General features: G+C 40.9%; 4 protein-coding genes and 1 long non-coding RNA gene across 9 annotated transcripts; 2 read left to right on the forward strand and 3 right to left on the reverse strand.

The window, feature by feature from the left end:
* Positions 1–503: 503 nt before the first annotated feature.
* On the reverse strand, positions 504–10,308 carry LOC121679983 (cGMP-dependent protein kinase 1-like). Its single transcript, XM_042059103.1, has 20 exons — positions 9,943–10,308; positions 9,376–9,575; positions 9,122–9,254; positions 8,747–8,913; positions 7,496–7,609; positions 6,196–6,301; positions 6,020–6,083; positions 5,291–5,368; positions 4,758–4,852; positions 4,312–4,377; positions 4,119–4,193; positions 3,668–3,764; positions 3,418–3,557; positions 3,094–3,183; positions 2,844–2,985; positions 2,187–2,350; positions 1,845–1,967; positions 1,681–1,743; positions 1,504–1,570; positions 504–1,205 (listed from the first exon to the last, which is right to left on the reverse strand). The coding sequence occupies exons 2-20, from the start codon at positions 9,569–9,571 to the stop codon at positions 1,107–1,109; spliced, it is 2,079 nt and encodes a 692-aa protein (XP_041915037.1). The 5' UTR covers positions 9,572–9,575; positions 9,943–10,308; the 3' UTR covers positions 504–1,106.
* Positions 10,309–13,382: 3,074 nt separating this feature from the next.
* LOC121679987 (EKC/KEOPS complex subunit LAGE3) lies at positions 13,383–14,389 on the forward strand. The gene is made up of 3 exons (XM_042059109.1): positions 13,383–13,518; positions 13,734–13,862; positions 13,984–14,389. The coding sequence occupies exons 1-3, from the start codon at positions 13,421–13,423 to the stop codon at positions 14,096–14,098; spliced, it is 342 nt and encodes a 113-aa protein (XP_041915043.1). The 5' UTR covers positions 13,383–13,420; the 3' UTR covers positions 14,099–14,389.
* Positions 14,390–18,426: 4,037 nt separating this feature from the next.
* zgc:100918 (uncharacterized protein LOC449549 homolog) lies at positions 18,427–20,574 on the reverse strand. Its single transcript, XM_042059108.1, has 6 exons — positions 20,393–20,574; positions 19,720–19,783; positions 19,495–19,621; positions 19,119–19,337; positions 18,825–18,953; positions 18,427–18,635 (listed from the first exon to the last, which is right to left on the reverse strand). Exons 2-6 carry the CDS (start codon positions 19,770–19,772, stop codon positions 18,546–18,548), a joined length of 618 nt encoding a protein of 205 aa, XP_041915042.1. The 5' UTR covers positions 19,773–19,783; positions 20,393–20,574; the 3' UTR covers positions 18,427–18,545.
* Positions 20,575–22,687: 2,113 nt separating this feature from the next.
* wdr45 (WD repeat domain 45) lies at positions 22,688–27,807 on the reverse strand. Of its 4 annotated transcripts, none has more exons than XM_042059107.1 (11): positions 27,673–27,807; positions 27,062–27,206; positions 26,768–26,842; positions 26,558–26,662; positions 26,274–26,379; positions 24,776–24,870; positions 24,583–24,662; positions 23,760–23,968; positions 23,382–23,483; positions 23,091–23,236; positions 22,688–22,991 (listed from the first exon to the last, which is right to left on the reverse strand). In XM_042059107.1, the coding sequence occupies exons 2-11, from the start codon at positions 27,108–27,110 to the stop codon at positions 22,882–22,884; spliced, it is 1,077 nt and encodes a 358-aa protein (XP_041915041.1). In that variant the 5' UTR covers positions 27,111–27,206; positions 27,673–27,807; the 3' UTR covers positions 22,688–22,881. The 4 variants fall into 4 exon arrangements, with proteins under 4 accessions (XP_041915041.1, XP_041915038.1, XP_041915040.1 ...); XM_042059104.1 differs by lacking the exon at positions 27,673–27,807 and adding an exon at positions 27,492–27,651; XM_042059106.1 differs by lacking the exon at positions 27,673–27,807 and adding an exon at positions 27,492–27,643 and having other exon boundaries at positions 27,062–27,203.
* A 35,565-nt stretch (positions 27,808–63,372) lies between these two features.
* Positions 63,373–64,626, forward strand: LOC121680824. 2 transcript variants are annotated; one of them, XR_006021835.1, is made up of 4 exons: positions 63,373–63,399; positions 63,822–63,875; positions 63,961–64,044; positions 64,215–64,626. It is a non-coding gene; the product is annotated as an uncharacterized LOC121680824 (long non-coding RNA). The 2 variants fall into 2 exon arrangements; XR_006021834.1 differs by lacking the exon at positions 63,373–63,399 and having other exon boundaries at positions 63,456–63,875.
* The last annotated feature ends 6,625 nt before the right edge of the window (positions 64,627–71,251 follow it).

Genomic DNA, 71,251 nt, shown 5'->3' on the forward strand with positions numbered 1-71,251 from the left:
CTAATGGCAAATGCTGCAGGTGTAGAAATCTACATAAAACAGATATTTACTTTGATGTCAGGTCTAGATTACAGCATGAAACTTGCTGTGCATATAATACATTACATTGCTTTCCCTCTTCTCCCTCCCAGCACTTCACAACATAGTATGGACAGCTTTGTTCGCCCAGCTAAGTCATGCACAAGAGGCTGCAATTTTACAGAGCGCATTTTGAACATTATTTAATTGTTGGCACTGGCACTTATAAACACTAAATAGGTAAATTGCAATAAATGGGCTTAGTTTTGGAGCCAAATGTTGGAGTTAGAATAAATACCTCTGTGCCAATTGCTTGATCATTTTACAGCCATGTCATTTTCGTTATGCATTATTTGTTTTGGTTGTTTAAAAACGCAAAAAAAAAATTATTCGATTAATCGATCGATAAAGTGCTAGATTAATCGATTACAAAAAGAATCGATAGCTGCAGCCCTACTTTTCATACAGGAACTGATATACACTTTTCTTACAGGAACTGATATACACTTTTCTTACAGGAACTGAACTCTTTCTTGAATCAGTACATACAGGAATAAGGGGCTTAAATTCTATGTTTTCTTTGATTTTCATACTTTATTTGTTTGAAGAGCTCTTCCTTATCATTTCATTTCTTTTTTGCCTATTCAATGCTGTGTACCCACACTGCTGTTTTGGAAGCAATAAAACTGTCAATTGTTCAACTTATTAATTCCTCTTGTGAGTTAGTCCATTTAAGCATACCCCTCTCCCGAGCCTAGGTTGATGTTTAGTGCTTGAATTACTGGTCCAGGTCTACGAGCGCTAAACCTGCATACCACAAATAGTGCAATCATACAATCAATGAGAGCATGTGGTTATAAATTCTTTGATGCAACAGTTGCTTTTCTGGACCAGTGAGTGACGTTTAGGTAATTTTCTGCGGCACACCTGATGATCTCTCACGGCACACTAGTGTGCCCCGGCACAGTGGTTGAAAAACACTGCTGTAGAGGACTGCTAGAGCATGTGTTGTCCACATGTTCTTCAGAGACAGTGAGTCTGAATGTCTGAGCACTGTTTCACTCAGTACACACCCTAGTTGAGTTCATTCAGAATTCCACTTCCCATCCCGTCTCTACATCAGGTGGAGGATCCTCCTGGTCATCTGGGAAACAGTCAAAGTTACTGGTGTCCAGAGGGCCATCAACCTGTGAGAGAGTGATCCCAATTACAGGGTCTGTTAAACTGACTACATGATCAATAAAATAAACAAGACACACAAATATATAGTCACACAATAATTAACGATATTGGGTAGTGGGAATATGTTAAACCTGAAATCTGAAAATCTAACAAGATCCACCAACAGTGTCCCATTCATTCTGCTCAGTTATGCAACCTGATTAAACACATTTCCTGACTGAGTGGTTTTACTCCAAGCATGCCCCGGTACATGAAAGTGGCTGCAGTGAAGTGAATGTTAGATGTTGTGTAACGATCTCTTACAGTGGGCACAAAGGGAGCTGTAAGGGTGCCCTTGCGGATGCCATCCCAGTTGAACCCCTCGAACCACCTGGAAAAACCAGCAGATTTATAATTAGTGAATTCAGTATGTGTTAATAAAAATGTTCTTAATGGGAATGCTTTAGATTCTTGTATAAAGCCGATGGCCTGGCTTCTTACTTGTGCTTTTGAATGTCCTTCACCCCATTCTTTTGATTCCCGAGCCTTTCAGAAGGATTATCTCTGCAAAGGAAAAACAGCTTACTATCCGCCCAGTATGTGTATGTGTATGCGCGTGTGTGTGTGTGTGTTTCTGAATTTCAAATGTGAATCATTTTCAATACCTGCAGAGTTTTTTGATTAAATTAGCTGCACTTTTGGTGATTTTCTTTGGAAACTCCACCATATCGATTCCTCTAAGGATAATGTTGTAGGTCTTCATGGGGTCAGGGCCTGAGAAAGGTGGGCTGAGGACCAGAGAGGAGAGGGTCAGATGTAAACATGTCAAAATATAAAAACAGGTCACACTCACACTGTTACATGGTAAAGACAGTGTAGACAAGGGAGCTAAGACACCCTTTGACTTTCTTGTACACATACCTCGCACCCTATTTCACATCTTGAGGCTTTTAAGCCAATTCAACTTAGCTCCTGAGTGAAACGGCTTAAACGATCAAGCCACTCACCTTCCACTGAGGAGCTCAAAGATGAGGATGCCTAGGGACCAGCAGTCTGCCGATGCATCGTGGCCTTTGTTCAAAATGATCTCTGGAGCCACATACTCTGGGGTCCCACAGAAGGTCCATGTCTTTTTCCCAAATCCCACCTGTTTGGCAAAGCCAAAGTCGACCTACGGTAGGACATAAAAGTGACTTTAATCAAAATGTAAATGAGATGTGGAATCTTTTATGTGTAAATATGTGGCCTATCTGCTTATAGAAATGTACTGAATAGTTACTGTATAGGAATAAAATAGGACTAGTGAAGCCACTACACAGCACACTTATGCAGCAGGGTGTCTAAAACAGACACCAAACATTAGCCCAAGAGGTAGCATTTGAAAAGGTTATGTTCCACTGCTACTTAAAATCTGACTGAGTCTGGGATAATGCTTTGATCTTGCCAAGGAGACAAGCTCAATGGTGTGGTTTTGCCCATGGCCATTCACCTGTGTAATGCACCATATGTCTGAAGACTTGCATCTATGTCCACGCACTACTGTTGAAGAACTGTATATAACATGGGTTTTCAACCAGTGGTCCGTGAGGACATTGCTGGCGGTCCCTGGCCATGGATTCAGTATATAAAAGCACAATTTAATATAAAAGAGTCTGTCTGAATACCAGCTTGGCATATCCACGGTGATCCAGAATGATATTTTCTGGCTTCAAGTCCCTGTATATGATCCCTCGACAATGAAGAAGAGCAAGAGCTTCAACCACGCAGGCTGTGTAGAAACGTGTGGTGCCATCATCAAATGATCCCCTAAACAACAATAACAACACAAACAAAACCAATAGTACAAGCTGCAATTGGAGAATGTGCCAGATGCCTTAGAGCGGATTGGTGAAAAAAAACAAAATAGGTTTATACCGGTCTCTCAGCAATGTCCACAACTCGCCTCCCTGACAGGCTTCAAGCAACATGTACAGATATTTGGCATCTCGGAAGGTGCGGTAAAGTCTGCAATGATGAAAACCACAAATACAGATCTTTTATTTATCTGTGGGTGGACAATTGATGAAAAAGGAGTATGAATGTCATAACAAATTGATTGAGCTTGGGCAGCTTCATGCGTTTTTCTTTTGTAAATAGGCACAAACTACTGCTCTTATGAACTGCACCTGAAAGACGTGCAATGCTACTATTCCTGCAAGCATTATTCGTTTTCTGAATTTCTGATTCCCTCTGACTTGCCTAACAATGAAGGGGCTGTGAGCCTCCAGCATGATGCGCCTCTCTGACAGGATGTGGCCTTGCTGGCTGGTGTCAAGGATGTGTCGCTTCTTCAGCATCTTCATAGCAAACGAGCGGCTGGGGTCATTCTTCAGCTGAACCTTCACAAGCAAAACAGAGATACAATTCATTCCAACAAACATAGAATTTCTGCCACAGAACAAGTATTCATATGACTAATGAAGGTCACGAATATCAAATGGGACTGTACCAACTCCACGCGACTGAAGCCACCCACTCCGAGTGTACAGATGACATTGAAGTCACCGAGGGACAGCGTGGAGAAAAACGCAGCTTCAGCCTCCACCCTGTAGAAACAGAGATTTAAATGCTCATTGCAGATTTATATTCTTATTGACAAACAGTGCCCTCAGTGTCGCCAGAACCAGGCTGACCACACATCACCAGATGGCCGCTATTTGAGGACTAAAGTATTGGCCAGCCACGTTTACAGATTGAATGGAAATTAAGCTATTTTTCTACTTTGAAACTCTGATGTAGTTTGATGTAGTAAAAGAATGTCAAATTTAGACATGGCATGGAAAATCTTGCTGAAAAAAAAGACCTAAAGGCAAACACATGAACAAGATTCTTTCTGCACAAATGCTGTTGGTTCATCCAATTGAACATCATGTTCTGTTTAGACCAGACAGAGCACTCACTTTGCCTTGACCTCCTCACTCTCATACACTTTATTGCTGACATTTTCCAGTCCCCCAATCAGTTGTTTGAAGGACCTATTTCAAAAGACAAACATAAAAACCATTGATGGAACATACTGTACAAAAAAAACTAAAAATGAAACGTGATAGAAGCTTTTGCAGGCTTGCATGTAAATGTTCTGGATTTCCTCACTCTCTATCGACGACGAGACAAGTGACATCTCCCACAGCTGTCACACTTGCAGTGCGTACATCTTCTCTAGAAAGAACACAGAAAATAGATTAAGTTCACAGCTCCATCAAAACTCACCATCTCACCATGCATGCTAAAATACAATCATCTGATATTAGCAATGTAGAGCCTCTCCATTCAAATTTACCACTAGCAGACAAGTTAACAAATTAAGTTCAGGTATGCTTTGTTTAAAATAATAACTACATATTTGAATAATAATATCATTAGTCAAAATACTGTCTGCCAACATCAATTCTAGGCTATTTCCTTGCAAAGATGTCAGATGAATCACAGAATTTGTTAAAGACTTCTGGCTTCAGCTTTTGTGCTCAGTCATGAAGTCTTGAAGCCACAGCAAACAAAACATGTTTGTTTTCATCTAAACATTGCAATTGTTCCGTTACCCCTTCAAGGCCTGTTCTCCAAACCAGTCGCCTCTGGAGAGTGTGGTCAGGAACACTGGCTCCTCATTGGGACTCTTCTGTTGGGTGACCTTCACCTGTGAATGACAATGCGATGAAAAAGTGACACGATGAATGCAAGCTTAGCATACTAGCAAGTACTGTAGTTATACGGTTCCCCCTTTGCAGGGATTATCATGAATGCCTTTTGTTTGCACCAAATTCCCAACCATCTGAAGAGCTCTGTGGACTCATTCCATGTGGGATGTCATTTACAACATTTGGTCATTTGCCTTTCACAAACATTAGCATCAGAAAGACAAGCTCTAGCAAGATCCTTCAATAAGGCTCAATTCTTGCCCATTAATGTCTGTGGCGCAGTGTGTCTTTTAAAGGGCTTCTTGGAGAATATGTTACATTTTCAAAACACACAGGAAGGACGAGAGCTATGTATTGATGTAGTTTATTGATTTTTGTGTGACCAAAGTAAAAAAATGATGCCCAGACAGTCCAGTCCACCTCCCCCCCCTTCTCACCTGGCCTTCACTGATGATAAAGAATGTGTCGCCTGTGGCCCCCTGTCGGATGATGTAATCTCCGTCGCTGTAGTGTGTCTGAGGGAGAGGGTGAAAGAGACACGCTCAGAAGCTGACTCACACAATCACACAAAGGAACAAGATGTTTAAAGCAAAGCCACACAAAAACAAAGAGCGGGATGAAAGGCATTGGCTGTTATTATTCAGATAAACGTCCTGCGGCCTGAAATTTAGCATTTCGCTGAGAAGGTTAATTTTAATTTTAAAAAACAACAATGTTATTATTGAATCATAATAGAATCAGTACAGCTTGTGAGGAATTACTTAGACTGGAACAAAATCATACAGATAGCTGTGGAGATGCCACATTCAAAACCATCCTGATCAGTAAAAACCGCCCATTCTATTGCATTGAGCAAAGAAATATCCTATGTTCTTTCTGCCTAATTTGTAATAAATGTAGCAATAAGGACTGATTGGCACAGACTGACACTGACACCAATTGACCAAATCATGGTGACAAGCCCATTCAGAGGGGGACATAATATGAGAGTATGCAATTAGGTTTTATATTGAGTTTTTTTTTTCACACTTCAGCATCACTCAAAACCAAGGAAATACAGCCAAAATATTTTCTAAATAGAAAATAAAAAACATTCCAGTCTATGCCAAATAAATGAATACATATATGAACTAAGGGGCTAATACCAAACATTTAAAATACCCTACCTCCTCCAGAACATCGGCTACTTTGCTCAAAACATCCTCTGTCAAGGTCTTGAAGGAAGGCACACTGCACATATGGGGTGAACAGCAGTTAAGCTTTAAATATGTGAAATAGTTCCACTATAACTCTAGAGAAGGTGAGAAGAGGACAGTGTGGGTCCAGCGCAGACTGCATCTACCTGCGCAAGAACTCCATGTACTGCGAGTGCTTGATCAGCCCTGTCCTCATCATAATAGTCTGGAAGCCCTGTCGGTCAATGGCCCACAGCTTGATATCGGTGAGTGCTTGAGAGGGTCAAAATGGCAAGAGAATGAAAGAAAACAGAACAGTGGGAGTGAAAGGGAAAAAAGAGAGAAAGAATTAGCATACCAACACATCATTTACTGCCGAACGTACTCACAGTGCAGCAGGACAACATGGTATACCGTTCTCAGAAGCAGAGCACGCATATGGTGAAGCTAAAGTGCGATGTAGTAGCCTAGAGACATGCAAATAAAAAAGCCATATTGATTTTACTAAGACATTACATAATACTACATAATAACACTCTTAGGACAGAGTGATTTTCAAATGTTTATGTGAGAAATTATCAAACTCCATTTTTGTCATTTGTCTTGTAATCATCTTATAATGAAAATTCTACCACAGCATTCTCTCTCTCTCACACACACACACACTTTCCAGCAAATAGCACGGCTGGGCAGAATCATAGTGCAGGAACATGATGTTTAAGTGAAATAGACAAAGTGCTCTCATCAAATGAACTGCTGATGTTATTCTGTGCTCTGCAATCACTCTCAGAGCCGCAGAAGGAAAGAAGCATCAGTAGCCATGCATATATGTATTACAGAACATTTTCACTAGAAAGACACATGGAACAAGATGTAATAAAAAATCAATTGCATTTAAAGGAAGACAAAGAAAACACAAAAGTACCAGTGAGCATCACAGATAAATGGACCTGGTTAGAAAACGAATGAGTATGAGGGAGGCCAAGACAGAAAGTACAGGGGTAATGGTGGGAACAGAGCTAGCTATTTATTTTCAGTTTCACTGGAAGGGTTATTCAATCTCTGGAGTTTGCTATTCTCTCTCTAACCGGGAGCTGACCCTGAGCTTCAAGTAGCCTGCGCTCAGCCAGAATCATTCCTGCACAAAGCCATGAGAGAGAGAGAGAGAGAGAGAGAGAAATTTCTCTGAAATCCTTGTGGACTGGAGATGTGTTTGGACATCTGTGAATGTGTGTGAAGAGAGGGTCTGTGCAGGCAGAGACATGTGAGTGTGAAAGAGGACACACAGCAGGAGAACTGAGAAAGACGGAGAGCAAAAGAGAAAACACATGGGTGTTGTTTCCAATGCCGCCATGTTGTTGCAGACGTGAACCATGCAGTACAGCTGATCAATACTGCATTATCTGTGCACGTCTACCTGCAGATAAGACTGGACAAGTATGCCTCCAGCCTTTGCCGTGTTCCTACCTGTAACTGTAGCAGTACGTGTGCAATTGTACAGGATGGCCAGCTCCCCGAACACCTTTCCTGGCTCTATGGTGCACAGCTTCTGTCCACCTTTGGTCACCTCCACCACCCCCTCTGCCAAAGGCAACAGCACAAACACTTCACATTATGCCAAACAATACACAACCCACAAACTAAAAAAAACACACAACAGTTCCATAACAATAACATAGCTCAAAAGCGTTTGAGTGGAGCATTATGCCTGTGGCAATGAAATGTGTGAGCAACAGAATGAACAGAATGTGGGTGGTGATTGTGTAATACTTAATTGCAAGTCAGATTCTCACCAACAAAAAAGGGCTAAAAAAACAGAATATTACTGAACAGCGTCTGTCTGTCACCTCACTGTCACAAATGGTGGGGTGGATCAAACAGCATCTCTGGAGAAGAACTTTTCTGTATGCAGTACAGAATTATTCATTCACAGATTATTGGTGAGAAAAGGGTAGGTTCAGTGTGTCAGATTTCTTATGCACATAAGTGCACCCCATTAATTCTGGATGTTCGAGTGGAAGTGTGTGACTGTCAACCAGGCACACAAAAGGGATTAAGGGGGTTTAGTCATCGTGTTCAGATGAGACGACAGGAGCAGATGACACCAGCTGCTCGTGACCTCACTAAGGTGCAAACTGCAAAGGCTGCAAGGTAGCAAAGTGAAAACACGGAGCCCTATGTTAAACAGTATCCTCCAATATGGAGACAAGTCTCCCATGGCAGCCTATTGCATGTATGTTAATTATGTAATGAGTGCCTGAAGTGATCACACATCTACACAGAGGACCCATCATCATGAATAGCCTTGAGAAGATCAATGTAAATTCAAATTCAATGGCAAAAATGGTGTATCACTTGTCCAAGATCTATTAAACTATCTAAATATGTCTATGTTTGTCTTCAGCAAACAAGCTCAAATGTTGGAATAAATCACATTTGCTGATATTGGCAGTGGTTAAAAGAGGATGAGAAAAAAAAGACTCCTGCTATTTATGCAGTAATCCATCTTGGGTCAGGCAGTCCCAGCTGTACTTCCGGGAAAGTTTCCCTTCATTTAAAAATGATAACATTGTCCTACATTCAATATACATGTGGAATGAGGGCACATTAGAAGCCTATTATGTCGCCAGGAAACAGCTTGGTAGCAGCCAATATCCACCAGTATTTTTCATTATGCATAATTTTTAATATGCACCCCAGAATGTGCAACCCACTCACCTTCAAGCACATAAACAAGGGAGCCGTCGTCTCCCTCCTGAATGACACAGCACCCTTGGGCGACGGTCGTCGGATGCATGCAGTCCATGATGGTGAGGATCTGGCTCTGTTCCAGGTGCTTCATGAAATCGTTATCCAGGAGAGCTCTCTGAATCAACTCCGAGGACCTGCAAGAAGAACAAAGAGCCATGTCTGATCCTCCTCTTTCTGTCTCCTCTGTTCCACTGGAACATTCCTCACCTCAGCATCAGTAAAGTAGAGAGGGTGATTACATGTAACGTGACTGGCATGGGATCACCTCTTCTTCAAATGGTCTATTGTTAATGCGCAAATATGTGGTGTGATAATCTCTACATGTTTACAAATTAAATTTACTCTTTGCTCTTGCTGTAGTTGGTAAGGGTGACATGGGTGAGCTGAGCGGGGTCCAGGGCCGTGGGCTCTGCAGAGATGGCCTGCCGCTTGGTGCGCTGAGGCTCATCTGGGGGGGCTGGGGGCACACTTCCACCTGTGGAAGCATGCGATCGATTTAATATAGAATTTCTCACATTTCCGCATATTTAATAGTTACTGCATGAGGATACCGTTACAATGAGCTGTAACTTTCTTGACATTCTAGGCACTCTCACCCGAGATGTCTGGTGGCCCAGAGGAGGACGACTGGCTGGCGGCAGAGCGGTGACGGTCCAGCTCTCCCTGGAGTTGCCTGATGAGGTCATCTTTAGTGTCCAGCTCCAGCTCCAGCTCATCTATGAGGGTGTCGCGCTGTCTCAGCTCCTCGATCTTCGTCTGCAGGGCAAACTGGAGGTCTCTGAGGGTCCCCATGCTCCTGACACACACACACACACACAAAGAGAGAGAGAGAGAGAGAGAGAGAGAGAGAGAGAGAGAGAAAGAGAGCAGATTCACAGTTACATTGTACTGCATATTTACATGATTATTAGCACGGTATCACAAACCGTGACCATTTCATCATGTGAATATGGAAACAGTAGGCCACATCACTTCAAGGAAAAAGACGGAATTGCAAATAAGTTAATCTCATAGTATGAGCAACTCCAATGCAGATGCCTAGCTCAAAACTCATTTGACTGACTAAAAATAATCTGTCTCTCATCAGACTATCCACTACATTAGCAGATAAAAGGCTCGCATAGGAATAAGATTTCAGATGAGGATAAGCAGTCACCCCTTACCTGAGTTGTTGCACGTTCGTCGAGTATACTACGGGTATCACTTCACTCTTCGCGTTTTATGAGGCAACAATATCAAAGAGCGAGACGACGAGGAAAACGTGGAACTGAACTATGCAAAACCACAAAATATTTTAGATGATAAACTATCTGTAGCAAACTTCTCCTGCAGAAGTGACTCTAGCCTCCTTCGCCGTCCGCTCCGTGTGCTTGGGCACGCATGTCGCTCGCATCACCAGCAGATGCGTGCAGCCTTCCACTAGGTACCGCACTCTCACAGCGCCACCGGGGAAAGGGATTTCAGTCGACTCCACCTGACACTGCCCACAATCTCTCTCTTTCCCGCTCCAGTTTCAGGGAGCTCAAACATACGGCGACGCCTGCGAAAATAAAAAGACTATAGGCTACTATTGGCCATCAGTTCTGACGTTTATCCACCATTTGTGGTTAGCTTTGTAGCATACATCTTGGCCTTGGGCTATGTACTTCTTATCTGTCCAATAATATGATAGGTATCTTAATCAACTAAGACAAGAAAGCTTTTCTCTACTTACTAAACTACTAATTGAGTTTTTCTATAATGTATGCTCTTTGTTATTGTATTTTTACTGTTATCATATTGTTAATTGTTGTTAGCCTAGTTGTTAAAGACCCTGTAAACCAAAAATACACATGTGTTATGGGGTTTATCACACCACAGAAATAGGTTGCATTAACCACTAAAACATGAATGAATAAACATTGCCAGTTATTTCACATTATGCAAACTCCAGGCAACCGACTAGGATGTGGTTTCCCAAAAGCTGATGAATGTTATGTAATTTGTGAGTTCCACCTTAAGCTCATACCTTAAGTCCCTGCAAACCAAATATAAAAATGTAATTCAAGTTTGTCACATCATAAAAAAGGGTGTCATTGCACTAAGAAGTATGTTACATTTAGGTGTCAAAATCATGATATTTTAAGACTTATAATCTGCTCCCACACTGTGTCTGCCATGCCTCAACTATCTGACCACATAGTCCCAACAATTCTCTAAACCAACTGACTGTAGCTGACAGCTGCTTTTTTTTTTTGTTTACCAAATTCAAGGTGTTTCCAAACAAGTCTCCGATTTTGGTTAACAGGATCTTTAAAATTGTGGCATCCAGGCGAGCTAAAGCAAGGCATAGACTCCGAGAGAACAAGAGAGCTGCGATTAACTCTTTGCTGGAAAATGACAATCATCTGGACAATCATTTTGTTTACAGAAAAGTGGCCATAGGGCAAATAGAATCAATACAGGAAGATGGAAAAAACAGGATTGGAAACTCCTAATGGATGTTGAAAGTTTTGCAGTGTATTGTTGTAACTTCTTTGAGACCACATGGTGTATTCAGAGTGTGAGTACAACATATACTTTACTGAGCTATATTCTTTATGAAGATGTGATGAAGGAGGTATTGAAAGGAAAAAGTTAAAGTATGCAGAACTGGTTGCAGAAGTGAGGGCTCGCAAGCACACACCAGGCCAGCGGATTGGCGTCTCCACTGGTCTTGTGTGTGCTTGCGAGCGTTAGAGGCTTTGTAGCAAAGTCAGCCACGACACTTCTGTTGGATTTTAGACTCTGAGATTCGTAAAATCTTGTCGCTGTGTTTCTGGAATGATGGTTGTTCGCGCAAGCATCAAGGGCTTTTATTTTGGCTTGTTATGTTGCTCATTAGATCATAAATGATCAAAGCAATGAAGAGGAATGACTGAAAAATGTGTAGGTATATCTTGCTGCCTGCACCAAGGGTTTGCATTTTGACTATGTTGCTGATCGGATCATAAACGGCTACAGCAACAAAGAGGAATGACTGAATAATTTGTAGCTATTTCTTGGTATTTGTAGGTGCTTTCATTAAGGACTTGTCTGATTATGTTGCTTATCGGATCATATAAAGTCACAATGTAGGAATGACCGAAGAATTTGTTGGTATAGAACCCATCAAGAGTGTGGAAGGGGGTGGGTCCGGGATGCCAGACACCACTGTTGAGCCTTCTGGACGTGTTGTGGGCCTATTTCAATGAAACACAGGTGAAGGAAGGTTCCCACTTGATAGCCCCAGTGAAAAGTTCACGGCTGCTCTGTTGGTGGTTTTGTTTTTGATGCTTTGGTTGGGCACTGGCAGTGCATGTGGTACTGTGAAGGAGGGCCCTTACAGATCCTGGGTATAACATGCAGTGTGTGCAACTGCCACCAGCCAACTGTGCAATGTTGTATCCTAGGTCATGTTGTATAATATTAGGCTTAGTTGTTGATTGGCTACTGTGGGAAATCCCTAGCCTGGCGAGCCAGACCCACATTAAAATGTAGGGTCTGGGCACTCACCGTTCACAGTGCTCAGTCCGAGGGGCGGGATAATCAGTTGCCTTTCAAATTCCCTCTGCACGCAATAGGACGCAATAGGATATTTGTTTTCAAGTAGCAGGTAATTCAAGCCAAACCGTTGCAACTCTGCCATTATGTTAAGCCCACCAAACGACTCTATACACGATTTCAATGACCTGATTAAGTTTCGATTTCTGGAGCTCACAAGCCAACGGAGAGTTGCTAGACTAGCCCTGTAATTTGCTGCCGCTAGGGGCGCGTCTAGATTTCAAAGCTAGGAAATCCCTTTCTTATAGCACAAGGAATTTAACACCTCTCCTGTGCATATCTGAAACACATCTCTGATTTTGGTATACAGGGTCTTCAATTGCTAATATTTTAAGTCGCTTTGGATAAATATCATAACCATAACTTGAAGTATTATCATATGGCACAATATTTGAAACCTCTAACACAAAAATAAAAAAATTACACCAATTCTACAAAATTGCAAACAATATTTGACTTATACTTAGTTGCCAGTGCCGTATATTTGCAAAACATTGTTTTGCATTCGCATCCTTTATTCAACATCATCAGACATTGAACACTGGTAGAATCTTGTCCCAAGGACGTTGAATTGTTGATGAATTGTAGTGAGAAAACCCGCATGGAGGCCAAATACAGTTACAGTGCATTGCATATCATATTCATCATAGTCAGTTTCCTTTCCGAAACTAGAAAGTTAGGTCAGCATTGCCTACACAGGGCGCTCAGACAATGGAAGATCCGCAGAGAATGTATTGGTGAGAATTTGAGTCACATAATGGCTATCAGGTGATGGCTGTATGACTGAATATGCACTTTCAAGTTGGTGTCCTTACAGGTGTGGTCAGTGTGCTCATCACTGTGCAGGAGGTAGCTATAGGCCTATGCAAAGGCCATTTGCAGATGCTCTGGGTCAGGCCTTAATTGTGTGCCTTATTGGATGATTTAGGCCTATCGCTTTTCCATCTCAGTTTTGTGTAGGTTCACTGCACATTTTAGGTTTCTTTGGTAATGTGTCAGTCTGGCAGACCTGCAATAGATACATTAATGGGTCGGATTGGCCTCTACTGTCTATGGACCTTGCATCCAGTAGGTGGCGATATGAGCTTAAAGCGCCCCAACCTCCGAAATCATACAAAGCAGAAGAAGAAGATGGCGGAAGATGTGTCTGCAAACCATGCACAGCAAAAACTGGGATTGTATCTTTTTGGATAAGTCTAAGTTTACCAAGAAATTGTGCTTTTCATTATAATTCCAATGTTACTTGTAATGTTTAGCTTTTACATAATCTCTCATAAGGTACCATGCTTGCACAGTGCACACTAACGCTGTTGTATACACTGGGTGTCTCAGTTGACCATTTTCAGGTACTGAAACCGTATTAAAAGTTATCAAGTGCCTTGACTTCTTGCAGTAACTTGGATGTCCCCTTCCCTTCTGCACGCGAGGCTTCCATGGCTCTGAACACTCTGTCACCGGATCGTGAGCCAAGAAAAGGAGGAATTACTAAGGAACTTGTGGCAGTGGGCAACGTGTTATCAGTGTTAGTCATGCGCGTCAATTTTTTTTTTTTTATCTTATCTTGTTTACATTTAATGTCACTGCATTGTGCTTCTCGCGTTTGTGAACCATGGTATTTGCATGTCCATGTTTATCTTTTGCAGGCGATGGACCGCAGATGAGGCTCGCATTCTCCGCGTCTCAGTTGGATCTTTCCTGGATCACCTGACCTTGGTATTGGAAACTATGGATGAGTTTGGACCCCCGGTACCTTTATAAGATTGGGTCTTAAGAGGAGAAAATGCTGAACGAATGGAGACTATAGGGGCACGTGAATGGCGGGGGGAAGGTGATGCGCTGCTTGTCAGATGTCGGGTTCCTACAAGACAGTACGTCACACGTTGTGTCCAATAATGTTAAATGGGTAATGATCTGTTTGACTGTATCTGGTGATCCAAATGGATCTGGGCGCAGAGACTTTGTGTTTATTTTATATGAGGATGTTTGATCATTTCATGAGGCAAAATAGGCTACTTATAAATAATAAATCCTGTTTATTGTCATAACAAGTCAGATATTCTTGTTTGTTTTGTGGAACAAGTATCACTCATGATAAAAGCCTATTCACTGTTAACAGTTACTGTTATTGGCAGATAGTCTAAAGCAGAGGTTTCCCAACTTAAAACTGCCATGGCCCAATTTGAATTCTGAAAATTTTCTGCGGCCCACCTCAAGTCTGGGCTCTGGCTGGGCCACTCTAGGACATTCACAGAGTTGTCCTGAAGCCACTCCTTCGATATCTTGGCTGTCTGCTTAGGGTCGTTGTCCTGTTGAAAGATGAACCGTCGCCCCAGTCTGAGGTCAAGAGCGCTCTGGAGCAGGTTTTCTTCCAGGATGTCTCTGTACATTGCTGCATTCCAGTTCCTGCAGCTGAAAAACATTCCCACAGCATGATGCTGCCAACACCATGCTTCACTTTAGGGATGGTATTGGCCAGGTGATGAGCGGTGTTTGGTGTCCTCCAAACATAACACTTGAGAGTTCGCAAAGAGTAAGAAGTTCGATCTTAGTCTCATCAGACCAGAGGATTTTGTTTCTCATGGTTTGAGAGTCTTTCAGGTGCCTTTTGGCAAACAGGCTGAGGCTGTAACAACAAAATGTGGAAAAAGTGAAGCGCTGTGAATACTTTTTTGGTATGCACTGCGCGCTCAAGATGTGTTCCCAATTAAGTGCAGTACGTAACGTTCAAGTTAAATCTGCTGCTTGGTGGGGCAAAAAGTATCATCTTTATATGTAAAATGGTGTTGGTGCATTTTGACGTTCTCGAAGAAGAGTAAAAAGCAGTTTGCAGGAAAACTGCTCCTATTTATTGTAAATGTTGCCTTCTCTCCCTTGGTGCTCTACGCATAGTGCATGATGCTAATTTTAATAAAGCAATTTAGGCCTCCTCTCGCGGCCCACACTTTGGGAAACACTGGTCTAAAGACACAGCCAAATGCTGAAACTCCGGAATCCTTTAGCACGGCTCAAAACGGGGCCCAATCTGTCTGAGGCTGGCATAGGAGGAGGAGGAGTGGGGAACTGGAGGGAGAGAAGAAGCTACATTAATATGTATGTGTGAAGGGAAAGTATACTAATGTGTTGCCACCTCATTTGAATTAAGGCAGTAGGCTACAAAATATCTAAAAGAGAGATTGGCTCAGTGCGCTTGGCAAACTGTTTTTGTATATCCCTGCAGTAAGTATATCACCTTCCAGGGGGTGGAGTGTCATAGTCCTATCCCAGACTGGCTTGCTACCAGATACCGTCCTCTATTACAAAGTGCTGCTTGGACAGGTCTGTCAAGTCTGGGAAGATATTGTTTTATGAATTACTGTTCACCAAACCTGGAAAGGTATAGACATGTTGGTGAAAGTCTGGACGTTTTGCTCATAGTTATACATAGATGAGTAGTAAAAATAAAAACATGGTCAAGGTCAAAATCCCAACTAATATACACACTATATAGAGTATAATCATTTGTAAAAGGGCTGATATTTTTATTTGGGAAAAGGTCAGGCTCCCTGTATAAGAAATTCTCTGGTCTACTCACAGTATAGTTTGTGCAGTGTGCACCTCCCAAAGGGATGGTGGTAACTTATCACCAATACAATACCGAAACTGATTTAATTTCCAGTGTGTGTATAAGTATAGTATAAGTATATATACTCTTTTGATCCCGTGAGGTTAAATGTGGTCTCTGCATTTATCCCAATCCGTGAATTAGTGAAACACACACTAATCCCGGCGCAGTGAGCTGCCTGCACTAACAGCGGCGCTCGGTGAGCAGTGAGGGGTTAGGTGCCTTGTTCAAAGGCACTTCAGCCGTGCCTACTGGCTGGTCGGGGTTCGAACTGGCAACCCTCAGGTCCGAAGTGCTAACCAGTAGGCCACGGCTGCCCCCGTTTCCCCCCCCCTTTTTTTTTTTTTTTTTTTTAAGTATATGTGTGAGGAATGTGCGGTTTATTGATATGATGCATTTACGATAGACTCTTGGTGTGTTCATAGTTGGCTGAAGGGGTGAACAGGTTGGTAGATGATGATTACCAACAGCACATGAGAATTACCACAAAAATGTTCATGTGCTTTAAAGGGGAACTATGCAGGTTTTTTAGCTTAATTAACTGAACAGCTTCGAAGTCATTGGAAAGGTTATATGATTTTTTTCGGGTTGAATGGTGGCTGCCTCGCTTCTTTGGGCCAGCGAGACGACGGCCTCAGGGACAGAAAGTCTCGCAGCCATACACGCCAGGTAGCGGCTAGAACAAGGTAGCGATGGAGTTCCTCAGACATTTGTCATGACAGAGCCAGCGAAAAGAAGCAGAAAGCGAGTAAACCATTGTCGGAGGAACAGGGAAAAAGGAAAACGGCAGACTGACCGATTGAGGAGTGTCGTAAAACATACTCTGAAGCTGTAGAGGGCGCTCTGCAGAGAAACCTGCGGGCAAAAAGCGAGAAGGCAGCAAAGAAATTGGCAAAACTGCATAGTTTCTCCAGAGAATGTCTGGTTTCTCTAAGTCCTGAACAAAATTAGTGTGGGTGTAGGGAAAAGGAAAAAAACAGGAAAGGGGAAAATGAGGCCACCATTAGTCACGGTCCTTAAGGAAACATTTATTTTTGTGGCTTGATTGAGAAATGACAATTGATTAAACATGATGGATCATATTTCCATGTAGGTGAAGACCCCAAAAACACATACATACACATACATTTGTTAATTTATCTGTAATAGGTATCAATGCGAGTCAAGGGTATCTTAATTTTACCATTATCATATATTGGACTGGTTGGATGTCACAAAGGGAAACATCAAAACAGAAATGTTACAGGCCGGGGTCCCAAGGATTTCAATTAAATTGTTTTTGTCTGATGTCTTACTTCACATAGACCTTTAAAATCCAGCCAAAGTGGACATACTAAACATGTTGACACCCTGGTGAGAATGTAACGACGGGACAGGCGGTAATTTTAAGATCAACTTTTGAAGCATTTGGTCTTTAGGTGAGTGCTCCTGAGAACATTGTATAATTACATTTACCATGTAAAAATACAAAAGAAGTGTTTTGTTAAAAAAATGGACAGAAACCTGCCAAAGAATATACTCTTAAAGTATATTCAATATTTTATTGTTCTTCCATATAACATGGCTTTGAGGGATTCAGAGGAGTTTGACAGATAGATACATTCATATAAGGGGGCCTGCCATAGATTGTAACTGAGTGAGTTTATTTCTTAACAAATCCCAGGATATACGGTCCAGTCTCAAGTCTGATTGATTGGCATTTGGAATGGGCAGACAGGGCATACCAGCATCTGACTTTATATACAGCACCTCACCTGATGCCACATAGGATATCCCAGTCTAGTAAACAAGTCCTAATTAGGCCACTGTTCAGGTAAAAGGCTCCCAAAATAATCAAACAACCCACCACCCATCACCTCTGCCATGCAGTTAGGTAGTCAACCAGCTCAAAGAAGAAGAGCTACTGTACGTGAAGGATTTATTTAGAGTTACTTTTGCACAGGCATTTCCCCCACCTAAAGGATGGTTACTTGTACATAACATTGCAACTGTGCACATGCCTTTTATATGCAAGCAGTATGCTTTTCTGCAATTGAACAGTGCTGTTGGGGAACTGCTTTTCAGGCTGGGCAGTGTTGATGAAAGAGGGTTTGGGTTTGACAGGTGACAGAAAACAATATTTGGCAAACAAGGAATAACACAATGAGGCAGAGTAACAACACCTGCCTAATAATACCACAGAAGATGGAAGGCACACCAAGGACATACAGAGGCAAGCAGACAAGCCAATGGCTGCTGAAAACTGCCTGTCTGCACCATAAGCGGTGATTTTACAAATAATGAGAATGGTAAAAATAAAACATAACAAAACAATACTGACAATAATATAAGGACTATCACATATAATGTATATTTAATAGAAACATGTTTTTTTTTCCTAAAGTAGTTATAATAAAAGTGATGCTGTGCAACTGGTTTCTGTCCTATGAAATCTTTACATAGGTAGGGGAGTTAAGAAAATATGCAATCTTTTTTTGAATTTGAATTAAATTTGAATGTTTTGCATATGGGAGTATTGGTGAGGGGAATCCATCCATGCACTGGCCTCTCTCTCCCCCCACCTGGAGTTCTTGCCATGATATTGGTCCACTCATCTGTCCCTTTTCAGCAGCTGCAGCCCTCGCTGGAGGAGGCCGGTCTGTCATCTCGCAGTTTGATCTGGTCGGGGAAATCGTACGTCTCTACCTGTGATTCCTGTAAAGGGGAAACCCATAGGATGGGACTCATGGAAGTGTTCAGTTTCCACGTAGAGACAACTGTGCACACACGCAAGCCAATCTTTAACACTGTGCTTACTGCAGCGTGAGCAGGAACCAAACCTGTTAAACCAGGTTTTAAATGACAGTGCAGCCAACTAACATAACACAAGGGTTTCAGCTGTACCTGTTTGAGGGCGTTTCGGGCGATGGTCTGGAAAGCTTGGTCGACATTGATAGCCTCTTTGGCACTGGTCTCAAAGTATGGGATACTGTTCTTGCTCTGACACCATGCCTGAGCTCTTTTTGTTGTCACCTGCAGGAGTACATGTATACAAACCAGAAGTTACAACTGTGCAGTCCCATCACTGATGATGCGTGTCTTAATAAACATTCAGGTAAGACATAAGATAAATTGTGCAAACATTTTTCATTTTGGTCATTTCATATAATTTAGTTTAGCCAAAGGGGGGAGACAGACCTGCCGATTCTCTAGGTCAATCTTGTTGCCGAGTACCACAAAGGGGAAGTTCTCTGGATCTCGCGGGCTGGCTTGGATAAGGAACTCGTCCCGCCAGCTGTCAAGGGTTTTGAACGTGTTGGGTGCAGTAACATCATAGACCAGTACACAGCAATCAGCCCCACGATAAAACGCCACACCCAGTGACTGAAATCGTTCTTGTCCGGCTGTGTCCCAGATCTGGCTCATCAATTCAGGAGATAATATGAACACATAAAAATGATTAAATCTAGAAATACAAACAAAAATCCTCTCTGTTGCAGTATATATTTTTGACCATTTAAACCACTGAAACAGTGCAACTCCGATAAAGATGCTAAGAAAATAAAAAACAAACCTGCATAGTAACAAGCCTGTCATCCACCATTACTTCCTTAGTCAAAAAATCTGCACCGATAGTTGCTTTGTACTGGTTGCTAAACTTCTTATTGACATACTGGTTCATCAGTGAAGTTTTCCCAACCCTGTAAACCAAACATATTTTCATCGGAAATGTCGTGAAGACTGCACCCTTTTAACCAAATAAATAAACAACAGATCACATTCACACCAGTCCACTCACCCAGAGTCTCCGAGGATTATCACTTTCAAGAGCACCTTCTTTCTCGAGGCCATGACGGACCCAACTAAGATAAAGGAAATGTAAACACCATAACATTGGTTTATTAGCACTTCCTCGAAAGGTAACATTAGTCAACCTTACATAATACACAAAAACTTTCCCGACTGTAGCAGCTAATGATAGCAAAGTTAACCCTGGTCTGTAAAGAAGAAACCTCTTGAAGTGCCGTAGTTAACGTTTGTTAAGAGCTGATATGACACTTCCTCAAACACAATCGACAGATTGTTACACATAATGAATGTAAGAAAATGCAAATTAACTGTTAGCAGGGATGTTTCCAGGGCAAACAAAATATTTAACCATGTTTACCTGGCTACCTGTCCAAGGCGATGTCCTGACTAGCTAACAAACCGACTCTAGTGCTAGCCAACAAATGACCACCAAACCAAATGTTTCACTAGACTAATATTACTACCTTTAGACATACCACATAGCAATTATTATCAATTTAACGTGTCATCATGTAGCACTACGTCCTATGGATTCACCAGCGATGAGGTGGGTAGTATAACGTTACCCTGCATTACCTAACGTTATGGCTGGCCAATTGCTGCATTAGCTGTTAGCTGGCAAGATATTTCTAGCAAACTTATTTTGAGTTTTGACAAATTACCTTTTCTTCAAAGATTGCAATTCTCCAATGACAACTCCGTTGTAAGACTACAGTCGACAAACTCTGTCACTTGATTGTCTGTCAAAGTTACAACGTCGATATGAAGAATATGCTGTTTAAAACGATGCTGAAATAAAAATGCCAGCCAGGAACATCCGCTTTTGTTGTGCTTGTCTCAATATGGCTGTGAAGTCACGGGGCTTTGACGTTGCGTGTTAAAAGCCCTCCCATTAGACGGGAAGTTCCACATGAGAAATAGCACAATAATGTATGGTAAACTCCAGAGGTGGGACCAAGTCACTGTTTGGCAAGTCACAAGTAAGTCCCAAGTCTTAGCACTCAAGTCCAAGTCAAGTCCCAAGTAAATACAGAGAAGGGCAAGTCGAGTCCAAGTCCAAGTCTCATCAAAGCCAAGTCGAGTCCAAGTCCAAGTCCCAATCTTTTTCAAGTCCTGAACAAGTCATCAGGTACTCTTCACTTAATAATGGCATTATTAGACTATCGATCATAATTTTAACACTTCCATCTAATCCACAGATTTTTTTTTTTATAAATACAGATTAAAATATGTTCAATGTTTCTGTCTTGAAATCTTTTACGATATATGCATGCGCATACAATATACACATGTGCATACCTGAGTAATCTGTACAAAACGGATAGCTACATGACAAATAAAAATATTGTTTTTCCAAATTTCGGAGCCCACTGTAAGGATGAGTAATAATTTGACTGATGGCATTTCACTGCGCTAGGCCACAGATTTGCCTGCAAACAATTTATTAGGCTGTCTGCCAGTGGCGACTCATAAGGGAAGCCAAGGTCAACACTTTTATATTATTTAAAAGATAATAATGACACAGTAATTTTGTTTTAAAGTATTCATTTCTTAAGAAATACTACACATGTGGTGCTGTTTATCTCATTTGTAAATGGTGCACTGTCACTTTAAGCCCATTGTGTGCCACTGTCCACACATTCTCATAATGATCTTTTTTACCAGCTCCATTCCTATGGCTAGTCCACAAACTCAAACATTGTTTGTACCACATGAATAGCACAATATTAACAATGATAAGCATTATATTAAGTTGGCACAAACAGCTTTCATTCCTTTGGAAATAGATGCATGTATGACATGATGCTTGCTTGACATTTTCTGTTTGCAATTAAATGTGAATTATGAGCCTGGTAGCCAGTAGCCACCTAGCTAGCTGAGTGGAATGCGTTTCAATCGGCATATCAATGTGCTTCATGTAAACAAATTATTGAATAGGCCTACTTCAAGACTCACCATTTCCATTAAACAAAGGCAAAGACAACTCTTCATATTCTTGTCCACTTTCCAAATCACAGTGAGTGCAGCCTATGTCATAGTGACCTGGATCTCATAGTTTATAACAGTAGTGAGAACCGGATAAATCCGCAATTTCCCCTAATCTCGTATTTGTTGCCTTCATGATTTCCTTTTATACGTTTCTTATATTTAAAAGAAAATATCAATCATCATCAACAATGACAAGCCAGCTGGAACCTGCCACTCGTTTTCTCTCCCTCTCGTGCGTGCTTAGATGGGGTTCTCAATTAAATGGAGTAGGCTAGCATAAGTTCAAGTTGGATCTTAATGGAGAGGACTCGAAAAGTATCATCTTTATGTAACATGCTGTTGGTGCATTTTGACATTGTAAACGTTCTCTAACAAGAGTGCAAATCAGTTTGCAGTAAAGCTACTAGTTATTAGCTAAATGTTGGTCGTTTCTCTGTCTCTTGGTGCCCTACACACAGTGCGTAACGCATGTGGGGGTAGCGGCAGCACTGAACTGTGCTCTGGACTGGCCGATTGTCTCCGCTATTTTTTTTTTTTTTAGTCGCGGAGGGAAAACATCTCTGGGGTGACTGGTCCACGATCAGGAAATTTAGTTTTTGACTCGAGACATGTCAAGTCGTCACAAGTCAAAGAGGCAAAGTCCGAGTCAAGTCTTGAGTGAATAGTATTCAAGTCCAAGTCGAGTCGCAAGTCATGCCGAATTTTATCAAGTCAAGTCTGAAGTCATTAAAATCATGACTCGAGTCTGACTCGAGTCCAAGTCATGTGACTCGAGTCCACATGTCTGGTAAACTCTGGTTTCCCTCTCCTTAACAACAATAACATTATTATATTAGTTGTATTAATATGATGCGAAGTTCAAAAAGAAAAAATAATATTCTGCAATATCTTTACTAGCCTACAGATAACATATAATCTCAGTGAAACAAGGCCTACTGTATATCAATGAATACTGAGTTCAATGAAAATGGATTTCAACACTTTTATTTGATCTCCAGTTTGTGGCTATATACATATGATTACAACATATTTCAACACAAAACACATAAAAAAACATTCTTTTTTCCAGACATCGGTTCAGTTTGCAGCTTTGAAATATAATGTTTGCTTGCACTGATAAAACTGTTCTTGAAGCCATTATTGTCATTTACATCAATACACTTCAGAAATCATCATCATCACAGATGTCCAGGTAAACATCAAAAGCTTCCCGATTACAGTTTCCGTCGGGGGTGAAGACATACTTGTGGAATGTCCCATCGACACATATAGCTACATCAGAAAAGAAATAAAAAGAGTGATTAAACTTCACAAACAACAAACAAAAATGTATTTTGGGAATAAAGAGAAATGTAGGCAGAGTACACTCACCAATGACAGAGTTCACATTCTTGGACGTGTTCTTCCCAAAAGCACAGATGCAGGCGCATTCAGCTGGCACAGTGAAGCTGGCTAGAGACCACTGGCTGTCAACATACTGACCAATCACAGGGCCAACCTTACCCACACGGGCCAGCCTAAGGGGTAGGACAGACCGATTACTCATGTGCAAGTGAAAAGCTTTGACAGGATGTTCAGTCTTCAGTTACATTGCAAGAAAACTGGATCATGCTGAAACTTCTACTGAGTGCTGTAGGGAGATAATGACAAAGAGTGCCTTACGCAGACCGGCGGTTGAGTTTTGTATCTTTAAGGGCAAAAATGTGCACAGTTCCCTTGTCACTGGACGCACAGAGGAATGAGGAATCATGACTGAAGTTGATGCTGTCAAAACAAACATATGTTAGATTGATTAGTTGAATGGTTTGACTTAAACTTTAAACGCCCCATGGCTTGTCCCTCACAATCATTCTGAATCTAACCATTTTTATGCTAACTATTTATGTTTTATATATATATATATATATATATATATATATATATATATATATATATATACACATACTCTACCCATATGATATGAGGGGAAAAAAGCTTAACTACAGGAGCAAAATAAGGAGTACATCAGAAGAACGAAGGCATTTCGAACACAAACTGTACCAGTAGAGAGTGGCAGGGTCTGTCCCTCTTCTTAGCTCCACTAGTTTGTCTCGGGTGGTGGTGTCAAAGAGGCGGATCAGGGTACCCTTACGGGAGGCGGAGGCAGCCACACTACCAGTCTGATTGAGAGCCAAGCAGGCAATCTCACTCTGGTGGGCATTGATGGTGAAAGGTGCAGAGGATGTTCCTGGTTTGGTATTGGACAGGTCCTGTGTATGACAGTTTTGAGAGTATATCAGCTACATTGACTAATTCCATTTTCTACAGATAACATTCTCCTGACATGTTTCATAAACAACAGCAGCTCTTTTTATCATAATTCCGAACCCACAGCAAGTTCCATGAGCCATACTATACCCACAACTATTAGATATAATCTGTAAAAGAACTTAATTATTATAAACGTCAATATATACACGTTGAATCAGCCTAAGCCAACAAATCACATACAATTAATTATTAAGGTATAGGATAAACATAGATATTATTACATGGTACAATGCTAGGCCATAAAAATCAACCATATTCAACCATGCTAAAAATCCTACACATAAGCCTACCCACAAGGACAAAATTAGAAGAAAGCAGAGCAAACATATAAATTATGCATACACCAGTTTTTAAATAGAAACGTCAATTTCCTGAACTTTGGCCGCAATATCTGGACTTATTTCCCTTATATTTATGTTCATATGATTAGAGTATGAAATAGGGGAAACAGAGCTATGTATATTTGTAAAAAAGAAAACATACACATTCCTGACTCCATGCCATGCCCGTGGCTTTGTTACAATGTGTTATAAAGTAATTAATGTCAATATACCACTAGCTGTAAACTTCCACACTTGTGTCCAGGGAAAACCAGCAACTGCTTCTCAAGGCTAGGGCAAAGGTCGCACAGACCTGAAAGATCATTTAAAAAAGGAGTTTGTCACAGAAGGTAGGGTTTCATTTCTACTATTTCTATTTTCATTATTATTTAATGACAAATGTTATTGTGGATGGTTTCCATGTACCTTTTGGGTTGTCTCTGGTGTCAAATTCAAATAACTTTACAGGGTTATCAGGGAAACTGTACACATAGATTTTGTTTTTCAAAACAATGATGATCCTGTTCCAAGCGGAAAAGACAAATAATGGTTATACACAGTTACACACTTAGACAAAAACAACTGACTTGAGCAAGTATGGTCCGTGTACATTTGTTAATTGCTTTTTCAACTTATTTCTTGATTGCATGCTATTCTGTAGAATAGAAGAGATACTATTCTTGAACAGGCCCCAGAGAGGACGTGCCAATCAGCGACGAGAGGGATGACGCAATTGTTTTGAAATGTAAAGTGGATGTGGTTAACAGTAGTAGCAACGCCTGCAAACACCAAAAATTGCAGTCGGGAAAATGTGTACATTTATGTACAGCAAAGGTAGGTCTACATGCTGTTTATTCGTTTAGGTGAATTAGGAAGTAATGTTAGGAATCCCAAATGATTTCAAAGTTAACACAAAATCTACGCCCGTCACAATGCTAGTGTTGGAAACATTTCCCAATCGGGAGTCCCCAAACTCTATTCACAAAGTGAATGAGTCTGGTTTTACCAGGCTAGTTGTCATCACCCCAGAAGTGCTGCGTGGAGTGATGGCAGAGAGGGTTTTTCGGTTAAACCTAGCAGGTTACCAGACATTGGAGTTGGCCAGTTACAATTAATAATTTTAAGATTTAAGTTGAGTATCACTGAGTTACTGCCAAGTCTGCGAGTTTGCCCTTACTCTCTGCACTCGACAGAAAGCAGGACAATAAGCAGATTGGACACAACACCAACACAACCACATTTGCCCCTCTGCGACTTTGACGCCTTTTGTACAGAGATACCATATCCTGATCTTTCGTCCAAACGCTGGTCCTGTCTATAGGAAAGGCACATGATTTGACTAATACTATAGTAGAACTCGAGGACTTTGCAGTAGGCCGGGACCGCAGTGTATAGAATTTTAAGTCCGTCATGTTCTGCAAGGGTTGGTGGAGATACAAGTGGCAGGGATTAGACCAGTTACACTGGTACAATGCTGCAAAGCTTCAGCAGCAGACTGGTTATATCCAGTTGTATAGCTTGTCAATGCTTCCCTCTGTGGAGTCATTGAAACAGCAGGTCCTCTATGTTCCAGAAAAAATATGAAATAATATATGTATTTTTCTTTTGCATCCGTAGATTTGTTTTTTGTGTTTTCCATTTTAGACTTTATCAAGACTTTAGACTAAAACAACAAGTCTTTCTCTATTTTTCTCATTTCAACAAAGACAGAATGTAGTGGAATAATCAATTATCAAAAAAAAGACCAAATGTACACGGATCATGTCTGACTCTGAACAAATGTATTGTAACAAATAACTGGTCTCTGTCATTTCAAAATTACCTCTGTATAATACATGAGATATACGTAACTCAATATTATCAACAGAGACAGAGTACATATTCACATATGTATTCCAAAGCTTTCAAAAGAAAAATAACTTACTTGTCATGTCTCATGCGGACAGCTAGCACTGGCTTTGTGAAAGTGAATTCCAAAACCAACTTATCCTTTGCTTCTCTTGACTCCCGTGCATCATCCCAGATCAACACTAATATATAAAGTACAAAGATAATGATGTAATGGAACTACATGGCATCCAGTAAAAGATACAGCTCAGGACAGGTCTGTAACTTGACAGCATACTAGCAACAATCATGAGTTCACTTTTCCAGAAGCATGCTATGGATACTTGTGCAACAAATCAAAAGATGCTTAAGATGTTAAACCTGAGATCTCTGAGAATTTAGGGTTGACACCTCCTCCAACAACAGCCAGAAGGTTGGAGCGATGAAGCATGGAGCAAAGAGCAACACTTCCAACCTGTTCATGATCTGAAAAGGTGGGGAAAAACATTAGAACTGCATGTTAAAAAAAAAACCCTGGTATAACAAATTGACAAAGAAATGAGGCTGTCAAAACAAGCATGATGACCTTACCGAGGTGTCCTTTTTCCATAAGAGGCTCCACATTGTAAATGCGAACACCAGTCTCCATTGCACAACAGAAACAACCTAAACATATTATAAGATCAGAAACTTATGGCCGAGACTATATGAACATGGATACAACTAGAGTTAACATTTAGACTATCACAGTACCAAGGCATTTTTTCAACATTGATATATTGAAACATCTCCTCCAAACACTCACACTCACTCACTCACTCACACACACACACACACACACAACAGCAATAACTACAGCACGACAACTATAACCATATTACTCACTCTGATCTTGATTAAACTGAAGACTGTTAACTCCTCTTTGTTGAGCCATCTTTATTTCTCGATGGAAGCTGCTATCAGCAAAAGGTTCTTCTGACACGGTATAGCCTACAAGCTTCAAATGTAGCTCTTTATGTACATCTATCTACTGTGGGAAATCATGAACAAAACGTTAGAAGTTAGAGTACCTCACTTACATTTACCCAAAGAGGTCAAATCCTTATTTCCAACACGCTACCGCATCGTCAAATACTTAGCTTAGAAACAAGATAATGTTGTGGTTAGATGTTAGATTTGTTAGACGCAGTCGTCTAAGTTAAAGATTAGCTTAGCTTGCTTGCTACTGCTAGATTTCCAGTTGAGAACAGTAGCCATGCGAGGTTTTTTGACCCACGTTCTAACATTCTGTCTAAAACATTATTGTGGTTCTCACCGATAGGAAGGCGTCAGAAATGTCTGCATCATTTTTCACAATAATCCGTTGATAAAACGGCAGTATAAGTGTAAATCCTGATGTTGTTTATATTCTGTACTAACTGCAGTTGTTTTTGTTTTCCCAAATAATGACGTAGATAGGTGATTGCACATGTCCGGTACGTCACTGATTTACTTACTCTGTAGTGGTGGCGCAAGGAGGAATAAAATAAAAATCTACATTGGCGCCACCTTTTGTAGTGGAGAGTTCTGAAAAAAAGAAAAGAAATATGGCCTAGCTTCTATGCAAATACAGCTAAGTACAGAGAAGAGCGAAACTGCTTTCACCACATCCCACTAGCACAAGGGGCTACTTTTTAAAGATGGAAATAAGTAGGAATATAAGAAGAAGTGCTATAGACCCTTTCAAGAGAGTTCCATTATCAGCATCATAGTTGGCCCCACAAGACTTCCTTTTTAACATTCCATATGTTATCTTAATGCAGAGGAAGTAGATTGGGAACCAAATAGAATGTTCAAGCATTATTTTTGTTTTTATTGTTGAAAGGGTCTATAAATTCCTTGTGCTGTAGAAAGGGGATTTCCCATAGTGGCCAATCAACAACTAAGTAGGCCTAGGCCTAAATCTCACAATTCTCTTGGGGACTAATTTGTTTATTGACTGTTCCACATGTCTCTGCTCTTAAATTCTTCGGTTATGATCTGGCTTGACCGTTTTCTGAGCAAGCAATTAACTATCAAGTATTTTCTAGAACAATATTGCTGATTTATAAAATATTTCAAATAAGGCTAATTCACAATTGGCAATTCCTTGTGCTGTATGGTTTCCTACAGTGGCCATCAACAACCAAGCCTATGACATCATGATGCAGGATGCGACAAGATGGTGTCATTTTATGAAGGTTACGCCATCATGCTCATTCGGTTTAGTGAGAGGTCTGCCTGAAAGTCATGACAGAACGTGTTTTGACCGGCTTCAGTTGTCCCCTCCATATTGTTCTCTCCTGCCATGCACATCTTTTTCAGGCAAAAAGGAAGAAAAAGAAAAATGATGCTAGTCTGAGGTCACAAGCATTTTGATCATGCCCCAAATCCCCTACTCCAGTGAAAAACACTGATTGTAGCCTATCATCTCTCTGACTGAAGTATTCTCTGTCCCATGAGTCCCACTTCCTCTCAGGCACTGACTTACTCACCTTATTCCTTAACAGAAGAGTGAACATCTCCACCCTGATGTATGGGTGGCTTCTTGGGAAAGTGTAACACAGAAAAGATGCACATATCCATGCAGGATGTAGATAAAGACAGTTGATTGACTGACAACATGACATTTATTCTGTCACAGTTGTAATGACTATTGATGTAGTATTTTGTATGACAAGTTGGTTTTATCCAGTTGAAAGTATCAAATATACAGAGATGACCAGTCTTTTTATAACCACAATCTGGCGCCATCAAACTCAATTATTAAAGTACAACTAAGCAATTACACTCAAGATTGTGGGGTTGGCCAAACCCCAGCCTCGAGAATATCCTTAACCAGCTAAGGAGTAGGACAGAAATTGCCTGCTCCATCTTGTTATTTGTACAACAACACAAAAGTAGGCTATCATTTAATAAATACAACAATGTCTGAGCTTTTGTTTAGGAGTTACACTGTCGTCTTTGATGACATAAGGTGTCCATGTTTGTATGGTTTTGGCAGGATCAGTCTTTAGTCTGGCTGTTAAATGCTGATTGTATCTGTCTGCCTTACAGCAAATCATCTGGTTGCCACAGTCATTTGAGGCTCAAGTTGACATTAGTCAGACTTGGCACAAGTGCCCATTCCTGAGTACCTCTCAAGCAGCTGCTTTAAATCTAATTACTCCAGAATATTTAACACTAATTTGTTTTTTTAGAGATTAAAAGGCTGGTGCTTAGTAAGAAACTAACATATCACTTTTATGACCTCTGAAATACTTTAGTGAAGCATTGTTGTGAAATGATCGTGCTATAGATGCCACAAAATGTGTTGTTTACATGTATCATTAAGTGTTTATCATGGTCAGTCTTTGTTAAATCGTGGGGATATCCATTGATCATTTATTCCTACAGTCACATTTTAATAAAGCCAAATAAAATGTATTTTTCAACAATGATAAGTTATATTGTTCTTAGAGCTTGTTTGACCTCTCAAACCTTTGTTTTTTGCTTTCCATCCTGCAGGTGGCACTGTGGGGTTAAGTACTGTCAGGGCAATCAGTTCCAAAGAGAAAGAAATAATATTCAATTAATTTAGCCATAATTACTGCTCAATAAGAACTGAACTTGAATGCATATACTCTAATTAAGGGAATACCTTAAACTGTCAAAGGCCATTTCACGAAAACACAAACAGAAACATAAAATATGGAGTCTGGCAAGCAAAAAAGACAGCAATGTCAGGTTGTGATTGATACTTGGTGGAACACATATCAGAGAAAGACAAACATCTGTCTTGTTCAATATAAATAAAAAAGACAAAATCAGTTTTCCCTGCAACAAATGATCCAATTTATCTCCATTAGGCCTCTTCTTCCTCTTGAAGTGGCTTCCTCCCTGACAGAACTCGCTTCCGCCTGAGTGCAGAGAAGAGCCTTCTGCCCTGATAATGTCAGGCTGCTGTTTCCTTACACTCTGTAATATGGGTACTCAAATTCCTGGAAAAACTGCTGCCTGTGATAAGCGGAGTTTACCCGAGCATACAGTCTTCATCAACTTAACGTACCCTCCCCATTATCCCCTGCTAGCAGTCAGTTCATATTGGCAAGTTGACAGAGGGAACGAGCAATGTGCTTCTGACTATATATTCCGAGATCAGAGAAGGCAGGCCCTGCTTTTTTAAGTTCATCAAACACAAAGCATTTGTCATCTTTTTGTTCTGACTGAGTGACTCACAAAGAATTCATTGTGTGCTCTAATAACGTGTCTGTCCCAACCAAAACACATACGTCTTATAGCGCTATTGTTTGTGAATCTCCTAATACTGCCAGTGCACAGTCACAGTGCAAGTTAAAGTACATTTAATTTAATCAAGATCTCAGTCAGGTGTAACATGTTCAGACTAACATTTGCGGCACCCTATACCGTGCGAAGACATTTTGCAAGTGCAATGAGTCTCTCGATCCCACTCCACACATTTTAATCAATTAAGTTGAACTTTTAAAATATGAACTATGTTATCCTCCTAATGACTGCCACTGGGATAGGGAGTGCAATGCAAATCAGTTTGATTTCATGCCCAACAGGCCTGCCTCACTTGCCCTTGTGTGTGCTGATTGATCACATTTCCTGTCTGAGGATACTGTCTAGAAAGCCTTTTCTGTTCCTCTCACTTTCTTTCTTCCCTTTGCTTCCACTGCGTATCACTGATCTTATCACTGCTTGTTTCATTAAAGGCTTATCAAAGTCAAAGTCGTCAAGACAACTACAACAGCTCTTTCACAAAGAATGCAGATCATTTCTATATCCTTATGTGAAATACAATACAAGTCGTGCAAGTGTACAACTTGAAATACTGGCAAACATGTGTTTTGCCTAAAAGCCTCATGATGCTTTATCTCTCTGAATCTCAATTGTCTATTTTATTGTATTGCATTATTCTGCCTCATGCGTGCCGAGTGTTTGTTCATGCTGATATTTCTGCTTTTTCAAGTCTCTGCCATCTCATGAAAATGAACAGGGCATCATGAGAGGCTTCACAGAGCACTGTTATTGCTGTCCTTTGGGTGAAATAATAGTACTGATTTATTGGTTTATTGCTAACATTTCTACTCCGTCTTTTTGTTGTGTGTATTAATAATTGCCCCATCTCTCCAGCTTCAATATGAAAGCCCTTTAAAAAGCACTGTGGTATATATAGTGTCCTTGTGAAGTCATAGGGCTATATTTAAGATGGATACAAATTAAGCATGGGGGGGGGGGGGTCATCTGGGGCATTTTCAATATATATTACTATTATTATTATTATCAATATACGTAAGACAGAGAGAGAGAGGCAATTAAATTATGACAGATAATGTAAAAATGAAATTTGCATTTATATTGTGGAACTGTTAACCAACATACAATTGTACCAACATACAAAAAACAAGTAGGCCTAGCCTACAAACATGGGGCAATGCACAGAAAAATCAACCATGAAATATTATATTATTATCATCAATGAATTACTTAAACTAAGGCTTGAAAAAAACTGCCAGTGGAACCCAGGTCAGCCTAAAATGTGCAACTCCCGAACTCTGAACTCATGAAACATTGTAGCCTAGAGTTTGGCGCGCACGCACACAGCCACATTGTTAACACACAGCCCTAGCCAGCCACGACGTCAAATACATTGAAACACACAGTCTAGCGCACACACCCAGCCCAGCCACATCAAATACAAACAAGGGGGGTGTTGGAGCCGATAACGGTAACGTTGTCAGGGACAGGGGTGGACGTGGACTTGTCACTATTATGATCCTCGTTTTGAAAAAAGTGGACAAGGCGCCTGCAGGAATGAATGCGATGGTACGCACACACCCACCTAACTTTCAACGCTTTGATAATATTTGTCCCGGTTAGGTTCCTGCATTGGTCAGTTAAAAAGTAGTCTACATAGTAGGCTAATGACATCCACATGCAATATCTTTACATCAACAACGCCTAACAACGACCTATTTATTTGGACAACTTTGTATAGCCCTATAAAGGATAAAGTTACCTTTAGTTTTGTTCTAGCGAAGGCTACGTTCACGTATGGCTTTAATCAGTGGTAATGCTAGCCATTTTGACAAGCACAATAATCTTGCCTACCTTGTGCTTGCGGCTTGCCCATTTGAAATAACTCCTCTCGCTTTGCTGTCTCCATCCTTTCGGTTTTCGTTGTTTAAAAAACGTGTTATATCCATGATGAGTCTCGAGTTAATTAATTAGCTTATAACATTGTGTGCTGATAACCAGCATAGATAGTAATAGAAAACAACAAGCTAGACGACAACTTCTGTAGCATGCGTATGTAGGCTCTCCTGCTCAAACAAAAGGTGCGCGCGTGCATAGTTCTGCATTAAGTTGATTTTGATAACGTGTTTACAAACTTACTTTACAGAAAATTGTAAATAGCCTACTGTCATGCAGTTAATGGAATACTGTGCAGAGTTGGTAAGTCATGGTAGCCTAGGCCTATTTGGTGTGAACACACACACACAGGGGCAATTCTCTCTCGAGTAGCCTGATTATCACAGTGCGTGCTTGGGTACGGCCGTGGTTTTGGCGCGCCTTACTGAGAACGTCTGGCTGCCGCTCTTTCTTTTTTTCGAGCTCCGCTTTCATATTTCCTAATTGTCTCTTACGAAGCCATTGTTGTCTGGGATAGCATGCATTGATAAAGGGAAAGACAGGTGACGATAAGACATTTGTTTTCTTTTTTAAATGTCCCGCGCCGGGGCCCCCTAGTGGCCGGGGCCCGGGGCAGCAGCCCCTTTGCCCAATGCACAAACGCGGCCCTGCCAAAATGTACAGGAAACCAACAAACACCACCATCTGAAATGTAATCAAACGTAAATAACACACAAATTAGTAGCCTAGTGATGGTTCAAGAGAGTACACCCCTGAGGGGTTTGTCCTGGTGGTTTTGCATTTTTTGTGAGTGGCGTGTGCTATCATAGCACCATAGGCCTATTGCGTGCACCATTAGGCCTATTGCGGTGCAGTATGGATTGAGATGGATTAAGAACCCCTGGGCACAGATGCAAAAAGGCCTATGGTGCAGATGGAAGCTTTTGATAGCACACGCCACTAACAAAAAATGCAAAACCATCAGGACAAACTCCTCAGGGGTGTACTCTCTGGAAGTATTTTCCATACTTTTTGAGACAAATGGAGTCATACAGGTCCACAGTATGTCCAGGGATGGATAACTGAATGGGCCTACTGGGCCCAAGAGCTCAGGGCACCCTGAAGCCCAAGCCTCTGCGTGAAGTGGCTTGTTCTCCTCTCTTCTCTTTCCACAAAACCCACCAGAAGTCATAATTTAAAGGGTCATTTTTAAAATAATAATTAAAAAAATCTTCCGGGGGAATTCCTGGATACCATAAAGGTATTCCTTACATCTTAACTGGGGGGCCTTTTTGCATCTGTGCCCAGGGGCTCTTAATCCATCCATGCCTATGTCTGTCAAAAGTTTGGAATACCCTAATTGATTAACTTAACTAACGACTTGTGGTTTTTAGGGCAAAGATGACATGATGATGACCCCCCATGATGACATCATGACTACGGCCTTTTCTACACATTGCTGCTGGTAAGACTTGACCCTGTGTCTCTTTGTTGAAGGGCTACTAATCATCTCCACCATGTTCCCCAAGCATTGGTGTCCTGGTATGAGCTGATTTTAGAATTAAGTTATGCTGTGTTGTTTAGGTAAATTATCATCAATAGGGTGGTCACAATTTTCTGGATGTTATCACCCAACACTCTTTTATGGGATATTCTAATTAACTGTATGGAGGAGAGTTTTTGAAGGAAGGTGCAATGGCATAATTAAAACAAGTATATGTGTTTGGTTTGACCTATTAAAGGACAGTTAAAATTTATGGTGCATGACAAACTTAAGTTGCACTTGCTTTTTAATGAGTTAATAATAATTTGCGTCAGCCACAGAAAAGGGCACAATTTCACAAAAGTTGACCATTAATGCCACTTAATTGGAACCATTTTTAATGCAATGGAAGTCATTTAAATGATAAATGCATAACTCCATCAAAGTGAAATAGACCAATAGTTAACATTATGTAAGAAAAGGGTTTCAAGGAGTGACTTATCAAACTTTCTGTCTACAGGATTTCAGCAGGACTTACGGATCATTAATAAAGCTGCCAAGTGATGCAGCAATTGTTACAGTGAGTGCAGAATATAAGAGGAAATAGCTGTTATTGTGTGGGCTGCATAGGCTGACAGGTAAGTCCCTGTGGACCTAACTTTATGAATGTAGCCTGGCAAGTCTCTGAATATTTGATCTGCGCCAGAGACTGTGTGCTTGTGTTTTTGGTGTCTCCCTGTTTACCATATATGATAAGATGCTCTTAGAGCAGCTGCTCAATAGCCCTTCATGCAGAACCATACACTTTGCGTGGATGACTCTGTCATAAATATGTTTGGCTCTTCGTGCCTGTGCTGTTTACTTTGCAGAGTCATGATGAATATCTGGGAGATGAAATATAGGACAAGCTGCCAGACATGACTTCTCATGCATGGCATATGAGGTTCACCTGAATGAGTTTTATTGTTTCCAGCCCTGAAGGACTAACATTGCCAGACACGACAGACTTTGTCACAACAATTGTGATCTGTCCTGATGGTGCTGTCTCCATTTGTTACAGTTTGTGACACCAAATCGGAATGTTACCAAGGGGGTTTTCCATAGTTTCAACTAGACTTATCCAAGTCCAAGGACAACATACAAAGGTACAGCATACAGTACACCCACGCATGTCCTTATAAAGACATTAAAACATGTACCATCGTAAACATCATACTCAGCCCTCATACCGTCATGATAAATAGAGGGTAAAATAATTCATATTGGTTATTTTTTTATGTTTCTTTTTAAGCATCCAGGAAATCCACTATGTCATATCCACTTTCGTAAACATGCCTCAGCACAGGGTCTCCTATTGACCAGGGCTGTTTTAGATCCCACTGGGCTGGGCACACGCTGTGTTTGACTAAAAGCATGGTTACTGGCAGACGCAAAGCGGATTGTTTCCCTCAAAGATCTCTTTCATGTCAAATTTGTACAAATCATCTCATAAATCAGCCATGAGTGAGTTTAGCCGAGCAGACGTCTGAGCAATGGCAGCAGAGGGAGATGGTGTGGTGAAGCCTTGACCCTCCACAACAAGCATTAACACCTCCCTTTCCCTGGCAGCTTATTTCAGTCTAATCTTGTTCATCACCTCCAAGTGAGATTGATGTCTGGGGAACCACAAATCGATAGAAGTTGTTCTCAGGAGGGAGAAGATTAATGTGGGAATCAAAACCTCTGGAAAGGCAGTTAAAGTAGAGCACTTCCCCCCCTAGGAAATCGTTCAGATCTTAATTAGCTGTTAATGTGACAGAGGCGAGCACACGTCATGCTTGGATAGAGAGGCGTGGAGGTGGTGTTTGTGAATGGTCATATGTAACTGAGTTACATGTGCGTTTGACACCATCAAAGAAGGAAGTGCGACATAACGTAACACGACTGACTTGGAAGGGGAGCGTGCAGCAAAAATAAAATTAAAAAAGATAACCTTCAAGGACACCAGCAAAAATATGCAAACTTAAACCAAACAAGATAAATAAAGCAAACATTTGACTAACATATTAGAGACTGTGGACTCAATCAGCCCACATAATATTTAAGTACTGTATGTGCCTATTCCCAGCCTTAAAGCCAGAGTTTCTGCATCAGTCTACAATGAGTTTCAAAAACTATAATCAAGGGGGCAACATAGGTTAAAGCACTTACCAGGCATATTTTGACTTTTAGGAATGGTTTTTACCCGACATGAATCAAGTTGTTACATAAGGGTGTTTTGCTCCAACCTTTTCCGTGCTCATACATTATTGTTCAGTACCGGTACTCACATTTAATTCATCTCAACATCCGTATACACCATTTGCTAGTTGCATAACAACAACAAATTAGTTATTAAAAGTGGCTAATTAAAGACAACAGAGTGCCTTTCACAAGAGCCTGCCATTACAGTTTTGGCGGGTTATGAGAGGGTTATTCTTTTCTATGACAGCCTGGGAAAAATTAATCAGAGAAACCTTTTTGCAGAAAAGCAGAATGAATCCGTTTTGAAATGTAGGGTTTTTAAGTCTTATTGGAGTAGAAGCTCCAACTTAATTCCACCAGGAGAAAGCTAATATACTTATATACAGACCGATACATCAGTGCCAAACACTACGCTATAAGAACACGAACCATCAGGAACAGCCATGTTTATTATAGTTTTGAAAGTGTATATCCAATAACTCCAAACTCAAGTAGTCAGCATAATCCTGGCGGGACAGGCACATATTCATGACTTCGAGAGGAAAGAAAGATGACTTCGAGAGGAAGAGGGACTCAAGCTTCTATGGCTTCAGAAACAAATTTGTAAAGACTATTATGTTGATGGATGAAATACATTTGCATTCTGTGTTTAAAATGTCCTTTACTCTCTTTAATATGTACCTATGCAGGCACTTTAACTGACTTGTGGGCAGAAACACATGATTGGATGCAGGGCTCATGAAGATGGTCATGTTAGACTCAGTTTCTACAGTCGGTCAAATTGTGGATTTGGGAACAGTGTGAGAGTGTTCTTCCTTACAAGTGGAGAGAGTGGTCTTTACGAATAAGAATTTAGAGCAGGACAAGCTGGCAAAGATTTTTGCATTAAACACAAAAAAGTCCCCAATGCATTCTGTATTCAAAATGCAGCTCTAGAAATAATCTGTGATTTTTCAGCAATGGAATGAAAGCACTTTTATGATTGTTACTCCACCAAGGACACCTCAGCTATCGAATGGGCTGACCAGGTTTCCATCAGATGTATTCTATGAGCCAAACAAACAAAAACACAAACAAAAAAGAAAATCCTGGAATTCTTGAAAGCATTTAAAAAGTATATTCATATATTCAAAATGGTCAATTCACCATTATGCAGTGCCATTTCAAAAGCTTTCTAGGTATCCCCACAGTGAGATATAAACAGAAGAGAAGTCAGTAGTCAGGATCCCAGGGACTGGAAAGGGCATAGCTTTGGTTCTTCATGTGACAAGATGGCAAAAAACCCACAGAGATTTGTGAGTTCAGCTGTCAGCTCTGAAACCTCCAAGAGCAAGGGCCCTGGGGCTCTCGGCTGGGGTGAGCCACCCACAAAAGCAGGCAAATAAGACAATCTCTCAGGCTATGTCCACATGAGGAACAGAGTGGTAAACCAGAGTCTTATGCCTTGCTATTAAAATACACTTCAGATGAAAGAGCTCTGATTGAAAGTCAAAGTCAGTAACTAAGGACAACAAGGTGAAAGGAGACAGTGACAGGGAGAGTCAAAAAGACAGACATTAAGAATAGCTATTCTAATAAAATAATGCTTTTTGTAAACAACTTAGTCAGAAAAACAAACAGAATCCAGTTAAAAATATTTAGGTAAATCCAGTGGAAATGTGGGGAGAGTGTCTGATAATGGAATTTAGAAAACAGAAAGACAGGAGGAATAACAATTTAGATATTTAGATAATTTGAAGAATTGATAAATAGCCACCTAGTCAAATATAATAACGTAATTATAATGAACTAGAATGTGCTGCTGGTATGCTTATTGTAGTGTCATTCCTACAGTATATGAAGCTGATCTCTTTACTATGCAGTGATGATATCACTGCCTGACAATCGGTCACCCTGAGTTTGATTTCCAAATCTGTCATTGCGATGTAAATATCACAGTATCAACCAGCCCAGCCCAGCCCAGCCCAGCCCAGCCACTACGCTACTGAATGAAAAAGCGCTAAAGATAAAGTTGCAAATGTAGATTAAGACACAAACTGATTTAGTCTTCCCTCACATTTTAGAAAACCACACTTTTATTTGGTTGACCACACCTTTAATTAACATTTTCTCTATTAAGCTGTTATCTGTAACTTATTATTATTCTATAACAATCATAAAGCCGGTGACCTTTTGAATGCCCTAAGTTAAATGAAAATGTATCATGGCTGTGGAGTAATTCTATCATATCATTATTTTGCACAGACCCTCTTAACTGTCTTTCTTAATTACCATGCACTTTGACATAGGTTAAAGGCATGATGTGCCACTAATTCCTGAACTGCTATTCATTATGTGAAGAAGAATATGCTTGCAGGGCACAACCCCTCTGTTAACCTAATCAGGCAGTCCTCTAGAGTAGAGGTGATGGCAGAGGTTAGTCCCTGCAGAGACCCCTGACTCTGTGACTTGTGCAGAAAATGAGCCCGGGTGACGTGTGTGGAGTAACTAAAGTGGAAGGGAGTCTCTCCGAGGTGTGGGTGAAGGGTTACTTAGCAGCCGTCCAATTGTTTTCAGATCTCGGGGAGCGGCGCTGAGCAAACAGGACATCGAGCGAGCGACATAGGGAGAGAGAGAGAGATGCGGCAACAGCATGCACATCAAATAGCCAGTGCCTTTTACAGTGCAGGCCACCGTGAGGTGACTCATGCATCATTCATGGTGCTGTGAACAACACATACTTCAGTGCAAGGAAAACAAGCGCAGGTGTCACTCAGAATAAGCCAAGGTGATGTTACGAATTCACAAATGCCTCCCACGTGGTGAGGTAGACAATACTGATAGGCCTACATGAGAGAAAATTGAATGTGATTTCTGATTATATATCCCAAGACATAGTTTCTACCAGACAGGATAACAACATAAGAGAATGCTGTTAAGGTGAACGCATTAAGGTTTGCTTCACATTGATTTAACATATACACCACCGCACGGCTAAGCCAATAAATATATATGTATATATAAACAAAAATAATTCTAAATATTTATTTAACAATTGCTTTTTTGTTTTTATAGTTTATTTCCATGATATGTTCATATGTTTATGTTTATATTATGTTAACATATATTTATTAACTTGCTGTTCATGTGTATTGTATATATTTGTTATATCTATTTCATTTACTTTTATAACTATACAACTAAAATCTATCATCATCATCATCAATCATCCAAGTGTGAACCATAAACATGTGGTGTTCTTATTTTATTCTACACAAAGACAGGAGGAGCCCTGGCAAAATTCACATCAGAAAGTTGGGCAGATATCCTCCCATATCACTTTTTTAGATGGAGGTCTGACTTCACTTTTCAAGGTGGATGACCCCCACTTCAGACTGTGGAATAACTCCACTACTTTGTATTTCAGGTTTTGCAGGCCATATTCAATTACCGTTGTTACAATAAGTCTCATCTTGAATGTGAATATGATTTTTGAAGAGTGAGAATATTATTTGAGATAATTATTGCATAAAAATATTGGTTACATACAGCAAAAAAGACCTTTGAACAGCTGAATTGTTATATTCTGCCAATCTTGCACACTGACATCTCCTGGTCCCTGGAATGAAAGAGACTCCAAATGAACAGGTCAAGAGTGGCAAAGTGTGCATCTCACGGGAGAGCATCAAACACACTCTCAAAAGAAGATGAAATGAATGTTCCTCATCTTCCCTGAGTTACTCTCTGTTCTCGATCTGCACTCATTCTCTCAATATTGCTTTTAATATCGCCATCCTTTCTCCCTCCTCTCACCCCCTCCCACCATTCACGCTCCCATCATCGCCAATAGGCCCATTTTTTATTTTCTAAATTATGCCTCCTCCAGGATGCAATCTGCGTTTGATTGATTCCCTCCATTTCTTTTGCATTAACAGGACGTTTTCCCCCAGGATCATTTTAAAGATAACCAGATAATCTCTTCAATTGCAGATAACGGCAAAGACATTCAACTTATCACTGCACATATAAGGCTTCATAGTAGATTAAGAGATTTCTACAATAGACTTTTACACATGAACATCCATTGTTTTTGCTTATTGTTTTGTTGACTTGTGTAGTATTGGATCCAGTGGAAGACTGGGGAAACCCACAGTATATTAATTTTTCATACAACCCATTATTTCTGAAGCATTCATGGAAAAAACAGGTTCAAGTGGTCTTGATTCTCATACATGGCTGTAAAGGACAAAACAATGTCTGACCTTTGTGCTTCTGTAAGAGAACATAAACCTAGTGAAGGGAACAAGAGCAATTCCCACAGCAATCTAAAGGGTCACTGACCTTCAATTACCTTTTCAGCCAATCGGGCCAATCTGGACCACAGTAGCCATCTCAAGTCAAGTCAAGTCAAGTTTATTTATATAGCACATTTCATACACAGAGGTCATTCAATGTGCTTTACATAAACAAAACCAAACGATAATAACAAATAAAAGCATAGAAGGGCAATATAGTCAAAGAATAGTTAAAAGGTAAAGATCATAATAAAAAGAAAACATAAAACACAAGGTAAAATCATTTAAAAATAAAGAATAATTAGTAAGCAAAAACAAAGGCAAAAGTAGTAAAAAAAGTAATAAAAGACAAAGTAGAATAATTATCGAGGCAGATTCAGAATTTGTAACTCGGCACAGTTAGCAGAAAGCGTCTGAGAACAGTTTGGTCTTAAGTCTAGATTTAAAACTGGCTACAGTTGGGGCCTTTTTAATGTCATCCGAAAGTTGGTTCCACAGCTGAGCCGCATAGCAGCTAAAAGCTGCTTCACCATGTTTAGTTCTAACTGTAGGTTTTACTAGCAGGTTTTTCACCTGGGACCTGAGAGGACGAGAAGGTGTGTACTGCTGAAGCATGTCTGACAAGTATTTAGGTCCTGCTCCATTTACTGATTTATAAACAAGCAATAGTGCTTTATAGGAACAACAAAGTTAATACGTTATACTCCCTTTTCTGATGTACAGTAGCAAAATACTAATTCACACCAGGCTCTGAAATGGTATCTATTGGTTTCAACAGCACTAAAGGTTACATAACCTTTATAACCTACATAACCTTTATAACCATTTATAACCAACCTACCTCATTAAAGGTGCTCTAAGCGATGTTATGTAACGTCACTTCTGTTGACTTTCAAACAAAACAGAGAGCTAGCTCGCTACTCCCTCCCCCTCCCGTGCAATTGAAACTCTCCTAAACATGCATCTCGGTGATTGACTAGAACAGTTTGTTATGTTGTTTATGGTTCAGGCTGGACCAAGTTGTTTTTGTTGCCGTTTTTGGAGCCTGGGCTGTCCATAGAGACAGCGTTTTTTTTACAGTGTATTCAGGGCACAGGCAGCCAGTGGATGATGAGGTGATGTTGTGTGACAAAACATGTTTTAGCTTAGAAAACGCATAACATCGCTTAGAGCACCTTTAACAGAATCCGTTGTGCCAATAAACAGAAAAGTGCTCAGTGGGAAATAAACAGTGTGGATAAGGTAACTGAATATGTGATTCATGGCCAACTATAGGCTAGGAGGTAATCAAACTCTTAAGGCCCTTTCACACTGGCAAAATTGCCGCGATTCTATGTACCACATAGGCTGAGGCGGAACGGCGGGACAAAGTGTCTCGCCAAATTTACTACCAAGCCCCCTAGACATTTTGCCGAGTTTTTTCGTTCCGCCACCAGTGTGAATGGGTCAAGGGGAATCTGGGCGGCCTTTTTTTAATGCTATGTCCAGCCCACCACAGGAGATTGCAAATAAATCTAACTGATCAAAAGCAGCAATAGCAGAGACAGCACATTATGTCAATCTATAAATTCACAAAGTCTCCAGTCATTCAATGCCTGCTAGAGTTGACTGTAGCTTGGAATGCAATCCATAATAGGCTATCTTAAAATCCAGCGATAAAACAATTGCATGAACTCATGAGCGTCTGTCTGCCCTATATGTATATCCTCTGATTGTAATGCTTACTGATATCTAGGCGATATTTGTAACATTTATTTTGTATTTGGCTAGTTATAAAATCATGTAGACTTATTGAACAATTTAAACACATTAGGAACCGCAAAGTTGGAGACATGCATGAAGACATTGCTGCTAACCGGATTACTCTGGAATGGCTAACTGTGCAGGGGAATGCTTTACACCTTTATGTTCGGTAAGGTCTGCTGTTTATTCTGATATATGGTTTGTCATGTGTTGAGGGAAAGTTTGCGAAGTATTCCACCAAGATGAATGGGTAGGGAGACGGGCGCAAAAAATATGATTAAAGTTACTTTTCTCGCGAACCGTTTACCACAACAACTAACCACTAACATCATTTAAAGGCTGAGAAAAAGCTCTTTCGTGTGATACATGTGATGTCTGTGATGAATAGGCTACTTCACAAGTAGTTTAGCAAATTTGGGTGGGACAGAAATACCTTTACAGAGCAGCAGTTCTGGCCATATCGGCTCTGGCTCACATGATGTACTGCTTTACATGCATTATCGCTTCACTACCCAACACGCGAACAAGAAAGAAAAGAAAACAGAAACTAATGTGCTTATGTCGCGATTTTCCGTGAGAAAAGACAGCTATGGTAACCTAACAATTAGGATTTGCTTTGCCTACACTGCTGTTTGGTTGTCCCAAACTTTGAGACGATCCATACTCGCATTAACTGAATCTTATCAACCCGAACTGCGAGGTTGAGTGTGCAATGCCTAATAATCTCACTGCCTTCGGCATAACTGCTAACAGTGCGCCTAGGCCTACTGTTAAACACCTGAAAAATATTAAGCTGCTGTTTTCTTTTCATGACGAGCACTAGGCCTGGCCTATGCTTGAATGGTTTATGACTGAATGGAACGTTGCGTTTTTAAAGAACTGCTTATTACGTCGTGTGACAAAGTTTACACTAATCATCATCTTCTAATGTATCCTTATGTTGAGATGTCCATTCTCTTTGCCCTAGGCTATCATTTGTGCGCGAAGCATGTTTCAATTAAGACAGTACACAAGCTATTTTAATTGTTGTAATATTGAATTATTTCATGAATAAATTGTACGCACAGTACATTGTACGGCCAACGCAAGGCAGGGATGGATTACTGCACGGGCCTACCGGGCCCAGGCCCAGGGGCCCAAGGGGTCAGGGGGCCCTGAAGCCCAAGCCTTTGCATGGAATCATTGCCTCAATATCAGCAAATCAGGATGAAGGCTATGAATCTGATTAAATGTAGTATTATTGGCCATCCCCAAAATTTCTGGGGGAGGGCCCCCAAACCCCCCCCTCCCACATATACGACAATAAGTGGGGGGCCCTTAATACATCTGGGCCCAGGGGCCCGAAAGTTCATAATCCGCCCATGACGCAAGGGGTAACTCTTCTCTTCAATTTCCCTTCCAAATTACGTTTTATTGTCTGAAGACATCTATTGCAAGAGCAACAGCAAAGCAAATGCAAGCTGACCAAAGTGCAGTCGGTTCTCCCGGCGTGGTTTTTGAAATCACACACCTGCTGTATCTAAAGGCCCACGCACATAAGGCCTGCTACGACTATCACTCTACACGCCCCCTGTTGCACGTCACAATTTAATTTACTATAGCTGACCCTGCCTCCTGGCTCCCCAAAATGCCCCATCATGTGAAAAGATCAGCAGGCTGGCAAATTTTCACCTCGCTTTCAGACACAAAAAGACGGCAAAAAGACGTCCCCTCTTCCCGCAAATTTAGTGTGATCTCTGTGTGAAAAGGCCTTTAGATACAGATGCTTTGTCTGCACTTTCTCATTCCCTGTACCACTTTTCAGTCATCAATTTGTTCTTCCAGAGCAAGAGCAAAATACTGATTTAATTTAATGATAAAACAGAGCGACCTCCTTACGTCCCTCAACTTCCTATTTACACATGTTGGTCCGCTTTGTGGCAAATACCTGGGGTATTACATGTCTTGTTACATAATATGCCCAACAGGGTGCATCATTAACAGCCAAAGAACATGATAATACACACATGGGAAAACAGCAAGGGGAAATCTAAATCCGGTCATGTACTGTGCATATACACACTCACTATGAACAAATTGAACAATGATGCAGTATAAAGCCAATAAGGTGACAAATAATCTTTTGCCAGAACATGGATGATAGTTATTCTAACTTTGTAAAGCAGATTTCTGTGTGGGCTCCCAGAAAATTACACTTCCTGACATTTCTTGACTTTATTCAAAAACACATTGTTGATTATATGTCATTATTCACCCTGTAAGCTCATCATTTCTACTGGTGCTTCTGCATTTAAACAGAATCCCCTGCGGTTCACTAGAGGTCAATGTGTATGAATACAGCAAGCGTTAGACACTTGTTCTGATATCCACACACACAGCAGCAATAACATAACCACTGAGAGAAACCCCCATGGTGGGTGAATTAAGACTGTTTGAATGTGAAATGTTTGACTGCTACAGCCTTTTGAGCTGCAGTGGCATATCTCCTCCTATTGAGGTTGGCCTGTGAGCCGGGCCACTCACAGGCATCCAATGTGAAGTATTCACCATCCAAGATCTTAATAGCATCAAGACAAAACAAGTATCAGTCGGATGACCGAGCAGTGAATGTGTGTTTAACAAAGGAGTTCATTTTTTCCTAAGGGACTTATAAAATATAGTGTTGTAGATGAAAAGCACAGCTGCATATTATATTTTGAGCCATAAAACACTTCCACATGAAAGCACTGGCAATATGCAGCAGCCATCTCAAACTCTTTCACTCCATTTTGTCCTCTTTTTGTGAGTGTGTGTTTCTGAACCACTTAAAAAACTTACAAGTACTTGATCACCTGAATCCTCAATATTTCATGATGCAACTCTGTCAGCCTCTCGGAGACTACCAAGGCAGCCAAATGAACAGCACATCAGGGAAGAAGTGGGACCTTTTGCTATTCCAGCACGTTTCCTCTAAAGGCTGTGGACTGCAATGGCTCCATAATAAATTAGTTGGATGTTGTTTCATCATGACTTTAGTCACTCTTCACACAAAAACTCGGCAAAACTCAGCATTTATTATTCTAACTTGTGTCTAAATCTTGGGATGCGTTGAGCAAAGGATATGTTCAAAAGCAAGGTTTTTTGTTGAAGAAAAGTATAGAATAGTAATTGACATTGTGCCACATATGACACATTGATTGGATTGACACTAGAGAGAATGAAAATAGACAATGACAATGGATCTGCTGTCTCAAGTACAGTTCCGCAGACTATAAATAATGCAATGCATTTGTAAATTTCATCAGTATGGGTATGGGAATTTCCACTTTATCACTGAGAAGCTGTAGTGGTCTCTATGTTCTTAGACTCTCTCTCTCTGCAGACTCAAATTGACATGTCCCATGGAGGACAAGACATGATTTGCATGCAGGGATGATTGATGCTCAAACACTTAGCATGGGAAATGCAGTGTGCCCCTCGATTTTTAATCTAAGCAGGCACACTGAAAGGGGCATACCAGGCCAATTACCAGAGGTAAGTGAAAACAACCCTGAGACACCTGGGTTCGGTTGGAACGAACAGCGCAGGGCACAGCATACAAAACCCACACTTGTGTCTAAGGCAGCTAACAAGGAGACTCCACACTTGGGCTGACAGGTTACTGAGCTACTGGATCTTCAGATACAGTTGATCACATTTGACTTAAATCCTATTGTGTTCATTTATGATAACACAGCACAAGAAGCATTTCATTTTTGTCAGGTTCTATTAAATCTATTTATGTTTCTATTAAATCTATTTATAATCTAATCTTGCCAGTAAATTATTTCAGATCTTAAAGTGACAGAAACAAGAACTAGCTCATGGAGAAAGGTTCCAGGAGGAAAAGTGAGAGAATATGCAAATTAGATTAATTTCAGTTGTTTGAAGGTTATCATTTGAGAAAAAAATAAGATCTCAACATCCATTGCATGCAAAGTAGAACATTTTATGCTGAAGGGAGAAAGTGACTGCTCCTGGTTGGTATGGTCTTCTGTCCTTGTTAAGAGCCCACTCCCCGCAGGGAGCACACCTGGGCAAGCAGGTCAAAACTGGAGTCAGCGCTCCGGCGCGCCCCGATCCTGATTCTCCCCCTCGGCACCACAGCGTACGGCATGAGCGTGCATGGAGAAATCCCAGTTAAAAGGAACACATGCATTATGGAGAGGGGTCAACCGTCACAGGTCAGCTCTACAGACAGCGAGAGCCGACAGGGCAAGTGAAATTGAAAAGAGAGATGCAGCTCCTCTTCTCAAAACAGGAAGCAGAGTCTACCATTACAAGGTTGACAGAGGCAACAAGCTGCTAACATTGTCAGTGGACATCAATTACAAGGAGCTTGTTTTTACATTTCACACAGTCTCAAAATGTTGTGTTAAGACACTACTTACTTTAATCGATTTAGCCAAAATTATTCTCAGAGAACACTGATATTAAAATCTTCATTGCTGATGAAAGACAAAACTACTAGCTCACATAAAGTGACGTGGCTTAGTGACTTTGACACATTTGTGTCTGTCTACAATGCTTGTCTTCTTAGAATGCTGATGGACTGCAACCATGCAACCACTGACAGACTCTCTCTGAGGACATTCACACCAGGCCAGTAGAATGCTAAAAAGGACATATTTACCATTTGTGTTCCTGTCCTCAGTGTGGTGGAGTCAGGGTCTATCATTTGCCCAAAACACTTCACATATCTGGGTTTCCACAATCCAATCCAATCCAACAATAAACTGTGAGAGAAACAAAGTGTTATGAAGCAAACATGAAAATACACAGCTACAACTGAAAAAATAAATCTATTAATTTATTGTTGCTAGCGTTGCCTAGGAACAACTATCTGCCAGTACTGATCACATGCATGTAGAGGCCAGTTTGTTAGTGGAAGTGCAAAGAGTTTGTCATCTATTCTTTTGCATCTTGTACTCTCTGTTAAAGACACACAGATGAGCTACTGTGACCTCTCTCCCATGCAGTGTTGGGAGTAATGCATTAAAAAAGTAATGTAATTACAGTAATGCATTGCTTTTTGCTGTAATGCAGTAATGTAAGGCATTACCAATACAATTTCAGTAATATTTTACTCGGTACAATACTCAGTAACTGAATTTTGCTTTTTAATCCAAAATTGAGAAATGCTCAAATGGCACCAGAGAAGATTATCCAAGAATTAAAAAAAGTCCTCTATGCTGGTCCTGGAATTTGATTGCCTTGTCATTTATTAATATTAATTAATATTTAATATCTAGCTAAACTGGAAATAAAACAGTGCTAGTTTGGTATCTTGTTTCTACTTTTAATATCCACCACTGATTTGGATGATAGATTTTTGGATCCACTGATTTTAATGGACACTGGTGTACCACACTAATTTATTTCCCTACCCTCAATGGACTTCACATGTTAGAACAAATGTAAAATATGTAACAATCAAAACATATTTTCCTTGGTTCACTTCATTTGCAGTCCACTACTTTCTAGTTGAAATGCAGGTTAAAACAGCTGGATCTTGCAACACTTCCCTTATCCCCGATGGAACATATCCAAAGGCCTATCTGGCGAAGTTTGCCAAAACCTCCACTGGTTAACCTCAAGCATAAAGTCACAGTCAGTTGAGATAGTGTTCTGGCTCTTTCACCACTCTGTAGTGCAGTGGTTCTCAAACTTTTTCTTTCATTCCCCACTTTGATCAAGGGGGCATTTTCGAGCCCCACCTGTCCCTCAGTGCTCTAAGAAAGTGGTAGGTCAAGCTTAAAGTTCTAAATATATCCTCTTCAGCAGGCTGGTGCTGCAGATATAATAATAAAATATAGCCGCAAGCGGCAATGGTGGGCCCGAGCACCTACGGTCCGCAACCCGTGACATTTCGGAACCCAAGAAAGCACCGACGTGGTGCGTTTGTGAACTGTGCATATTTGATGCGTGTGCTATTCATTTTTGCATGTTATTTTCTAGCACATTTACTTGCCTGGCCAGGTGGGGGCGCAATGCAAGGCAGGCCCATTGGGCGTCATCATAATAATAATGACTACGCTGTTGCCTTGACTGCTATGCTGAAATATTAATCTTATTTGTTTGGCCTTATCCTACTTAGATTTTGTAAAATACACGGTAGCCTAATACATGAATATCATTGGTATTATCTTTCTACTAATGTCTGTATGTGTGTCTGTCTGTGTGTGTGTCTTGTTGTGTTTATGTGCTTGAGTGTGTGTCTGTCTGTGTCTGTTTGTGTGTGTGTGTGTCTCTCTCTCTCCCCCTCTGTGTGTGTGTGTGTGTGTCTCTTTTTGCCTTTCTCCAGTGGTGGAATGTAACGAAGTACAAATACTTCGTTACTGTACTTAAGTAAATTTCCCACGTATTTGTACTTTACTTAAGTAAAATTTATAGTGCATACTTTTGACTTTTACTTCGTTACATTTTACAGCAATTATCTGTACTTTTACTCCGCTACATTTCTACAACACCATCGTTCCTTTTTACGATACATTTTATGATCAGTTTTTTTTTTCTCTCTGACAAACACGTTTGTTTTACCGGGGGGTTGCTACCAAAGATTCTGGAGCGCTACGTGCATTCTTAGAAACATAAGCTTCTAGTCTAGACCAGGCAAAGCGTGAGCTTGTAGCCATCTGCATTCGGTAGGCTATATTCACCAGACCCATGGCTACACTGTACATGCAACTGTGTTCTGTGCCTTTCTCTGTCTGTTATCTGCAGCGTTAGGGCCTCCTCTCCGATGAGATTGCTATCCGCGGATCAGCGAAGTTACAGGCTATGCCCATGCTTCTGTCACACGTCTGATCATTTGCGGCACAAATGAATGGTAGACTATTAATGAACCGGTGGCCGGAAAAAACGTAACATTTTCCAGATTAGGAAATATTCCTTAATTGTGTGTGATTAAATAAAGATGCATAGCCTACAATTGGGGGGTAGTAACGTGAGCGCTCATTCAATGTCTATGCGTCTGCGCAAGTGAAACTGAACTTAATCATAAAGACACCTTTCTCAGCAACTTTTCTGTTCAATCAGCATAATTGGCATTACGATCCACCCGATGTTTCCCTTGTCTACCCCGTTAAACTTCAGGCTCTCGTGTTTTGCTGAATGATATTACTCAGCAGATCACCCTAGTAGATAACCAGAATTACAGTCTCTAGAATTGTAGGTCAGAATGTAAACTGGGCCACAGATGGTAAGCACAATTGCATTAACTTAAAACGATCTAGTCGAGTATAACCTAAAACTAGCTTAATTAAAATGCCACAGCCCATACTGATTTTTCCTTTTAGAATATAGATATTAAGAGAATAAATCATTATGCAAATACTTTTACTTTTAATACTTGAAGTACATTTAAAAGCAGGTACTTTTTACTTTTACTTAAGTAGGGTTGTCATTGTGGTACTTTTACTTTTACTAAAGTAAATATTTCTCTGTGTATTTGTACTTTTACTTAAGTACTGAGGTTCAGTACTTCCTCCACCACTGACGGTATGTCACACGAAGTTAGCTAAACTGCTAGAATGAGCAACAAAAAACAAGCATCTTTAGCAGGTCACTGGCCAGAGTGTCTGAGTTGAGAGAGCCGCCGCAGATATTTCTTACAGAAAAAAAGCTGCACATTTTAGTGATGAGGACTGGGTGTCAAAACTCGCTTACCTGTGTGACATATTCGGATAGATTTATCGGTACCTCAAATTTCATGCGTTTTCACCCATGGGAAGCACCTCTTTTGGCATCACAATTCATCACATTTTGGTCCGCACAAAATCCCAAATACCTCACTTCCTGTTGGGCGTGGCTAATGCATTGTACATACGAAAGTTGTTCATCTTGGGGAGATACACACACCTACCAAATTTGGTGTGTCTAGCTGAAAGTATGTGCCAACCACTGGATCAATCACCTAAGGGGGCGCTACTGAGTCCCTGGGCCATGCCCAGGGCCAAGCCTTCATGCCTGTGTAGCCATTGTGATACCAGATGTGTGTGCCAAATTCCAAGACTTTTTAACCATGTTAACCACCTCAAAAATAGCAAAAAGGTGAACAAATAATAATAATAATAATCTTTACAAAAACAATAGGGCTTCGCCCCTCATCGGTGCTCGGGCCCTAATAAATACATAATGTGCCATTGTAAATTAAACACACATATTTCTGTTTTCCAGCAACATATTAGGAAGCATAGGCCAATATTTTACAGCATTGTACAATATATTCAATGAAATACCAACATGCTGCATTAAATGGATCCATAATCCAGTCATACTGAGCACTGCTGGTTGGGAAATATTTTTGAAATAAACTTTGCAGGGATGTTATGTAGGCCTACTGTTTAATACATGGGATCACAAGAGTGGCTCCCGAATCAGACGTTTCAGCGATTTCACTCAGATTCTCAAAGACATAATACTGTCGCAATCGAGCCACCTGTCCCATACCTCCAGTTTTTTGGTGAATGCAGTAATCTTATCTGCTAGGTGAGGTAGGTGCTTGTCTTTGCCTTGTAACTGGAGATTTAACTCATTGAACTTTCCAAATATATCGCTACGGTAGGCCAGCTTCGTCAAGAAATGTTCATTAGTGCAAAATTAGATTCAAACATGCGCTCTTCCTCCAAGAAGAGGCGACGCGGAGCTCAAACATGCGCGCCAGCATTTTACTTCGGGAAAGCCACCTTGCCTCGCTGTGAAACAGTACAGCCTTTTGGTCAGCTCCCATCTCCTCACAAAGTGCTGAGAATAGACGCGATTGTAAGGGCCGGGTCTGGATGAAATTCACCACTCTCACAACCTCGTTCAAAATCTCATTCAGGTCGGGACTAACTAAGCTGCCTTGACACGAGCGCTTCCCTATGAATAACACAGTGTGTCCAGTGCGCATCGGGTGCTACCTGGGCCTTGGCTACAGATAAAGAAATAAATTAAAAAAGTCCTGTTTTTCACGTCAGTTTGCACCTGGCTTGTGCCCCCCCCCCAGTTTGAGAAACGCTGCTGTAGTGTGACATATGAATCCAAGAGTCTCTTTCCGCAACTCTCACTAGAGACAACAGAACTTGATACAGTCCTCTCCACCGTTCCTGTTTCCTTCGAAAATCCTTAACAAGCACTGGGTATGTATCCAGGAAACTTTGAGGCAAAGCCAATGGCACCACCTAGGTGCCTGTGGCCACAGAACAGCAATACCGTATACGAGACACAGGATGACTCCCTCTGGCAAGGATGGGTCCCGCAGGCGTTATTGCCTTTTTTCTACGGTCTTGTCCCAAGATCACAAAGAGATCTCCCGTCAGTATACTTTATCCGGGTTTAATAATCCAAAATTTCTCCCACATGGCCTGCCAATGACATTGTGCAGAGAGGCCATATGAAGATCCTCTTCTAAGATAAAAGGTCAAAGTGCAGTTTGAGGTCTGAGTCAACAGTACATGACTCACAATGAGTCGTGTTCTAAATAATGAGCAATTTCACATTATGACATCAGAGAGGGTTGAAGCGGAGCAAGAGGCGCAAACGTTCGACAACTTCCGCGTTCGATTATTGCAAGGGGGGGGGGCACAAGCTTGCACAAGCTTAGAGTGTGATTGTGCATGCACTGTTCTTACTGTGATCAGTAATTAAGGGTTGCTGTCCATGTAAACAGTGCTGAAATATCCCCACATTTGGTGATATCAGTCAGACGTCAGAGCTGCCTTTTAAACTTAATAGGACCTAAATGGTAATTGACTGACATCTGCATATCTGAAGAGTAAACCATCCCATGGAAGGCCTATGCACATGCATACAAATGATGCTAATCATTTCAAATTCTATTATTAGGCTGCACCACAGTCATAATTGTTTGTTGCATTATCAGTGAACATATAGGCGAAACTGCTCTATACCATTTTCAAGTGTCCTACAATCTGTGGCATGCTTGAAGACAGGGGACTAGGAAGAGGTTGAGTAATATATAGCTCTGCAAAAAATTAAGAGACAACTACAACAACTACTCTGCATCAATCTCTGGAAGGTTGCTAGGGCATTGCACAGACCAAAGAGCATGCAAGCCCTCAAAAAAAGGCCAAACAGGGTTAGGGAGTACAACCCTTCCCTGACTTTCCCCGATCTACTCCACCTTGTGATATAAACCTACCAACAATTTGAGAGAAGTACTAGTGACAAACACGGATGGGTTTTAACATACTTGCTAGTACACTAGCCTCCCATTCTGAGCCTTCAAGGTTGTGAGTTTGAGTCCATTGTGGGAATGTGATGTCTACACAATGTAGGTTGCATTTATTAGTTCTGTAGCCTAGAAATGTAGATGCACCCTAGCGGCAGCAAATGTAATTTGCAGCCAAGATAGTCTAGCAACTCTCCGTTGGCTTGCGAGCTGGAAAAATCAAACTCTAGTCAGGCCAATCACATCGTGTATAGAGTTGGTGGACGGCCTTAACATGTTGGCAGAGTCGTGGCGGTTCCTCGTGAATTCCCTGTTACTTGAAAACAAAGAAGATGGATGCTGCTACCGGCGAACAGCGGTCTTTGAATCGGCTTTGACTGCAACTCGAGTTAAAGGAATTATCCGGAGTAAAATGCACTTTAGATCAATTTACGGATGATTTTGATGTCAACTCAACGTATGTACTCCCAATCATGTCATTCGGATGTGTTTTGAGAAAGTTCGATTTTATCGTTTTTAGTCAAATCTCGTTAGCCTGGAAGTGACCAGGGCATGTCATTTCGCCGCTACAAAACGCTATTTTTATACCTCTTCTACAGTTCCAAACAACATTACACTTACGTGGTAGTGAGTAGAGGGTCCCTAAAGCCAAACCGAAGTATCCCGAGGTCTTTATGTGGTCGGATAGAGAGTCCAGAATGAATTTCATCAAGCCAGTGCCTTTCCGGAAATGTTGTTGCTGCAGCTGGCATCTTTAGGGGAAAGTCCGGAGGAGTAAAAAGTGCATTTTACTCCGGATAATTCCTTTAAGCTTTTTTTAAAGTTGGCAAAAGTTTGATCAACTAGCCAACTAGCTCTGCTGGTGGAAAAACACATGGGACTCGATGGGTTGTAGCGCTATCCTATTGTGTGCAGAGGGAATTTGAAAAACTATAGTTTATCCCGCCCCTCAGATTGAGTACTGCCAATGGTGAGTTTCCAGACCCTACATCTTGATGTGTTTTAGTTCTGTGGTATCAATGAGAACAGACATCCTAACCTGCAAAAAGTCATTTCAGGGAGGTAGCCTGCCCATTTCATGGAGGTAGCCCCTAACCTCATCCCTCAGCATGACATTTGAAAGGGAATGTGGAATATAACTAGCCTAGAAATCTAGACGCACCCTAGAGGCAGCAAATGTAAATGTAATTTGCTGCCCGGGCTAGTCTAGCAACTCTCTGTTGGCTTGCGAGTTGGAAAAATGAAACTTCGATAGGGCCAATCACATTGTGTATAGAGACGTTAGGCGGGCTTAACATAATGATTGATGGCAGAGTTGCAACGGTTCAGCTTGAATTCCCTGCTACTTGAAAACAAAGAAGATGGATGTTGCTGTTGGCGAAGTTAACACGAGTTAAGCTTTTTTAAGCCAAAAGCTCCACTGGTGGGAAAACTGTCAAGCATCAAACTGTCAAGACAGGGTTATTTAAAAGAATTACCAAAGGACAGATTAATTTGAGATTGCACTGCTTGCTTCAAGCAGAATGTGTAACTTTAAAGTGGTATTATTTAAGATAACTGATGTGAAAATAGTCGGACCTCAGTCGATAAGTCAGCTAGATCTAGCTTATGCTCACCTTGTGAAACTGGAGGTCCAGTTACTTGTATTGTAGTTCATTATTTTTAACTGTAAGCAGAGGTTACAGCCCAATGTTGAAAATGTCCCATGAGGGGGATCCCGGGAAATCTCTCATATTGTTCAATGTTCAATGTGTTTACAGGTATGCTTACTAGTAAATTTTAAATCATTCCACTTTTCAAGAAATTATTTATTATTGCTCCAAAAGTGAATCACACTCTAAAATTGAAAAAAGCTGTTCCTATAGTGGGGCTTTAATTTGGCCATTTCTCTTAACATGATTTTTAAGTAACTTGAGATAAAATAAATATTATACATGATAGAGGTACTAGCACCAACACTGCCATTGCTGCCCAAAGGGATCAAGATGACCAAATATGCAGTGACCCAATGTGTAGTGAAAAATTGCAGTCAATGGATGAAAAAAGGAACTGTGCTGGTTCTGATGCTAAAAATATTACATATGTTTCACTGTACCACATAACATGATAGAGTGTAAGGGCCTTACATTAACAAAAACAAAATGAGAGACAAACGTTTCAGCCCACCCTTGGAATATTGATGGCCTTATATTGTTCATCATTTCTTAAGCATCAGCCTGTGTTTGCAGTCTTTTTTCTCCCATGCATTCACTTGATCTACTGATCTGAATTTACCACACCAAGTGAAACATCTAGATATACAAAGATCTGAGTACGAGGAACAAATGCCACCCTTGAACTGCCATGGAAAATACATGTACTTTCCCCAGATAACCATATGATGTATCCGTGGCTTTTTTTAAAAACTTTTTTTCCCTCTAATACACATGGGAAATGTTGGACTTCAAATCACTGTATGGAACTATTCCAAATGGCCAGAGCTGTGTGGGGGCTGATAAAAGCCACATAGTGAGGATAGTGTAAAGACATTATTTTCACCAGTAGCAGAGTTAGGGCTGGGAAGGCCCCCCATCTCCCACTAGTCATGGGTCACTCCACCACCAAGGTCCATCTCACGAGGGACAACGATTGCTTGCTTCCCCTGAAACCCATCTCATGCACCCACAGAAGAACAAACAAGCCTATTAGCAGAGGCAAAGTTCCCTTCTCCCAGCCCGGTAATGATGGGCAGAATTTGGCAGGCACGTCCAGTGCCTCCGTTCGCCTGATTGCTTCAGCGGTGGCACCGTTCCCATGCAAAACAACCTCATTACTCTTCAGCATTGATTCTGTTTTGTTTGTGATTTGTTATAATAAATAATAAAAAAGATCAACTTTTCTTTGGTTGGTGCTCCTGGGGACACGACCCTCATTGTGTGAATTTATGCCACGTTCAAGCTTGGCCTGCATGCGCTGTGTCTGGCTAGCCAGCATTGCATACATGAATAAGTCTCTCATTTAGGCAGGGGAGAAGGCTAATTACAGCTGGGCTGTTGATGAGAGCTGACTTAGCCTCCCTGATCCTCATCAGCCCATCCACAAAATACATAAATCAATGTAATTGAACGATCATGAACAACAGAAGACCTATTTATTGTGTTATTTATTTAAATGCTAAGTGAAGGAGGGAATTAACTCATGTTCGTTGTAGATTTACAGCTGCTCTTGTTAAATCGACGTTGAATTTTCGAAAGTTGTTTCACTTGACACTTCACTAAAGTTTCACTCGTTTGGCTTGAGGTGAAGTTAAACTTATAGAGATCCAGGTGTGCAATGGCCGTCCGTAACCTTGATACTCCAGCTCTGCCTCCATTTGCATTCATGAAATCATAGCTGTCCATACGTCTCTCCCCCACTTCCTGCGCCATGCAGTGACTGACGGGCAGCCAGGCAGCCTGCTACATAAAAGAGGAGTCCTTTTCAGAACCTCTCCCCTGCTCCTATCCCAAACACCTCAAATTTATTGATTGTGCCTTTTTTCATCCAGCTCTTTTTTTTCTGAGGATCCGTCAACCTTTCAAAGTCAGAAGGTGTCCCTCTGCACTTCTCCGACAGACTTTTGTGCTGTGGGATGAATACTAGGTGAAGAATGTGGTTGATGATCTTTTGAAATGGATGCTGGGCTAGTGCTGCTTTTGCTGCTTCTAAGCACCTCTCTCAGGTTTTTTTTTATTTATTATGAAACACAATGCTCAGTCCCAATACTGCTTACATATGATATTTTCTGCTCTTTTGTGGGCTAAGCATTTTTTTTTTTATTTAGTAAGTAATTTGATATCAGTCACTTTATTAAAGAGAAAAGTTTTCCATATCATGTCGAAACCGGGCTTGACCCATGGGGAGCGATATCGATTGAGGCTTGAGGAAAAATGAAACATGAAAAAACAGAGGACCCCAAGAATCAGAGGGAGGAGAAAATATGGCTTACATGGCCATACCTGATGGGACAAGCAAAGAAAAAAGCAGCATGGCGAAAATCACAACTGTGTGAAGTGAAATGAATTCCATGTGGCAACATCGTGACGCTGTGGAGGGGAGAGAGGAGAAGAATGGAAACAGAAGACATGCCTCCTCTGGGTTTCCTGCCTGAAAACAAACAGAGCTACTGCCTGATAACATCTCTCTCTCTCCCAACAACGATGACCGCAGATGGCCAGACGCACACAAACTGACGGAGATGGTCAGTGAGTCAGTGCTGACATGATTCCAGCCTGGCCATTTACGTCCCTCATCTCTCATTTGTTTGTTTGTTGACCGGGGAGAGAGGTCAGAGATGAAGCAACACACGCACAAGCACATTCTCACGCTCGCATGTATGGAAGTCTACACCCCAATAATCTTCATAATCTTCTCTTCTTCACTGTAGCACACACTATCATCACGCATGTGCAGTACACGCACAAGCACATTCTCACGCTCGCATGTATGGAAGTCTACACCCCAATAATCTTCATAATCTTCTCTTCTTCACTGTAGCACACACTATCATCACGCATGTGCAGTACAAACAAAAACACACAAACCGCACAGGAAAAATATCCACGGTCACTTAACGCAACCCTTCCAGGACGACCCCAATCTGGGAGACATGTGTGAGGCCTCAGTCACAGGCCCCCCCATCTCCCCTATCCATGTGTCCAGTCACAGTGTGTCCAGTGACGGTCTGGACTTCCCTCCGCAGCGTTTACACAAACTGGGGGCTGTTTACATTGCACCGAGCCAGAGCAGGAAAAAGACACGGGTCAGTGTTCGGACAGTCTCAGTATAGGATCACACGCTGTGCACTGCCCACTCAACACCAGAGGAAAGGGACACAGTCACCAAAGGTCCAGCTCCAGTGGCCATTTTCATCCCCTGGCCGTCGGTTCAAAAACCCTCAAGTCTGGGTCTGGAAGTTGAGGGTGGCATATGAAAGCTCTCCCCTGTCCCCGGGCACTTGCACATGGTCAACAACAGGTAGAAGAATGTTCCATGAAAATTATTGTAAAGAATTGTAATGATAAATACATCCTGTTTGGTATGTGGATGTTTTTCCCAGCATGACAAAGACCATCTGCACAATATAAGGAATGAGTTCACAATTGTTAACGTTATCAGTGATATTTGCCATGCTGTTAGTCAGTGACCCTTCAGCAACATCAAAACCATTAATGTCAATGGATGAAAATAAAAGAATTTAAGTTATGAAATGATACCGAGACACATTTGTACACTTGTACACGCGCACGCCCACACACAAACACAGTTATGAGCATTTACATGACTCATTAGTAAGTGTAACAAAGATTAAGAGTCTATCTAGGGTTGGGCACCGAAACACGGTTCTAATATGGCGCCGGTGTCGACACAAACGGTAGTAACTGGATCAAATAACAACGTGGATTTCGGTGCCTCATTTCGGTGCTTAAATAGCGTTTTATTTATTTATTTATTTTATATGAGGCATCACTGCATGTCATGCGCCGTAAATGTCTTGCTCTGATAGCAACACATCCAGATACAGTTAGCTAACATAAGTGGATGTATACCAGAGGGGTGCACCACATAGGCGAGTGGACAGTGTTTGACAGCTTGCGTGAGCCCAAGTAGCTTACTTTAAAGCGATATCGCGAGCTCCTGTCAAAATCTAGCAGTGGGCCTAACTACACACAAGCAAAAGGCTATGAGACAACTTCAACAGCAGCCTAATACCTTACAAATGCCATTACAATGTAAAATGCGCTAACTGGCATTTATTTGAAATGTTATCAGCAAAGTTGTAAAGTGAAAACTTTATTTCACGGTGTGTTCTAAACAACATAATGGCATGATATTAATCTTTCATGTACATGAGGCTTATAGCATCACAATGAATATGAAGATCATGTTAAAAGTTAGCTGGCAAAAACATAAATATGTAGGTTACATACCTGATGTCACTGAGCTGTCAAAGCGCTACGAAACCATCTCCGTAGCCTACGTTATCGCTAATTAAACTCAGCTGATTGGTGTTAGCGCATAGCCATAGTTGCTGTTAAAATGACTAGGCTAGCGCTGGGAATCTAAACACTTCAACAACGACATGTAGCCTGACATGTTCAAAACTATTGCGTGTTATGGGTTAAGACATGAAATTTCTTGAAGCATTTGGGAACACACTGAATTAACTGGAAAGTAGAGTCCCTGTTAGATTAGCTTGCTTGCAAATGCAGTTGTCCATGTTCTATGGCAAGCGGTTTTAACATACCTTATGGCAAACCGCCTACACTGGGTAAGCTTGAAAGCAGAGCTTACCATTGTGTGTGCATGCATGGCAAGCTGTTTTAACATTTAAATGTATTATTTGTAGGAGCAATGAGATATTGGTAGTAAATTTAATATAACAGTTCAATTTCATGTTCAAATTTGTCTTATCAATAAAAAAAAGCAATTCATGCTTTAGACCATTTTAATTTAAAACATTTTTAAAACAAAGTACCGGTTCAGGCACTGTTTCAGCACCGGCACCATTTTAAAAGTATCGATTTAGCACCGGTATCGGATAAAACCCAAACGATACCCAACCCTAAGTCTATCTAATGACAGTATGTTACTGTGTCCTAATTGTTGGGATTCTTTTTTGGAGACCTCCTTAATATTTCATATCAGTTACTGAAATCACACATCTTCAAACCTGCTGTGCTTGACTCTTCCTAGCCTAGTCTGCAGAGGTGGGAGTGAGTCACACATGTGCAAGTCACAAGCAAGTCTCAAGTCTTAACCTTCAAGTCTCAAGCAAGTCCAAGTCATTTTTTGTGACAGTCAATCAAGTCAAGTCAAGTCATAGCTTGGGTCAAGCAAGTCAATTCAAGTCAAGTCAAGTCAAGTCATAGCCAAATCATTGAAATTCATGATGATTTACCCATGTTTTCTTTTTAAAATAAGCTACAATAGGCTATAGTTATGAACTGCTGAAGTTTTATTTGTAACAAACAAATAGACATTGCATTCATTTAAGCCACATAGTCTACATCTGAACGGTTTATAGAATAAGAGGAAATGTATACGAATAAAAATAAATGTATTTCAAGACCTAGGCCTATTATAAAATAGCCTATTATTGTTTCAATGTGCCTCAAATATTAGGTATCCTAGCTACATCAAATCATGAAAATATATTCAAACAGTTCAAGTTACACCTGTCCTGACCTGTCACATCTCCAGGGAACCAATAATGTTGAAAAAGTGAACTAATCAATCAATCAAACGCTGCCGCCGACGTCACTGGCAAACTTTGACAAGCGCGACAGCGCAATGGGTTTTAGGAGGGTTTAGGACCGTCAATGCTATATCATATTATACATAAGCCTAACATGTGAAATAAGCTACTTTTCAGCTGATTGGCAGTTAGCTAGGCCTACTTACTGTTGTTAGCCTACTACTAGGCTGTAACTATGGAACAGGGACGTGTTTAAGAGGGAGGGAGAAAGAGGGGCGCTTACTTTAGGTTACATTGGCAACATTTTCGCTATATATCAAGATTAAACTTAGACAAGAAAATGTTTCACTTTGCCATTTCACACATTTTAACCTAATATGGCGTTAACTAAAAAGCATAATAGATTCAAAGCCAACTCTTAACATGCCTCAAATTTGGTTTCTAACAAGACTAACTTCGGATGAAAATCAACGTGGTGGTGGTTATGTCGCTATTTTGCACACTTGCAGACTGCTGTTCATTTCTCCTTTGACTTGTCAGATACATCATCTGTGAAGCCAAACATTATTATGTTTTGGAATAAACGTAGAGCCTTCCATATTTGCAAGTTAGCCTACCTCAGTCTGTCTCATTTGATCTGGCACTTGCTGTGGTCTGTCGCGTCGCGTCACTTGGTACAATGACAGGTTCGCTCGCGTGACGCATGCAACAGCACCTAAGCAGATTTTCTAAAATCGTAAAGTTAACTCCTTAATATCTATGAAAAAAATAAAAAGTCAAGTCATTTCAAGTCATGTGTCTCAAGTCTAAGTCAAGTCTCAAGTCATGAATAGCAAGTCAAAGTCAAGTCGAGTCTTTTATACATGTTGATCAAGCAAGTCTCAAGTCTTAAAAAATGTGACTCGAGTCCCATGTCTGCTAGTCTGTCAGATCATAACTTAGATTGTACATATTACTTGCCCAGCTCTCTCAGATTGTAAAATGTGATTTATGTCCTGCTACATTATCCAGTGATCTGGAACATTGTCAGGTTTCACACAGGAAGAAGCTCAAATTGAGTTTGAGACACCATGACATCATTGCCCATGACCACCATAACCTTACATGTATCAAATGAACAAGTCCTTTCTGATGGGAAATGAGAAGTAACACAATCAGGCAAGTATAATGTTATTAGAAAAATATTGTGTATAATGTTTGTGTTCCTCCAGGCAATCCATGCCTCTCCTCTTGGTCAATTATTATTTAAATCAGGTATGAATACATATGAAAGCATTCATATTCAAAACAAACATAATTATCTCTGCTGTAAAAAATGTGTTGTTTTCTGTATACTTTAGTTGAAAATGGAAATGTTTGAAATTACTATACAGAGAACATGCTATATTGTGCTGTCAACCAAATACACAGCAAATCACATCAAAGCATTCATGAAGTTTCTGCTTACTCAAATCATTTTGTCAGACATGAAAGCTCAGCCTGAACTCTATTATTTAGATCTGACTATAAATGTTTCATGCACCATTCTTCAATGCTAGATTATACGTTAAAAAGTAGAAGACAAAAGTAGAAAGCATCAGAATAATAGCATGACCAAAGAGACAGTGAAGCCCATACTAAATTCATGACAAATTGAGGAAAGCGGCTGAACAGAAAGATAAAACGCATTATGAGGCCTGATGAAGGGAGCGAGGACAGTGAATACACCACAGAGGGAAAATACGAGCTGTGTTAAAGGAGCAGGGTGGCGGATACCAGCACGCTAAAGGATGAATTTTACAGCCAAGTCGTAAGAGGAGAGTGAGCCCGTGTGTTTGAGTTTGAACTACTCTAATCAGGGTGCGATTTGTGTAAAAACCAGAGGGGGGGGGGTGATTTTGAATAAGTTTGTAACCCCCCCCCCCCAATAAATATAAATAAATAAATAAAATGAACGAACGATTCATAGCCTAGTAATGTCATGGCTAATAGCCTATATTCATTTTGCCACCTTTGTAACATTTTAGTTTTAGTGTACCGTGGTGTATGACTTTAAACAGCGAGTGTGCTTGGTATGATGATCAGCTCCTCTAATGCAGGGTAGGACAAGCATACAAATTCACCTTGTTCTTGCCCCATCTGAAATGACTCCTCTACTTTTGCTGCCTCCATCCTTTCTGTATTTGTTGTGTAAAAAACGTTGTATATGATGGCACTGAAGTCTTAAGTTAGTGAATTGGCTAACAGTGTTAGTTGGTAACCAAATAGCCTACACATTGCGCTACATGCTGCGTAGGCTACGTGCGTTCTCTCTCCTGCTGATTTGCGTTCAGTAGCCAAGTGCGTAATATTGCAAAAGTTGAAAAAATAAATGTATTGTAGCCTACAGAAAATAAATAGCCTACTATCATACTGTCAGTTAATTGGCTACAGTGCAGTGAAGAGTTTGGAGAGTAAAGTTATAGGGCAACTTGAAAATGAAAACGATACCCGGGACACCGAACCACCGGGGCACATGAAATTTGGTGGGTATGTAGCCCCACTAGACTTTTACGGAAACATTTTGTTTGGTCCCCGGGGGCCACTCCCCCCCCCCCCCTCCCCACGCTGGGCCCCCCAAAACCCAAAAAAGGCAGTTTTTCCGAAATAACTACCTGAACCGTGGCACCGACCGAGGATGAAGAAATGTTTATGGTATGTTGGTCTCAAGGGCCCACATCAACCTAGCCCATAATCACTCATTTGTGATTTGCACCCCCCCCCCCCCCCCCCCCTCGCCCTCTCTTCAGTTAAGATGTTCAGAACTGCACCAAATTTTTTGTGTATGATTAACCTGACATTCTCTGGGGGTATGCCAAGTTTCGTAGAATTTCATCCATGGGGGGGTCTAAAAAAATTAAGTTAGCCTATGTGTACATTTAGTAACTGTACACTCATTGGCCTGTAGATTGTGGTGCACACACAGACACAGGCACACACATACCATCAGTATCGGCAATTACAACGGTCGATACATAATTACAAATTCAGTAGGATTAAAGGAAAACCAAATATTCATCATAATAATTTGGCTGCATTTCCAGTATTGGCGTCACGTAGTCGTTTGTCCACCAGATGGCGCATCGTTGCAGTGAGACGTAATTTTGTTGGGTTAATCTAAAGTGGCTTGGAAAGACACTATGCTTCCTAGGACAAGACTGTAGTTTACCACAGAGAACGTCTAATAAGGGTAGGATGATTTCTGCATGACATGTAATTCCCATTTCTTCTTGAAGCCGAAATAAATCTGAGAATGTTTATCGGACATGCTTGGTTTTTACTGCAGGTAGGCTACGTTAATCTTAAATTATATCAATAGCCTAGAGTAGGTAAAATAATGTTACCGTTAGCATTGGTTGAGTGATGGAGGCCAATTTGATTATTGATGTATTTGTAGAAAACCATACATGCGGTTATAGGCTACCAAGTAAATTGATAACAGCACTAATTGCATCTTTCGACTGTCATCTCATTTGCTTATGACCATAACCTAGGCTACTAACAGGAGCTAAGTGAGTTAGCCACAACACGTTCGCTACGTGATGGTTTTCTAATGGAAAATATATAGGCTACCTGAAAGATAACCTGTCTATGATGCATCCCAAACACCGGGCTGGGACATTTAGCTCAAAATCTCAAAAAGCATCTGAGTCAACGTTCATTCCCAAACACCCATATAGGCTACTTCAATCCTCTATTTTCAAAGGTGATTCAATTAAGGAAGAGCATGGCTCAAAGTAAAGTAACTAGGACTGAAACTACATAAATTCGTCAAAGTGAATAATTTGTGTCAACTCGCAGCAATGTAGATTTATTAACGCACCCGTGATGTACGTCTCCATTTAAACCAAATGTTTTTAGAGCGCACGTTGAGAGATGTATCAGTAAGTTGACTATTGTTTGTTTTGACAACATTGGGTAAGTATTTCCATTTACCCTACATCACTAAGCTGTTGTTTCGTCGTATCAGAATCTGATAGTAAAACCAACAAGTGTGGTTCGGTAATCTCATGCTATCTTGTTCATATTTAGCAGCTAGCCAGAAGAGAGCAACGTATAACTTAAAACTGTTTGTAGTTAGATGTTAGATTTTGCTGCGAAGACTTTGCCAAGTATTTTCCTGTGTAGCTGAAATCATAGATAATACTTATATGGACTGAAATGACCAGAGTACATTGTTAATTTGGATGTTCGTGTTCGTTAGCATCGTTGGTAAGAGTTAACGTGCTAGCTAGCATGGCAATGGCACACTACATTGGTCGATGTGAAGCTACGTTTTGGTGGCAGGTATAATTGTGGGTAAGTAGTGTTTGTTATTCATCTTTCTGTAATCTCTCTAGCCCTGTAGGACAAGCTGGCGGACCCCTCCCACCCTCTCAAGCAAGCAGTGAAAGGTATCACTTACTATATTAAGTCCTTTGCCATTTAGTTTTATTTGTTGCTCATGAAGATGGTTTAAAAAAAACTCTTTCTCTCTAGCCCTGCAGGACAAGCTGGCGTACTCCTCCCATCGTCTCCATCGGCCCAGTTCAGCACCACCTTCCAGACAGCAAGCAGTGAAAGGTATTACATACTGTCTCTGTACTTTGCCATTTTCTAACATGGCTACAAATTAAACAAAAACAAACTTGGCCATTTATTTGTATTTGGTGCTAATGAATATGATATCTAATCTCCCTCCCCTTCTCTTCTCTTTTTTCTTTCTTTCTTTCTCTCTCTCTCTCTCTCTCTAGTCTTACAGGACAAGCTGTCGGACCATTCTCACACTCTCCATCAAGCACATCAAGTGACAGGCCAATCTTCCCCCCAGAAGTGTTACAACAAATTATTGGAGAAACACTGTGTCTTGATATGTCTATGCTAGGTGTTTTTAACAGAGTATCAAAATCTTGCTGTACTGTCTGTCCACTAGCCACCTTTTACCACTGTCTTACTGCTTCACTGTTTGCATGCTATATTAGCACATATGCATAACCCCTCCCTCAATCCCACAGCCGGATTGTGGCCACACTTATACCTTTACTTAATACGTAATGCTTTATAATCAATACTCGTATAAAGGCTGTAACCCTATTACGTCAACCCATTCTTGCACTGATATAGTTTTTCTATAGTCTTTTTTATATTACCTTGTCTACTCTCTTATATGTCCATATTTATTTTATGCTGGTCTCTAGACTTTATTCTTGCACTGTTGGACTTACTAATTTTCACCATCACCATGACACTCACTCTCACAGAGCACCTTACCTTACTATGCACAGAGAATCACAGGCTCAGTCCCTGCCTCAGTCATTGCAAGCGCCTCATGCTTAATCACCCCTAAGCACACTATGGATACTGTTTTAGACTTGTTTTAGATTTAGTGTTATTCAGTATAATTTGTATTTTAGTATACCCTTTATCTTCTACTGTCCTTATTGCTTAGTTGTGTTTTTTATATTAGGCCTATATACTTTTATTACTTTTTTTGTTGTTAGTGCATGTTGTGTGTGATGTCTGTATGCTACCGAGACCTTGACTCAATAAAGTATCTATCTATCTATTTATCTATCTATCTAAATCTTTCAAAACACTTGCAAAGCCCTTCCACCCCTCCATTTACATTAATGATGCTTTGGCAGAACAGGTTTTGGGGGTTTCACAGCCTATTTGGCAAATCAGTTATATGCCTATGGGGCTTGTTAGCCTACAGGTGAATAAGCTCCTAGTGTAAGAGTGTTTTTATTATTATTATTATTATTTAATTATGTTTTTATTTTTGAATCTTTGCAAGTAACTGTGAATTGGGCACAATGCACTGAAATACATTCATTCAATATGCTTTACTGACCCCTCATGCTATCGGCCAGCTCTCTGGCTCAAAGCATTAAGTGAACTGCTGTTTCTTAATAAGAGTTTTTAAAGAGAGTTTTTTCAATACTGTTCTTGCCTGTTCAAAAGTACAAAAACAACACTACTGTTCTTACCATGTACAACTGACCATACTGTGAATATATTAAAAGTAAATAGTTTGAGAACAATTATTTTTATTTGTATCTTTATTGAAAACATTTAATGTGGGGGGGGGGGGGGGGGGGGAGGGGGAGTGTAGCCTATGGTATCTGGATTAGAACGGTACAAAGTCCCATGCTCTCTCCAGAGATAACTACACAGCCCCAACATTCTCATTAGATTTGGCTACCATGGAGCCTCCCTGAAATTATCGTAGTTTAGGCTACTGTAATCAGGAAATTACACCTAAACAAGCATCTCGATGCTACTGTAGCTGACGTCTGCTTGTGCTCAGATCCTACACGTAGATCAAATGTAAACTTGTACTGTAGGCTAATAGGACTAACGTTCTGTATTGTCGCTAACGCTAGTTCTACGCTACCTGTCCTAGTTCTACTACTCTTTGTGTTCTAAGTGTTATTCTAAAACAACTTCTTTAGAAAGGTTAACTATCTAGCGAATGCTATAACCCAGATGTCGACCGTCGCATTCAGGAGGCGAAGAAGTAGGCAAAGGGAGCCGGATGTTGTTGATAGTGACGAAGAAGGGGGCGTTTTGGTCACCAGCACGGGAACGCCTATTTGTGTCCGCAACCGGATGATATTGGAAGTAACGCTCAAACTCATTTGAAAGCGCAACAAGGTGATCGCGCACCAGCTGCGAGAGAAAGGGCCCTGCCTCAGTCTCTCCCAAAACCCCCACTACTGTTTGGAACATATCAAATACACCCCGGTCCACTCGTCGTCCCCACAAATCAAGCTTGGCTTTAAATGCAGCGACTTTATCTGCCAGTTTAAAAACAGTCGTCATTCTCCCCTGGAGTGACCGGTTGAGGTCATTAAGCAATCCGAATATGTCACACAGGTAAGCGAGTTTTGACACCCAGTCCTCATCACTAAAATGTGCAGCTTTTTGCCTGTAAGAAATATCTGCGGCGGCTCTCTCAACTCAAACACTCTGGCCAGTGACCTGCTAAAGATGCTTGTTTTTTGTTGCTCATTCTAGCAGTTTAGCTAACTTCGTGTGACATACCGTTCGCCAAGAACTGATCAAGTGAAGTGAGCTGACCTGAGGCCGCGCAGCGCTGAAGGCAATATGTAAAAGTGTTGAAGGCGGGACAGACAGACGTAAGAAAATAGACCTTGCAAAATGCAAACATGCGTGCAATCAAACAACTGCATATAGGCAAAACGTGACATTATTGCGAATTAAATTTAGTTTAGTTTGCATGCATTTTTTTTAAACTCATGTCGTAGGCTGCGGCCCGGTGGTTGGGGACCGCTAATAGGCCTAGCATAGGGCCTACCTTATATAGCCTATAGTTTGTTAACAGTCACGGCTTTGTCATAACTCCCTCTATGCATTTTTGCATTTAGAATAGCTCTGAAACCGGGGGCGAACACGTCGCGGGGCGGGGGAGATATCCGCGCCAGTGCGTGGATATCTCAATCGCAAAATTAAACAGCTGGGTGAACTCAGCCTGATCTGCCGGCGATTCCTTTTCGATTTCTTAAAATATTGAGCTTGGTCTGGCGAAAGCCATACTAACCATGGACCTCATAGTTGCAAAGTGCAAGGTAACATGAATCAGCATATTATTTGCACAAACAATAACGGACAGTAGCTCTTCAACTTGGCCCGTTAAAATGTGTATGAACAGTCTAGCAACGCATTTCATGAAGGCCCTTTTGGACATGTCAGTTATTTGCACCACTGGGTAAAACGGCATTTTGTTTTAGACTACTGGTATTTAATTTGTGCATTGACAGTAAAGCTGAATATCATATGAACTAGATGACTAAACTTATGCATATGTAGAAGAAGAAACACAAAAATCCATGACATGACCTCTCTTCTTGATAGCTGTTGAAAACTGCATGGAACTGACAGGGATTGTTTTGTTTAATAATAAATAAATAAATACATTATGCTGCTACCTTCTGCTTTTCCCAAATACAATGTAGCCTACAGGTGTACCTTTTATCAGTCCAGTTGCAATGGATGGACTGCCCTATTTGTGATTGTTTAGATATTTTAAAGGTTTTATAACAATGCTACACATTTTTTGGTAAGTGCTACAAATCTATTCATCTTTGCAGCACCAGTAGGCTACTTTGTGTGCGGCCCGCAAACACACATTCCAAACAAGCATACACAAAAGTTTCACGAGTTTCACGATATTTTGTACCGCTATGCGGTACATCTAGTTATTTCTTTTCTTTGTTTAAAACGGATGGCAGGGGTGTACAGTAGGTAAGTCAGATAGAAACAAAATCACAGTACACAACACAAAATAATTAAAGAAAACAAAATTTAATACACATAACCATAAATTAAATGCCCAGTGGGTTGGTGGCTGCTACACGGCCTGAACTAACACAGGTACAGTAACCCTCGGATGGCTGCCAAGCCCAAAAGTGATCTATGGCCATACACACACACAAACACAAGTGTAACGCTCAAGCTTTCTAAGTACAACCCACACGAGTATAAATAGGTGTTCAGTACACGCTCAACCACTAGAATGTGCTTAGGGGTGACTACATGTCAGAAAAACTGCCGTGGTCTACGGTAGTGGCAACAACTCACATTAAAAGTGTAAGGAGTACATTAAACATTCCACCTACCCAGACCACAGCGAGGGAGTTGTTCGCAACCAAAACCCAGCATGAAGTGCACGGTTTGTACCGACCAGCGACGAGCAACTTGCGTACCAAACAATTTGGGAGAGCTTCTTTTGTGTTTGTCGGGAAGGAAGTTACGTACCCGTGACCCCCAGCCCGCACACTCAGGTGATTGCAATTAGTCGTGATCCTGACCCGATCACATGCAGTACAGATTATTTCTGAAAGTTATTTGTCTACTAGGCCTAGCCTACTAGACTGTTCTCACGTTGCAGCGCTTTACTTATATGAAGTAGCATTAATCAATATGATGGGCAGATGGGGATAAATGTTGTCCCCACCGGGGATAAAAATAATTTAGCAGAGGTAGGGATAGGAAAACCAGAGGGGGGGAAAATCCCCACCATCCCCCCTACAAATCGCACCCTGATTAATCCCCGTCAGAACAGGTTGTTCCAAATACAGACACCTCTCAGGCTCTCACCGTCTTAAACCAACATGATTAATCAGTTCTTTACTCATCCCTCCTCTCTCTCTCTCATTCTGACATATTCACAAAATGGCCTCTGATGGGTCTCTATTTGCACATCTCTGTGAAACAAGGCATCACAGCTCAGGCTGTCCGGTCTAATTTATGTAATCTGCCACTCCTGGCTCTAATTGCTCTCATTAGGGAAAGAGAGCATGCCTGGCCAACCAGCAGCACATAGGGAGCAGGCCTTTGACATCGGGTCGCTGGCGTCATCAGTGCTACTAGTGTTCCTGCTTCTCGGTTTCATTAATAGAGAGTACAGGGTTCCCTACCTGGCTCTATAGACCTCTGAAGTTCGCCTACAGAAAAGAACCAAAGGTGCCATCTAGGATATCCGGGTGTTAAATGAAGCTAACTACCTATGGCAAGTTGCGATAGATAGATAGATAGATAGATAGATAGATACTTTATTGATCCCCAACTGGAAATTCAAGCAATGCAAGCTGGGGTAACAAAAATCTAAGTTTGCCGTCTTAATGTAGCTTACCGAAGATCACAGGAGCCACTTGAAGGCAGAGGACAAAAGTGTGTTGAGCAAAACATTTGCATTTCAGACTTCTTCGTCCCCGTGATAGTTTAACAAGTGCGATAATTCAAACCCCCCATGTTATTACCCCATAGAAAAAATGGCAAGATACCGGATCTCAAAGATGTCAGCTTTTTTGTAGGTGAACTTCAGAGGTCTATAGTCAACTCAGGAAAACTGGTGTTCTCTGTTTCATCCATGTTTTCCTAATAACAGTTTTGCTGTTGCTACTATTGCTGGAGCATTTTTGTTAGTATGGGAGCGGTTGTAGGAGGATTTGTTCCCAGAGGAATGTTGATATACAAACCTGTTAGTTTGAAATAGTTTGAAAAATCTATTTGACAATTGTTTTGCTTTTGACATTTGATGACAAAATTGATCTCTAAAAACAAATATTGTACACCTGTGCATCAAGAGGCAAAGAATACACAAGTTATTACCAGACCAGACCACAGTCTGAATATAAACACATTCATATTAGCGGAATGAAGAACGTTTCTATGAAATTGAAAAAAAAAAAAGCCACAATGACAAGCGTTAATGAAGAGAACGTTTGGTTTATCAGTTCTCATATAGACCTCATCTCCACACATTACCTGGCAAAGTGTACAGTGGGAAGAGCTGAGCGACTCTGAGGGAAAATTAAAATGTACTTCACTGATTTCATTTATTTTCTGCTTCTGATTGGTCAGCACTGGGAGGACAGAAGATATTTCAAAGGATTTTCATGCTAGAAGAAAATTACTCTGCTTGGTTCGCTTCTTGCTCATAAATACACTTATCATTGTGCTTGTTATGCAGTTTTAGGTGTAGACGTGATTGAACTGGAGTGTAACTATAGTCTATCACTGCTCTTAAGAAGTACAGTATGTCAAGCCAGAGTTTGAGTGATGTCACTAAATGTATGTCAGAAAGCATGCATTTTTTAAAGACAAGTCATTATGAAGCTAATAGTCTTGTTTGCATCAAGCAATAATATGTTAGTTAGGCTACATGAACTGGTGAAATAGCATAAATAGATAAGCAAAGTCTCAGAGCGTGGACTCAATCTGAACATAAGCCATCTGTCACGCTTTATTGAAGTCCATTAATGAGAAGACATTAGCATTGTTGTTTATTTGTTGTTGTTTTTGCCATCACACTTGGCATCCATTACTTACCAACCACTTGTCACCCTGTTTGACCCACAAATCCTTTAATCAGTCGCCTTGGCGCCCTCCTTCAGATTCACTGAATCCTGGTGGGTTGATTTCATTAGTGCGTAAGGGTGGAAAGGCACCTATAAATGTCTGATGTCTGCGGCCAGCACAATGCAGTCTCTGTGAAGACGCAGGCGAGACAGAGACAGACCAGTGGCCTGGAGGCTGTCGCCAGGTCTGGGTGTCATGCTCACCCTTTGTTCCAGGAGTCAAGCGGTTGTCTGCAGAGTGTCTGAAAGATTTCACAGGGGCAGCTGAGCAGAGGGAGATGCACCTATGCAGACATGAGTCATGATGATGCCAACATGCCGTGAGATGAAGGGAGTTGCAGCACGTCACCCATTATGCTCGCTGTCATTTCCCCTCATTTCCATACAAAAATACCACATCATTTTCTTGACAGTTTAACATGCCGATAAATCTGGTATTTCATAGGTAATGGCCCTCTCACTGCAAATGAGCATCCTTGTTTTTATTATGGGAAGAGCTAGGAAGCCCCTCACCATGTGGTCTACTTTTAGAGCTGAATAGACAGAAATTAGAACTTACCGAAATAGATAATGGACAGAATTGGCAGAAGGGGTGTGTGTTTCGTAAATGGACCTGGGATTTGAAGTGGCCAGGCAGCGAAAACTGATTAGATAAAAAAAATGAATTTGTTTATGAGTCTGAAGTGGTTTTAGCAGAAGAGGTTTTAGCAGATACTGACAGAGCCAGTTGTAAACATTGCCATGTCTGCTTACATTAACAACTTTGATCAGCTTTCCGCAGATAATCAATCCCAATTAAGATTCATGTAGCAAATGGGCATAATTATCGTCAGGGTGCGATTTGTGTAAAAACCAGAGGGGGTGATTTTGAATAAGTTTGTAACCCCCCCCCCCCAAAAAAAATG

The sequence above is a fragment of the Alosa sapidissima genome, chromosome 13 (genome assembly GCF_018492685.1).
Source record: "Alosa sapidissima isolate fAloSap1 chromosome 13, fAloSap1.pri, whole genome shotgun sequence".
Classification (NCBI taxonomy): Eukaryota; Metazoa; Chordata; class Actinopteri; order Clupeiformes; family Clupeidae; genus Alosa; species Alosa sapidissima.

What these genes read in the sequence shown, in the direction of transcription:
- LOC121679987 (XM_042059109.1), top strand. Translation starts at nt 13,421, where the DNA reads ATGAGCTTAAAGCGCCCCAACCTCCGAAATCATACAAAGCAGAAGAAG. An exon ending in GCACAGCAAAAACTGGGATT is followed by an intron (nt 13,519 to 13,733) that starts GTATCTTTTTGG and finishes GACTTCTTGCAG; the next exon opens with TAACTTGGATGTCCCCTTCC. An exon ending in GTGGGCAACGTGTTATCAGT is followed by an intron (nt 13,863 to 13,983) that starts GTTAGTCATGCG and finishes TATCTTTTGCAG; the next exon opens with GCGATGGACCGCAGATGAGG.
- wdr45 (XM_042059107.1), bottom strand. Translation starts at nt 27,110, where the DNA reads ATGGCTCAACAAAGAGGAGTTAACAGTCTTCAGTTTAATCAAGATCAG. An exon ending in GTGGAAGTTTACAGCTAGTG is followed by an intron (nt 23,969 to 24,582) that starts GTATATTGACAT and finishes TGTCATACACAG; the next exon opens with GACCTGTCCAATACCAAACC. An exon ending in AAACTCAACCGCCGGTCTGC is followed by an intron (nt 23,237 to 23,381) that starts GTAAGGCACTCT and finishes CCTACCCCTTAG; the next exon opens with GCTGGCCCGTGTGGGTAAGG.
- zgc:100918 (XM_042059108.1), bottom strand. Translation starts at nt 19,772, where the DNA reads ATGGCCTCGAGAAAGAAGGTGCTCTTGAAAGTGATAATCCTCGGAGAC. An exon ending in ATAATCCTCGGAGACTCTGG is followed by an intron (nt 19,622 to 19,719) that starts GTGAGTGGACTG and finishes TTTGGTTTACAG; the next exon opens with GGTTGGGAAAACTTCACTGA. An exon ending in CCCGAAACGCCCTCAAACAG is followed by an intron (nt 18,636 to 18,824) that starts GTACAGCTGAAA and finishes TCCCCTTTACAG; the next exon opens with GAATCACAGGTAGAGACGTA.
- LOC121679983 (XM_042059103.1), bottom strand. Translation starts at nt 9,571, where the DNA reads ATGGGGACCCTCAGAGACCTCCAGTTTGCCCTGCAGACGAAGATCGAG. An exon ending in TTATCATCAGTGAAGGCCAG is followed by an intron (nt 4,853 to 5,290) that starts GTGAGAAGGGGG and finishes TGTCATTCACAG; the next exon opens with GTGAAGGTCACCCAACAGAA. An exon ending in TTAATCAAAAAACTCTGCAG is followed by an intron (nt 1,744 to 1,844) that starts GTATTGAAAATG and finishes TTTCCTTTGCAG; the next exon opens with AGATAATCCTTCTGAAAGGC.